At 43.3% G+C, this 72,089-nt stretch overlaps 2 protein-coding genes across 2 annotated transcripts; one reads left to right on the top strand and one right to left on the bottom strand.

The window, feature by feature from the left end:
- Positions 1–62,332: 62,332 nt before the first annotated feature.
- On the bottom strand, positions 62,333–64,906 carry LOC136487197 (protein ALP1-like). Its single transcript, XM_066484323.1, has 4 exons — positions 64,432–64,906; positions 63,803–63,885; positions 62,850–63,585; positions 62,333–62,766 (listed from the first exon to the last, which is right to left on the bottom strand). The coding sequence occupies exons 1-4, from the start codon at positions 64,904–64,906 to the stop codon at positions 62,333–62,335; spliced, it is 1,728 nt and encodes a 575-aa protein (XP_066340420.1).
- Positions 64,907–70,400: 5,494 nt separating this feature from the next.
- LOC136488686 (vegetative cell wall protein gp1-like) lies at positions 70,401–71,228 on the top strand. The gene has a single exon (XM_066485530.1). It carries the CDS (start codon positions 70,401–70,403, stop codon positions 71,226–71,228), a length of 828 nt encoding a protein of 275 aa, XP_066341627.1.
- Positions 71,229–72,089: the final 861 nt, after the last annotated feature.

The raw sequence follows: 72,089 nt of genomic DNA, 5'->3' as shown, positions 1-72,089 counted from the left end.
AAACATTTATGCTTTTCATACCTTAATCTATTATTTAAACTTGTTGATTCTAATTTCATCTCACTTTAAATCTATAGATGTCTCATAATCCGAAGACTGCTCGACTCAGCACCGCCGGCTATCGTGCCATGTTCACCCCGCGTGCCCCACCAGCGGAGAGGGAGATTGTGATCATCTCCGACGACGAGGAGATGGCTACACCGACGCCTACACCTACTCCTACACCAGTCGCTGTGCCCATCTACCCCGTGGTAGCTACACCTGAGGAGTCGACGGCTACTTCCCCCACACCTGCACCCGCCCCAGCTGCCCCCGTGGAGGACGATGAGATTGGCTGGAAGTGCAAGTACTACTTCAAGCCAGCTCCAGAGACAGCCTACTACCACACTCTTCTCACCCACGTGCTGGACGACTACTTCCCCGACTTGCACGCCTCCATCAGCTATCACTGCGCCGAGTACAAGCACCCACTGGAGGCTACCTTCTGGAAGGTAGAGCTGGTGGTCACCGCATGGAATGATATCATCAATGGACATGAGGTGGAGACTGTCCACAGTGCCCCTGCCAGGAGAGCCCATGCTTTGGATGGCATGGAGGATGCGGCACAGAATGCCTACATCCACTACCATGGTCGTCGCTTCGAGGCCATGAGGGAGGATCGCTTCAGGTTCCTTCCTCGAAATGATCATGAGGGTGTTTGGCAGGTTTTGGCTCCACTAGAGAATGACCCCACTTTGGAGGCAACGGTGCAGCATGTCCACGCTATGCAGGGAGTAGATGATGAGGTCAAAGGAGAACTACGTGCATCTCAGAGGGCGCAGAGACGTCTTCAGAAACAAGTGGATGAACTTCGAGCACAGCTGGGACAGCCTTCCATCTACAAGAAGAAGCGCCGTTCCTTCACCATGATTGACACCGCTCCATAGGTGTTAGGTGCCTTGATCTAGACTATCACGTCGTTAGTTCGTGTCCTTATTTAGTCTTGATGGTCTTGTGAACTTGGTTGATTAGATGTTTGATTTGTGAACTTGGTTGAGTTGGTATTTTGCTTGATTGCTGGAAGTTTGTGGGCATGTCCACAACTTCCTTAGATTGGAACTTTAAATTTAGAATGAAATCTTAATGTAGAAGTATCGTTTTATCTTATCTCTGCTGTGCTGAATTCTGGAGCAGCCTGTGTTCTTTATCTGGTAACTCGAAATCTGGGATGATAAAAATTCTGAAATTTTTGTGGAGATAACTAGACCTCTGTATCTCTCAAGTGTCTTTGGAATCACGTCAATAGCTATTCAGGTTTGGGAGATCTAATTGGCACAAGTTGATGTTCCTGCGCTGTCTGGAACTCAGAACAGTTTCGGTTTAGCTCTATTTTTTTGACTAGGTGTGAGTTCGAATCTGTAAAAGTGGTCTAAATGAAAGCTGTAGCTGATGTCCTAAGCTTTCTAACGAATCTTGGTGCACCTCTGTTGGATCTCTGAAACTCGAGTTATAACAGTTTTACTGAACTGCCGAATTTGAGTCTTGCCCAGAAAAATTTCAGCATTGCTTCATATCTCTTGTAAGTTCTCTATAGTTGGAAAAATCTCTAAATTTTGCACATTTGTTGGACAACAGATGGCCGCAAGAGGAGGAAGAGGCAGAGGCCGTGGTCGTGGGCGTGATGCTCTTATGAATCCACCACCGCCACCGGTGACCATGGAGCAAATTTTGGGAATGCAAGCGCAGCTGATGCAAGCTATGATGCAGCGCTTGGACAATGAACCTGCAAGAGGTCCACCGCCTGTCCAGGTTAGAGATAAGCGTGGAGAGTTTATGAAAGGTCGTCCACCGGTGTTCACACATGCCACAGACCCTATGGAGGCCGATGACTGGTTGCGTGCTGTGGAGAAACAACTGAACATAGCACAATGCAACGACCTAGAGAAAGTGTTGTATGCTTCCGGGCAACTCCAAGGAGCTGCTCAGGATTGGTGGGAATCATTCTAGTTTGGACGTCCCAACAATGCTCCTGACATCACTTGGCAGGAATTTAAGGACAGTTTCCGATCATACCATATTCCTGAAGGACTAGTGGAACTGAAGCAGGAAGAATTCAGATCTCTCAAGCAAGGATCAATGACTGTGGCGGAATATCGGGACAAGTTCGCACAACTATCTCGCTACGCTCCTAATGATGTGGCAGATGACAAGGATAAGCAACGCCGTTTCCTCAAGGGACTCTATGATGGACTGCAGCTCCAGCTGATGTCTAATACTTATCCTAACTTCCAGTCTTTGGTGAATCGCGCAATCGTGATTGATGATAAGCGCAAGGAGATGGAAGCTAAGAAGAGAAGGCTCCAAGGGCAAGCTTCTAGAAGCAACACTCGCCCGCGTGCTTATCCCCAGCAAGGTTTCCAGCAGAGGAATCAAGGACCAACTCATCAGGGAAACCGTGGTCAGTATCCTCAGCGGAACCAGTTCCAACAACGCCCCCAGTATCAGCAACAGTTTGGAAATCAGCGTCCCCCGCAACAGACTAGCAATCCTGCAACACGCCAGGGAGTGCCTAACAATGCTCCTGTGAAGAGTGGCGCACCCAACAATCCCAATGCCTGTTACCGATGTGGAGAAGTAGGTCACTATGCTCATCAGTGTCCTAAGAAGCAGAACCAGCAAGCACCTCAGAATCAGACCAACAATCAGAAGTTCAACGCCCGACCACCTCTCACAGCGAAGGTGAACTATGTGTCGTCTAATGCAGCTCAGGAGACGCCTGAGGTCATGTTGGGTACGTTCAGTGTCAACTCTATTTCTGCTACCGTACTTTTTGATTCTGGTGCTTCGCATTCTTTTATCTCCCAAGCTTTTGTTAGAATGCATAGCATACCTTTGTGTGCCATGAAAAACCCAATACTAGTGAATTCCCCGGGAGGTAGTATGCCCGCTTCTTATTGGAGCCCCTCAACTAGCATTTCCTTAAGGGGGGTAGACTTCAAGGTGAAGCCTATTGTTTTGAGAACAGCGGGAATTGACCTTATCCTGGGAATGGATTGGATGAAACAACACCGGGTAGTGATACAGTGTCAGGAGAAATCTATGGTTGTGACATCACTCAATGGGGATAGAGTCTGTGTAGAAGTAGTAGTGCAAGCTCAGCCTACAGCCACAGTGAATCAGCTAGATGGTGAAATCAATGAACAAGATCGTGTCATGGAGGAATTTCCGGATGTCTTCCCCGATGACTTGCCAGGTATGCCACTTGACCGAGACATTGAATTCATTATTGAATTATTACCTGGAACTGCACCAATAGCTAAACGTCCATATAGAATGGGAGTTAATGAATTAGAAGAGCTTAAGAAACAACTAAAAGAGTTGCAAGAAAAAGGTTTCATACGCCCCAGTTCTTCCCCATGGGGGGCACCTGTGATCTTTGTGGATAAGAAGGATGGTAGTCAACGGATGTGTGTGGATTACCGCTCACTTAATGAGGTTACCATCAAGAATAAATACCCTTTGCCTAGGATAGATGATTTGTTTGATCAGTTGAGAGGAGCTCATGTGTTCTCCAAGATTGATCTCCGATCTGGTTATCATCAGCTTAAGATTTGGAACTCGGATATACCCAAGACAGCATTCACTACACGGTATGGATTATATGAGTACACCGTTATGTCTTTTGGATTGACCAATGCACCTGCATACTTCATGTATTTGATGAATAAGGTGTTCATGGAGTATCTGGATAAATTTGTGGTAGTATTCATAGATGACATACTAATATTCTCCAAGACTGAAGAAGAACATGCGGAACACATAAGGATGGTTTTGCAAAAGCTTAGAGAACATAAGTTGTACGCTAAGCGGAGCAAGTGTGAGTTTTGGTTAAAGGAAGTCTCTTTTCTGGGTCATGTTGTCTCCAATGGTGGTATAGCAGTGGATCCAGGCAAAGTGCAAGATGTACTGAATTGGAAACCACCAACTACTGTAAGTGAGATTCGTAGCTTTTTGGGATTGGCTGGTTATTACCGAAGGTTCATTGAAGGCTTCTCCAAGCTAGCCAAGCCTATGACAGCTTTGTTGGAAAAGAATGCTAAGTATGTATGGTCAGATAAATGCCAGGCAAACGTAGTAGCTGATGCACTTAGCAGAAAGAGCTATGCCAATGAAATTCAGACAACACCTATGTTAGCAGAGTTGTGTGCTGAAATGGAGTATCTCAACTTGAGCCTGGTCACTAATGCAATGGAATTGGAAATAGAGCCTACACTGGAACAGGAGATACGCAAAGGTCAATTGGAGGATGAAAAACTTAAAGAGATAGCAGAGAATGTAGTGCTTGGAAAGGCACCCGGATTCAGAATGGATGATAATGGAACTCTTTGGTTCGGGAAAAGGATATGTGTACCGGAAGTGAAAGCTATCCGTGATGCAATTCTGCAAGAGGCCCATGAGTCTGCTTATTCTATACATCCCGGAAGTACCAAGATGTACTTGGATCTCAAAGAAAAGTATTGGTGGTATGGTTTGAAGAGAGATGTGGCAGAATATGTGGCTTTATGTGACACTTGCCAAAGAGTGAAAGCTGAGCATCAGAGACCTGCAGGGTTACTACAACCAATGAAGATCCCTGAATGGAAATGGGAAGAAGTTGGCATGGATTTTATTGTAGGATTACCCCGCACTCAAAGAGGTTATGATTCAATATGGGTAATAGTGGATCGACTCACTAAGGTCGCTCACTTTTTACCAGTCAAGACTACTTATAATGGTGCAAGATTAGCAGAGTTATACATGGAACGAATAGTGTGCTTACATGGTGTTCCCAAGAAAATTGTGTCGGATAGAGGCACCCAATTTACATCGCAATTCTGGCATAAAGTACATAGATCTTTGGGAACAAAGTTGAATTTCAGTTCTGCTTATCACCCGCAAACTGATGGACAGACGGAAAGGATCAACCAGATTTTGGAAGATATGTTGAGAGCCTGTGCACTTCAGTATGGTGATAGTTGGGATAAGAGTCTGCCTTACGCAGAGTTCTCATACAACAACAGTTATCAAAAGAGCCTCAAGATGGCACCTTTCGAGGCGTTGTATGGACGTAAGTGTAGAACACCTTTGTTCTGGAATCAGACTGGAGAAACCCAAGTGTTTGGTCCCGATGTCCTTAGAGACGCGGAAGAACAAGTGAGAATGATTAGAGACAATTTGAGGGTAGCTCAGTCTCGACAGAAGAGTTACGCTGATACTCGCAGAAGAGAGCTGACTTTCGAGATTGATGATTATGTGTACCTAAAAGTGTCACCAATGAGAAGTGTGAGAAGATTTAATATTAAGGGAAAGTTAGCACCAAGGTATATAGGACCTTTTAAGATCCTAGAGAGACATGGAGAAGTAGCTTATCAGTTGGAACTGCCTGAGAGCTTGTCCGGTGTGCACGACGTGTTCCATGTTTCCCAGTTGAAAAAGTGTCTGAGGGTACCAGAAGAACAAATTCCTTTGGAAGAACTTGTTGTCAAGGAAGATCTTACTTATGAAGAGTATCCGATAAAGATCTTGGAAACTACCGAAAGAGTTACGAGAAGCCGAACAGTAAAGATGTGCAAGGTGCAGTGGAATCGGTATTCTGAGGATGAGGCTACTTGGGAAAGAGAAGAGGATCTGAGAAAGACTTATCCTCAACTGTTTGAGTAAGCAATCACCCGAATCTCGAGGACGAGATTCATCTTAAGGGGGGTAGAATTGTAACACCCTAAATTTGCATTTTCTAAAAATAGCCAAATTGATTTATTTAAGCAATTTTGGTGAGCATTGAAATATAGGAAATAAATAATTTTTGTGAAAACTAAAATCAAATATAAGGTTAGCTACAAGTGATGCATACATGCTGTTGCATATTTATTTTGAGATGAATGGTTTTGATTCGAATTCCAAATGAGTTCAAAATCTAATTGAAATTTGTATTTAAAATGCTTTTGGAAAATTTGTTTGGAAAAAGAAAAAGGAAAAATTCCTCTTTCCCTCTCTTCCTGGACTTTCGGCCCCATGGCCATTTCTTTCCCCGCGGCCCAGCACCGCAGCCCAGCCCCGCAGCCGCGCCAGCCCAGTCGCGCACCTCGGCCGTTCGGCCCAGCAAGCCCCGCCGGCCCACTCGGCCGCCAATCGTTGCCGCGCGCCTGCGCCCGCGCCCAGCCGCTGACGACCGGCCCCCGCCTGTCAGCTCCCCCACCTTCCTCCCGCAACCGCCGTCCCGGTCAAGCCGCGGCCGCAACCGTGCCCACGTCGCGCGTCGTGGGAGTCCTCCCGTTGCCTCGGCCTCGTTAAAAGGCAGCCGAGCCCCCCCCTTGCGCGCCCCTGTTGCTCCGCTCCGTTTTCGCCTCGTCCCGGCCGAAACTGCCGCACGGAGGAGCCCCGTCGATCTCCGACCTCGCCGTTCGCGTCGCCGTCGTCTCCGAGCCGTCCCCACCTCCGTTTCTCGCCCGTGGTGAGCTCGCCGTGGTCCCCTCTCTCTCCCCATGCATTTCTTTTCGAGTTTTGTGGCTTTTTAGCGCCCTTTCCGCAAGCGCCGTGAGCTCTTGGCCGTCGGCCATGGCGGCCGCCGCTCCAACCTTCTCCTCCGGCCGTCGTGAAGGCCTGGGCGAGTTCCCCTCCTCCCCAGCTTTCTCCCGGTGCCTCCGGATTTCCGAACCGTGGCCCCTAGCCCCGGAACCGCGCGCGCCAGTGAGCTTCACGCCGCCGGCAATGGAGTTGCCGCCGGCGTCACTGTTCCGGCCGGCCACTCCTTTCTTCTCTCTCCCCCAGTTCGTTTCCAGCCGTCCGTTCTCAGATCAACGATCGAGATTAGAAGATACCCCTTCGGGGGTAAATTTGCTAAAGAGTCCCTGGATTTTTCTAAGTCCTAACCCGCCGTCCTTAGCGTATTTCTCCGAATGCGCAAACCCGTTTAGAAAGCGTAAACTTCACTGTTTAAGTCAAAAGTACGCTTTCAGTATTTACAGAAATGCCATTCGAACTGTTTCGCTTATAGAATTGTCGTTTTAACTCCGAATTGATCCATTCAAATCGCGTTAGCTTCGTAATTTCATAAGCTACATGTTGGAGCTACTGTTAGTCAAGTTTGGAACTTTTTAATTTCATGATTAGAATTAATTAAATATAGGGCTTTTGGAAAACCCGTTTTAATCATAACTTTCGCATTTTAGCTCCGTTTTTCGTGAACTTCGCGTTGACGTGATCGTAGCGAAACATAGATTAGTTTTACAAACATTTTATTTTGATTTCAATACTGTTGGTGTACTGTTCTAATGATAGGAGTGTTTGCCTTGCATGAATGCTTTTGGAATGTTGTATGTTGCCGTGTTGGTCGCGTTCAGACGGTGAGGAAAACGTTGGAGACCAAGAACTCTTCGACGACCAGCAGGACCAGCACGAGTTTGTGAACCAAGGCAAGTATAACATGGGCCTTCCTTGTTGTCCTATTTCACTTTAAGCAATTACTCATTTGCATGTGTCTAAATTTGAATACCCGTAAGGGCATCCTAGTGATTGTTATCCTGTTTCTTGTCTCCTATGGGTTAAATGCATATGGGTAGATTGCTAGTGCTCTAACTGAACTAGATATACATATTGATGAATGATACTATGGAACAAAGTGAGTAACATGAATTATAACAACTGTTCCATAGGGCGAAAGTGCAAATGACCTTTGTTCATTTTGCTCCCGGCCCTCCATAAGGACTTATCTGTCGGCAAAAGCTGGGACTGACAGTGCAACCGGGAGAGTCATATGGCTCTGACTTTAGCTCAGTAATAGGACCTTTCCTAGCTGGTTAGAGGTTACCTTTTTGGCGCAAATGGGGCTTGCCACTTTGGGTATAGGGCTGCCTCTGTTCCTATGAGTATAGCCGCGATGGATTTGTGCCATAGGAAAGGGGGGTCCCTACATCTGCCTGCCAAGGAAACCTAGCGGCCCTAACTTGTTAGGGAAACCTATGAAATGGCTTCATAGTGTACCCTGCCCGTTCACCTTGGAAGTGACATGGGAGTAATTAACCCGGGCATATGGGGATCACGACTCGCGGTGAATGTGCACCACCTCTGCAGAGGGTAACAAACTGTTATAACAGCCGTGCTCACGGTTACGAGCGGCCCGGAAAACTCACAGAATAACTGGATGCTTGATGATGATTAATTAAGTTGTTCTATGATGAATTATGGTAAACTTGACCCCGTTATATGTTCTTATGGGAATTAAATGGGAGCTTAAGCATAACTTGATAAGACTTGAGAATAAAAGTTTGACCTATTAAAAATGCTAACTGCAGTAAACCAGAGTCTATCCTTTTGAGCTTCATAACCCCATGTTAGCTTGCTAAGTACGGAATGTACTTACACTTGTTTATTTTCTTTACTTGGATAAAAATCCCGGATGGGTAACAGATGACAACGGGTATGAGGATTTCCCGGAGGATTATTAGGCTTGTGGTCAACCAGTTGACCTTCCCTGTGATGATGGCCACGAGAGTTCATTCTATTTTTATTATTCCGCTGTGATGTATGAGACTAAGTTCTATTATAACCCTGATGTATGAGACACTGTGATGATACTATTGTAATTTGTCAGCTTGTGTGTGTGATTGATTCCTGGGCACACACGAGTTTTGTGCATTCAATTTTATGCTTAAAATTGGGTGTGACATCATCCATGCATTCATGAGCATGAGCATGTAGGTGTGTTTCACATCAAGAGAAAGGTGAAGGAATAGGAAACCAAACATTTTAGGTTAGATGAAAGAGGTGTGCTATGGTTCAAGGACTGACTTGTGGTACCCAAAGACCATGAACTTAGAAATCAAATTTTAGATGAAGCTCATTCATCCAAGTTGTCTATCCATCTAGGTAGTAGCAAAATGTATCAATATTTGAAAAACCATTTTTGGTGGACAAAGATGAAGAAGGAAATTGCAGCCTACATTGCTAGGTGTGATGTCTATAGCCGAGTGAAGGCAGATCATCTGAAACCTATTGGACCGTTCCAACCGTTGTCCATTCTAGGCTGGAAATGGAAGGAAATAAGTATGGACTTTATTACATGCCTCACGCAGACACAACAAGGTCCTGATTCTATATGGGTCATTGTAGATTGCCTCGCCAAGTTGGCACATTTTGTACCGGTTAACACAAAGTATCACGCTAGGAAGTACGCTAAGCTGTATGTTTCTCAGGTCGTGAGGCAACATGGGGTGCCAAGGACCATAATCTCAGATTGGGGACCATAGTTTATAGCTCGCTTTTGGGAACACTTGCACAAGGCCTTGGGAACTAAACTAATCATAAGTTCAGCATACCATCCACAAACCTCCGGGCAGACCGAGCGAGTGAACCTGATCTTGGAAGATATGTTGAGAGCTTGTGTTATATCCTCCAAGGGATCGTGGGAGAAGTGGTTACCTCATGGAATTCTCTTACAATAATAGTTATTAAGAGAGTATCAAGATGGCTTCTTTTGAAGCACTTTATGGCCAAAAATGTAGAACTCTTTTGAACTAGGTTGAGCCCGGGGAAAGGAGGTACTATGGTGTTGATTTTGTGAAAGAAGCTGAAGAACAAGTGCGTATTATCCAACAACACATTGAAGTAGCCTAAGCCCGACAAAAGAGTTATGCTGATAATAGAAGAAGACTACTAACCTTTCAAGTGGGAGATTATGTGTACTTAAAAGTTTCACCCATAAAGGGTGTGCAGAGATTTGGAGTAAAAAGGAAGCTTGCACCCAGATATGTAGGGCCGTATCAGATTATTGAACGAAAGGGAAAGGTCACCTACAAGTTGCAACTTCCCCTAGAGATGAGTATTATTTTCAATGTCTTTCATGTCTCTTAGCTGAGAAAATGTCTTCACATACCTGATGAAACCATTGAATCCACCAATATTAAGCTCCAATCAGATTTGACTTATGAAGAGCAACTAATCCGAGTGCTAGAAGAAATGGAAAGAGTAACCCAGAGCAAAGTCATTAAGTTCTACAAGGTGGTGTGGAATAGCCACAATGAACAATATGTCACATGGGAATGAGAAGATTATCTATGTGAGGTTTATCCCGCCTTTTATGAAAAATGGTAGGTCTTTCAAATCTCAGGACGAGATTTCTATAAGGGGGAGGGGCTATAACACCCTAGTGTTAAGCATGCATTTGGCACTTGCATTTCATGAGCACAAACACCATCCAAGCATTCATGAGCATGAGCATGTGAAGTTTCATTTCATTCACCTTCTCTTTATCACATGTGATGTTTCTTATATACTTACATATGCTTGTGATCATGTGCGACCAATGCAAGAGATGGTTGTGAGGTCACATAAACACCTTAGACACATCTAGGATGGAAAATGGAACAATATTTGTATTCATGACCTAGCCCAAATTTGCTTCTAAGTGTTGGTTTACTTTGAAATGTCTTTTTCATGATGCTAGTTCGACCAAAGTTGAACAATAGCATAGAGTGTTTGTATGGTAGTGCACCGTTAATAAAAGTTGTAGTTCTTGACATGGGTAACAAACTTTGTTTAAGGGTCATGAGCTAATTCAGTGCCTAACATAGCCAAATAGGGCCCACAAGAATCAACCAAATGCTATTTTGAGACTTAAAAAATTTGCTAGTCTAGAAGCTGTTTTCAGTTTCAATGTGACCTACTTTGGAGCTTTGCATTTTGAAAACCAGTAAGAATTTGGCAATGCTTCTTAAAGAAAAGTTGTAGTACTCACATAGCTCTACAACTTTCAATAATATAGTTTTTGCTAATTCTACATGAATTAGGAGTAATAGTGGTACAAAGTTGCGATGTTAGTCAGCCTGACGGCCGATTTGAATTGGCCCACCGAGCGTGTCATGGTCGACCGCTCCCAGACCGCGCGCGCCGCGTGGAGGCCGCTCATTGGCATCGGCCCTGCCGGTCTAGCCAGCAGAGGGAGTAAAGGGAGGCGCAACTGCTGCTCTCTCCCATTCCCACTCTCTCGCCCTGCCTCTCTCGCTCTTGCACTCAGCATCATCGAGCCACGCCGCCATCGCTACCTCCGCACCACTACTGTGCTCGCATGTCGTTTTTGCCACACCACCAGCCAATCCATCTCACCTACTGCTGCACTATCAACTCCTCTATGTTCCTGACCTGCCACTGCCACTGTTCAAGCCTAGGTAAAGCGGCATTTCACATCGCCATCACCGCCATGGCCACGGAGCACCGCCGAGCTCAGAGCTCATCGTGGCTAGCCTTATCCACCGCACCTCCTACCTCTTTCTCCCCTAGTCCGTTGTCATCTTAGGTCACAATAGCTCACATCGTAGCTAGTTTAACCACTACCACCTCCATTGCGTAAGAACGCATGACCGCACCACGCGCGCCCACCATGGCCATGAGCTCAAGTTCGCTATGACCGGCACCGACTAGGTCCCATCGTCCCCCTTTAGCGTGTGTTTCTGCATCCCCATTAACCCTAGCACCATCATCGAAGATGGAGATCCATCACAGACCACCATCTCATCAGAACGGTGAGCCCACCGCCATGCCGCCATGCACGTGGTTGGAGCTCACCACTGCTCGACCATGGCCGTGACCCAACCCTAGATCTTTGCTAGGACCTCCTGATGCTGTAGCCGTGCTCGCCTGGCTGTGCCATCACTGGAGACGGCGAGTCCACCACCGCGCGCCATCGTTGAGCTGCCATGCTCACCGGTGAAGCAGTTTCGATGATCCGCCGAGCCAACAAAGGGTGCCAGTGAGTGCACGCGGGGGTTGGAAACACGACGGTGAAGACCTCGTTGCCGGTGACCTCGCCGGCGGTGAGTTCTTACCAGTCAAAGGCCGCGCTCTACGCTGTGTCACTAACGTGTGGGGTCCATTGACCATGGGGCCCAGCTATCGGCGTCTCTGTGGTGCACTGGACCGGGTGCACGTAGCGTTTAATAGGGTTTTGGTGTTTTAGTTTTATTTGTTCTTCAGATTTGAATGCAATCTTGCAAAAATCATATCTTGAGCTAGGAGTATCCAAATAGAGTGAACTAAATTTTGTTAGCTTCATCTTGAAATGTAATATCTGATAAAAATATGAAACTTACTGTTTGGAGTAGTTTTCTGTGTGAATTAAATTAAGTTGGTCAAGTGCTTTTAAAATGGCCTTTATCTTGTAAAATGCATAACTTGAGTTAGGGAGGTGCTAAAAATATGATTCTAATTTTGTTGGTCTTGTGTTGACATGTTGTAGCTAGGAAAAATGTTGAACCTACAGTAATCATTCTTGGAATATGGTCTTGCTATTTAAATTTAATTAAATGCTAGTTTCTGGTGAAATTAATTGGGGTAAATATATGTAACCTATGAGCATGAAATTATTTACATAGTGTTCTTGTGCTATGGTGAAAGTAAGAAAAATAGGAAATATGTGGTTTGACACTTTTCACTAGGCTAAACTATTTTTGCTAAAATAAGCCTATGCAACTTGTTATTTTTGTAGAGGTTGCTATACTTATCCAAATATCATGAAAATTTTACAGTAGACTATTGGAGGCATGTGTAGGCTGCTCTAATTTTCTCAGAGTTTACTGTGCACTGGAAGTATTTACCCTCTAATTCACCTTGCTATCTAAGGAAATTAATGAATGCATGTAAACAATTTATTTGAGCTTAACCATGATGTTTTCTATGGTGTTTGTGATGCATATGATCTGTTGATATTAGTGGTGGTGTCCAGATTTGATGGGTTATAGGCAACTAGTTAATTATGGCTCCATAATTCAATTGGATGACTTCATGTATAATTTCTGTTGTCATGGTGTTTTTATAATGAAGATAAAGTTTGCTGTGAATCTTGTTAATAACAAAGTTATAGATAACTTACTCATTTGTCTTGTCCTAAAATTTCAGGGTTTTAGGCCTGATGGTTTGAGAGTTATAGTTTCTAGAAGTCTGTTGTCAGATTTGCTTGTCCTCTAGATAGATCTGAAAGGTGTAATTGTTTGACCTAGTTAACTATATCTAAGAAAATTAATAAATACATGTAAACAATTTATTTGAGCTTAACCATGATGTTTTCTATGGTGTTTGTGATGCATATGATCTATTGATATTAGTGGTGGTGTCTAGATTTGATGGGTTATAGGCAACTAGTTAATTATGGCTCCATAATTCAATTGGATGACTTCATGTATAGTTTCTATTGTCATGGTGTATTCATAATGAAGATGAAGTTTTCAATGAATCTTGTTAATAACAAAGTTGCAGAAAACTTACTCATTTGTCTCGTCCTAAAATTTCATAGTTGTAGGCCTAATGGTTTGAGAGTTATAGTTTCTAGAAGTCTGCTGTCAGATTTGCTTGTCCTCTAGATAGATCTGAAAGGTGTAATTGTTTGACCTAGCTAACTATTGAATCACCTTAATATGATTACAAGAAAGTTGTAGGCAATTTTATAAGATTTCTAGAAAGTCCAAGATCATGTTATTTAGGTGCATAAAACTCCAGTTATGGTCAAAACAAGTAGCTGCTGTCTTGCAGTCCAGAAAATGCTTTAAATGGATGTTTGTTTAGTTACTAGAGAGGAGATATGCACCTACTCAGTAAAAGAAAGTTAATCTTCGTATCACCCTCATACCTTGTTGTTAAGGACATTTATGTATATGCATCATATCATATCATCCATATCATTACCTGTGCATTCTTGTATCTTATTTTGCACTCATGAATATAGGATCGCCAGAAAGAATCACACTCTTGGAGTTTGAGGCAGAGGAGGAGGAGAATCAGGAGGCACCATAGTAGGTAGCCCTCGAAAGCGAAGAGTAGGCTCCTGAGGAATTACCAGAGTGCCCCAATCATAGGCCTACCTCCTTTCTGAAAGGCAAGCCCTAGAGCATTCTAAGCCTCCTATGTTTTTACAAATATCACTTGAGTTCTTTATGTTTGATGCATTAGGATATAAGAGTTGGTTGGAAACACTTGATGCATAGAACTACCTTATCCAAAAATATACCTTGAACCCTATGTAGGTCTAGGATCGAACATATGCTTAGCCATGCTTAGATCGGTTGAAGTCGGGTGATTTCCTATCACATGCGTGATATAGGTGGATACCGGAGCACGGTTGGCTATATATTGCTATCATGGAAAATAACCATGGGGTGTTATTAAGTGGAGACCGGGTGGGAACTTATATGCAATGGTGTTGGTTTGGCTATGTTGGTCCCGTTCGTGTTGATTAAGGACCATACCATTATTGGCACTTCTATCGAGATTGAACGCATGCCTCTCACTTAGCTGGCCGGATAACTCATTCCGACCGCGAAGCCAAGTAGCTCAACTCAGGCCGGGCCTCATTCTATAAGAGTGCACACACTAGAGGTAGTAAGGATGTGTGGGGAGCTAGACGTGAGCCTAAGGGTAGGCTAGGCCTGAACATCCTAGCAGCTGGTTGTCCCTGATTGTGTGGCACTGATCAAACCCGCAAAATATGGACCTAAGTTGTACCAAAGGTGACCTAAGGCTACCATGGCTGGTAGACCTGGGTTTGTGTTAGGAGTACTGCCCAGTTGGTTGCAACCGATTCGAATCGTCGTCTCTCCTGAATAGTGAGAAACTTGACTAGCTTCAACATTGTAGTACTTGAACTATGGAATTTGATGGTTATGATGAATATGGAATTATTACACCGGCTATGGTTACTATGGATATGCTACTAAATGATATACCACATGTTTGACATAGGTTAGTTGCTAATCTAGAGATGAATAGCTATAATTAACTTGGTAATCAAATTATAAAATGTATAGTTGAACTAGTAGCTTTTTTATGCAAAATGTTGTCAAGCTAGCACCACTTATAAAGCCTTGCATGATCCTTGGAGTCACTTTATTTTTGGTTTATGACGGGTAAGTCTAGCTGAGTACCTTCTCATACTCAGGGTTTATTTCCCACTTAGTTGTATGTTGGTGATAAATCGAGACCCTTCGTGGTACTCGACGGACTACCGGGTTTATATGGGCTCAAGTATGATAGTGCGACTGCTTACGGGTTGCAATTGTACTTGTGCTCTTATAAATTGGATGGTTCTATTACACAAGCGACGCTCGATCAGGACACTTGGGGGCTACGTGCGCGCAACAACACTTGTCACAAAAACCAAAAGGCGGTCTCGAACCGATGACCCACTCTACTCGAACAGAGAAGCGCCCTATGGGCCCATACCAAGTGTGGTATGGCTCCAACCCTTAGATGAGTCACGCTGACTCGCCCAAGCGTTTGGGGGCAACTACCGTACACTACCATCACACAAAGGACTCAACTTGCAAAAACATCAAGAAACTGCAAGGTCCAAACTTTATTACACCTTCTTTTTTACAAAGAAATACACAGTTTATTCCTAAAGGGGAGCGTCCTCGATGATCCACTCCACGTCAATGATGGCGGCAATTGCCTCAGCATTACCGCTGAACTCGGCAACCAACTACTCGACATCTACATCGTCTGGAATCTCCTCTACTACTGGAAACCCGGGCGTCACCTGCGTAGATCCATCTTATGATGAAGATGGACATGAGTTGCGGTCAAGGCCCCCGTGGCACCATGGGCCACAACCTCCCTGATCTACATCGGGAGGCAGCAGAGCCGATCAGGAGTGCTTGTACCCACTGGCAACACCATGGCAATGGCGGCAGCCATCGCATCACAGAGCGCCCCTATCAACAGGGGGCCATGGAGCAGGGCACACCATTGAAAGGTCCAAATGGCTATAGGGGGGGGGTTAATAGCCTATTAAAAATTTCTACAACAACACTTAGCAAACCGGTTAGACAAATATGAGGTGAAACGAGTGTTGCGCTAGCCTACTAAAAATGCAAGCCACCTGCCACAATTTTAGTTTCTATAGTCTCTATCCACACAATGGCTATGTCACTACACTAAGTTAGTGTGCTCTCAAAGGCTAACTAAAGAGCCACACTAACCAAACTAACAAGCTCTCACAACTAGCTACACTAAAGGGCTTGACAACTAGTTTGCGGCAATGTAAAGAGAGAGAGAGCAAGATGGTTATACTGCCAAGTCGAGGAATGAACTAATCAATCACAAGAATGAATACCAATGAAGACCAATCACCTCAGAATCAAATGATGACACAATGATTTTTTACTGAGGTTCACTTGCTTAGGGTTCACTTGCTTACCGGCAAGCTAGTCCTCGTTGTGGCAATTCACTCACTTGGTGGTTCACGTGCTAATTGGCATCATAGGCAAAACCCTCAATAGGGTGCCGCACAACCAACACAAGATGAGGATCACACAAGCCATGAGAAATACACTAGAGTACCTTTTGGCTCTCCACCGGAGAAAGGTCAAGAACCCCTCACAATCACCACGATTAGAGCCGAAGACAATCACCAACCTCTGCTCGATGATCCTTGCTGCTCCAAGCCATCTAGGTGGCGGCAACCACCAAGAGTAACAAGCAAATCCTACAGCGAAACATGAACACCAAGTGCCTCTAGATGCAATCACTCAATCAATGCACTTGGATTCTCTCCCAATCTAACAAAGATGATGAATCAATGATGGAGATGAGTGGGAGGGCTTTGGCTAAGCTCACAAGGTTGCTATGTCAATGCAAATAGCCAAGAGAATGAGCTTGAGCCGGCCATGGGGCATAAATAGAAGTCCCCACAAAATAGAGCCATTGGGCTCCTTGCTGCATAGGTTTTGGGGTGACCAGACACACTGGTCAGATCGACCAGACGCACGCTACCAGTGTCTGGTCGCTCGATTGCTGCCACATGTCACCTACTTTGAATGTTAGCCACATGATCTCAATGGCTAGTAGCCGCTCGCGTGCCACTTAAGTGTCGATCGGACGCATGCCAAGCAGGACCAGACACGCCGATCGCTCACGCACACACCACGGCCATGACAGGACCGGACACGCTGATTAGACACAACGTCCGCGCATCAAGTCATTTCTAGAGAGTTCCATGAGCTCCAAAACCATGACCGGACGCGTTAGGTGCTTGTGACTGGACGCGCCACTGTGTCAGGTCCACTCCTCGCTCGCACGACTGCTTTCGTCGGCGTACGTCATCACCGACCGGACGCACCCCCTGCGCGTTAGGTCACATTTTGACCCAGTGTTCGGTCAGACGACAGGCAGAGCCCGAGCATGCCTCCTTGTTTTATAAATGATTGAACTCACCGATCCTGCGTCCGGTCACACCGGGAGCAGCATCCGGTCACTGTTTGACAGTGAAAATCACCTCCTTCACTTCACCAACTTCTCCACCCTTGCTCAAATGTGCCAACCACCAAGTGCATCACCTTATGCATAGGTGTTAGCATATTTTTCACAAACATTTTCAAGGGTGTTAGCACTCCACTAGATCCTAAATACATATGCAATGAGTTAGAACATCTAGTGGCACTTTGTTAGCATATTTTTCACAAACATTTTCAAGGGTGTTAGCACTCCACTAGATCCTAAATACATATGCAATGAGTTAGAACATCTAGTGGCACTTTGATAACCGCATTTTGATACGAGTTTCACCCCTCTTAATAGTATAGCTATCGATCCTAAATATGATCACACTCACTAAGTGTCTTGATCATCAAAACAAAAAGCTCCTATGGAATATCACCTTTGCCTTGAGCTTTTTGTTTTTCTCTTTCCTCTTTGCCAAGTACAAGCACTTGAGCATCACCATGGTCACACCATCATCATGATCTTCACCATTGCTCCACCACTTGGAATAGTGCCACCTATCTCATAATCACTTAGATAAACTAGGTTAGTACTTAGGGTTTCATCAATTCACCAAAACCAAACTAGAGCTTTTAATCTCCCGCTTTTTGGTAATTGATGACAACCCTGTCACAAAGATATGAATTGAAATTCATTTGAATCCATGTTGCTTGCCCAAGCATATTTACCATGTGTAAAAGGATATGGACAAGTTTCATGAACCCAAAATGGTAGCATTAGCTCCCCCTACATATGTGCTAAGAGTTTGGATTGAAGCTTGCACATATGCATGAATTGGAATTGTGGGATGGCAATGTCTACCAAATGATGCTAAGGTATAAGAGATGGACCTTTGAAGCGTGATACCAATCAGAGTGCACCATTATACCATCCTTAGCACCATTAGTAACTAGACATTCATAAAAACTAGAATACCCCATGAGATCAACATTAGAAGCAAGGGTCTAGTTTTCATAATATAAACACAAGTCTAGTTACTCAACCTATGCAATCTAGTTTTTCATTTCATCATTCAAACCTACAACTAGCATCCACCACCCAAGCATGGATATTTTAAATTTAAAACTTGTGCCATGCAAGCAAACATATGAAATGCACACTCAAATGCATTAATCAAGTTTATGAGCTTGCTCTCCCTACTTGTGTGCTCAAATTTTAATTGATCCCTTTCCTTTGTCATATTACTCCCCCTTTGTCATTTGTCATCTTTTCACTATCTTTGTGTACTATTTCTCCCCCTTTGTCATCAATGACCACAAAGGTTCAATTTTAGATAGGTTAAACTTATCAATGTCAATCAATAGGGTGAGGATCATTTTCCCAAATTTGGTTCAATCTAAATCACTTGCCAAAGATATTTAACTTGGTTTGATCCAAGGACAAGCTTCTTAACACCTAAAAATAAGGGTTATCTTGTACCATGTTGAGTTAAACACTTATAGCTCATTTTTTAAAATCAAACAATAGGTTCACAAGCCCACAAACATGTCATATGCTACCACTAGACCATATCAAGCATAGAAGCAATAGTGGTACCATACAAGCACCAAATTTATTTGATTTTCATGAATGAGCCTAAGACATGATATGAATGACTAGATGCACTAAACAAGTCCTTAGCAAAGGATGTATGCGTGCCAATCAACTTTTACTTTAGATTGCTCGAAGGAGAGGCATGCCATATAAGTGGTGGGGGGGGGTGCATCAACACATATTTGAGAAATCCAATATGTTCAACTCATTTTTTAGCTTGCAAAACCTTTTCTCATCCAATGGCTTGGTGAATGTCGGCAAGTTGATCTTCGGTGCCCACACTCTCAATGCAAATGTCCCATTTTGTTGATCATCTCTAATGAAATGATGGCAGACATCAATGTGCTTTGTTCTTGCATGTTGAACTGGATTATTGGTGAGCTTGATAGCACTCTCATTGTCACAAAGCAATGTCACTTTCTTGAACTTGATACCAAAGTCTTTATGGGGGATATGACCCTCGGTATCCATAAGACAAGACATGGGCTGCACCATCAGAGGTGGCCTAACCCACAAGATCAAGGCCTGCACGACACTAGTCGATGTGCACCGCAAGATATCGTATAGTACCAAATAGGAAACTTTCCTTGTAACCCTACCGCTCCAGAGTATATAAGGAGAGGCAGGGGTCCCCTAGTCGACATCGACATACATCTCATTCAATACAATACACCAAAGACCCATGACGTAGGGTATTACGTCGATTAGATGGCTCGAACCTATCTAAATCGTTGTCTCTACGCCTTGTGTCACCATCCGGTTCCTGATTACGCGCACCTCCACCAATCAATCTACCTTCGTCGGATACCCCTCGGAGGACTATCGAGCATCTTTTGTCGATAGTTGGCGCCCACCGTGGGGCTCGTGCATGCTGATCCCTAGCGAACTAGATGGGATAACTCAAGATCAACATCCTTTGTAGTAGCTCAGTTGATCGCGTCGACATCCTTTGACAACCACGGTGCATGTCTTCGTACATAGATTGACACCGCCAAGCTCTGACTATGTCTGTCCTACTCAAACATGAGATCAACTTTGTTCCAGCCGTCAAGCGAGCTGCCCGTATCACTGACCAGATAACGCCATACGACGCCAACTAGACTTTCTGTCTATAGCTAAGTCATGCTTTAATATTTTTCTAAATATTCTCCAATCTTCGTATATTGCCATAATGTTTTTCCGAGCTATTTTCTCCATGTTTGCTCTCCAAACGATTTTCTTTCATGTATACCATCTTAAAGATGACATACAGCTAAGTCTAAGGCAAATCCCTGAATAGTCATGTTGATGCTCGGATGTTCCTAGAGACGGCCCTATCTCTGGCTCCTCCCTACACATGCACGAGCGTCTGCCCTCTGCGTTATGGGTGGTCGGCAGTGGCTCCTTAGCGACACTTCGTTATTCCTACATGCACACGGGCTCCGTGCTCCGCGTTATGGTTAACGGGCTAGCTAGGGCTAGAGACTCAGCTACACACTAACTGGTCGGGCGGTTTATATTAAATATAAATACATCTTTAGAATAACACTAAGTGTTCACACCAACTGATCGCCGAGCTGCATACGCTATTTCATCACCATTGTTGATTCTTCTCTGGAGTTCATATATTTTTACATCATGTACTACCTATTCTACATATTTGCATTACAGGATCATCGTCCAGGTGATCGGACCACCTAGTGCTTGGACTTCTCCACCGATCAACTGGTCGAACCGCTAGGTTCATGGACTTTGTCGCCGACCAGTTGATCGGACTGTTCGCCGGTCGCTTCTACTCAATGCTCACTTCGCCGCCGACTAGTTGACCGGACTGTTCGTCACTCGTGCTTCATCATCATCTACACTGGGGGCTTATCAACTACTCTGGGGACTCCTCGGTGCTCGGATATGTCAGGGACTCCTTGGTGTTCAGACATCGCAAGCTACGTCGGGGACTCCTCGGTGCTCGGACATCGCCACCTACACTGGGGACTCCTTGGTGCTCAAACATTGCCAGCTACGCCGGGGACTCCTCGGCGCTCGAACATCGCCAGCTATGCTGGGGACTCCTCAGTGTTTGGATTCTTCATGCAAGCATCGCCAGCTAAGTTGAGGACTCCCTTGGTGGTCGGATCTTGCTACGTCTCATCGATGTGCTATCAAGCTGCTCCATGCTATTCGGATCAAGGTGTTGATCTTGGGAAGCATGTCTTGGGTCTTGATACGCGCATGTCAAATGATGTCAACAAGCTTTTAGAATTCTTTTCTTTGACCCTGCTACAAGATTCATTCTTCATCTTCCAGCAGGCTCGAGGACTAAGTGGCTACACTTCACCTGTCGGTGAATGTGGTGCTTATTTCTTGATTTACCCTCCTTATTGACGGAGTCTAAGTGGCTACACTTCTCCTAAGTGGAAGAATTTTCTAATTTTATCTTGAGCCCCTTACATCCTTCTAGCAAGCCTTACTTGGTCACCAGTTAAACTGGTCAGCTTCGACCTTCATCGCCCAGGTCACCAGTTAAACTAGTTGGCTTTGACCTTCACCGCCCAGGTCACCAATTAAACTGGTCAGTTTTGACTTCCACTGCTCGGATCACTAGTGAAACTGATCGGCTTCACGTCAAAGTGCTTGGACTTGTTTAAGACAACATTGCTCAAAGGATACAAGGCGCTTGGGGACTAGCTATGGGGCATATGACCCCTGGTATCCATAAAACAAGACATGGGCTACACCATCAGAGGTGGCCTAGCCCACAAGATCAAGGCATGCACGACACTGGTCGACGTGCACCGTAAGATATTGTATAGTACCAAATAGGATACTTTCCTTGTAACCCTACCCCTCCAAATTATATAAGGAGAGGCAGGGGTCCCCTAGTCAACATCAACATACATCTCATATTCAATACAATACACCAAAGACATAGGACATAGGGTATTATGTGGATCAGACGGCCTGAACCTATCTAAATCGCTGTCTCTACGCCTTGTGTCACCATCTGGTTCCTGATTACGCGCACCTCCACCGATCAATCTACCTTTGTGGGATACCCCTCGGAGGACTGCCGAGCATCTTTTGTCGATAGTCATTCAAGGTGGCCTTCATCCAAAGAATTTGTGCACAACAACTACCGGTGGATATGTATTTGGCTTCGACGATTGATAATGCAACACTATTTTGCTTCTTTGATGACCATGAAACAAGTGATCTTCCCAACAATTGACCTATGCCCGAGGTGCTCTTCCTTTCAATCTTGCATCCTGCATAATCTGAGTCAGAGTAACCAACTAGCTCAAAATTTTCTCCTTTGGAATACCACAAACCAACATTTTGTGTATGCTTTAAGTACCTCAATATCCTCTTTGTAGCCTTCAAATGACTTTCTCTTGGTGAGGATTGAAATCTTGCACACATGCATACACTAAACATGACATCCGTCCTTGATGTGGTCACATAGAGTAGGCTTTCAATCATAGACTGATACAACTTTTGATCCACCATGTTGCCACTTGCATCACTATCCAAATTGCCATTTGTTCCCATTGGTGTACTTATGGCTTTACTATCACTCATGCCAAACTTTTTGAGCATGTCTTTGATGTACTTGCCTTGACTCACAAATGTACCATTCTTCAATTGCTTGATTTGAAGACCAAGGAAGTAACTCAACTCTCCAATCATGGACATCGCAAACTCATTAGCCATCATCTTCCCAAACTCTTCATAAAAGTCTTATTGGTTGATCCAAATATGATGTCATCAACATATATTTGCAACACAAACAAGTCCTTGCCAATCTTCTTTGTGAAAAGAGTGGTGTCAACCTTGCCCATCATGAACCTTTTAGAGAGTAGAAAGTCCCTCAATCTCTCATACCATGCTCTAGGTGCTTGCTTCAAGCCTTACAATGCCTTCTCTAACTTGTACACATGGTTGGGCTTCTTGTCATCTTCAAAATCGGGAGGTTGCTCAACATATACTTCTTCATTGATGTAGCCATTGAGAAATGCACTCTTGACATCCATTTGATAGAGCTTGATGTTGTGGGCACAAGCATAGGCTAGCAAGATTCTAATTGCTTCCAATCTAGCAACCGGGGCATATGTTTCTCCAAAGTCAAGACCTTCAACTTGTGTATAGCCTTGTGCTACCAATCTTGCTTTGTTCCTTAGTACTATCCCATCTTGATCTTGCTTGTTTCTATAGACCCATTTGGTTCGAATCACATTGTGGTTCTTTGGTCTCTCAACTAATTCCCATACTTGATTTCTTGTGATGTTGTTCAATTCTTCATGCATTGCATTCATCCAATCAACATCCTTCAATGCTTCATCTATGTTCTTTGGTTTAATGGATGACACAAATAAGAAATGCTCACAAAATGAAGCAAATCTTGATCTAGTTTGCACACCTCTAGAAATATCTCCAATTATAGTGTCCAATGGATGATCTCTTGCAATATGAGTTGGTTGGAGTATTGGAACTTGATTGCTTGCACTTACTTGATCATTAGGTTGAGATGATGTACTAGCCACTTGTTGATCTTGCACATTGTCATGAGAGCCACTTGTACTTGCATGATTAGTGTCATCTTGCACATTTGAGTTAGAGAGCACTTGCACTTGATCATCTTCATCATCATTCACCTGCCTTGGCCTCAATTCACCAACATCCATGTTCTTCATGGCATTTGAAAGTTGAATTCCTCTATCATCTTCCAAGTTCTCATTCTCAGCTTGGGAACCCTTGGTTTCATCAAACTCAACATCATGAACTTCCTCAAGAGTACCACTAGCCAAATTCCAAACTCTATATGCTTTGTTAGTAGTGGAGTATCCAAGTAAAAATCTTTCATCACACTTCTTCTCAAACTTGCCCAATCTAGTGCCTTTCTTTAAGATATAGCATTTGCAACCAAAGACCCAAAAATATGCAACGTTGGGCTTTCTACCATTCAAGAGCTCATATGGTGTCTTCTCTTTCAATGGGTGACAATATAGGCAGTTGCTACAATAGCAAGCTGTGTTGATAGCTTTGGCCCAAACAGATTAACTCACATTGTACTCACTCAACATTGATCTTTCCATGCCAATCAAGGTTCCATTCTTCCTCTCAACAAGGCCATTTGATTGTGGAGTGTACTTGGCCGAGAATTGATGTCTAATTCCAAATTCATCACACAACTCATCAATTCTAGTGTTCTTAAACTCACTACCATTGTTACTTCTAACTCTCTTGATGGTTGCCTCAAACTCATTGTGAATGCCCTTGACAAATGATTTGAATGTTGTAAACACATCACTCTTGTCCACTAGAAAGAATACCCATGTGTACCTAGTGTAGTCATCCACTATCACAAAGACATATTTGTTTCCACCAATGCTAGTGTATTGTGTTGGCCCAAACAAATCCATATGCAACAACTCAAATGCTTTACTAGTGCTCATCATGCTTTTCTTAGGATGGGTATTTCCAACTTGTTTTCCGGCTTGACAAGAGCTACAAAGCTTATCCTTCTCAAACACAACATCTTTCAAGCCTCTAACCAAGTCATGCTTAACCAATCTATTCAATTGTTTCATTCCAACATGACCAAGCCTTCTATGCCATAACCAACCCATACTAGACTTAGTGAACATGCATGTTGATAATTGAACTTCACTAGCATTGAAATCAACTAAGTATAGATTCTCATATCTAAAGTTTTTGAAGATCAAGTTAGAGCCATCTACACTTATGATCTCTACATCATCTATCCCAAATATGCATTTGAATCTAAGATCACACAATTGAGCCACGGATAGCAAATTGAAATTCAAGCTCTCTACTAGCAACACATTGGAAATGCTCATGCCATTGGATATTGCAATCTTACCAAGCCCTTTAACCTTGTCTTTGCCATTGTCACCAAATGTGATACTATAATAACCATCATTGCCATTGGTATTGATTGAGTTGAACATTCTTGCATCACTGGTCATGTGTTGAGTGCCCCACTATCAAGAACCCAATGCCTTCCTCCGGCTTTGTAATTGACCTACAAAATAAGATCAATTCTTTTTAGGTACCCAAACTTGCTTGGGTCCTTGAAGGTTAGTGACCAAGCTCTTTGGCACCCAAATGGATTTCTTCCTTGAGCCCATCCATGGTGCACCAATAAACTTAGCCTTCACACCATTTGTACCCTTAGTAAGCACATAGAAAGAATCAAGCTTAATTGAGGATACATTAGCATTCTTGTTCTTGGTCTTGCACTCATGCTCTTTATGACCAATTTGCTTGCAACTAATACAAAACCGACCATTGTTCTTTATAAAACTAGTTTTGTGAGGAGCAAAGACCGCCTTGCCTTTCTTGGGGGTATAGCCCAATTCCTCTTTGTAGAGAGATGCCCTTTGGCTACCCAAGCACATAAGCAACAGTCCTCACCACCATAGGCCTTAGCCAAGGTGTGATTGAGCTCTATTACCTCCTTGAGTGTCTCATTCTCAACCATTAGTGAGGCATCGCAAGTGAAACCATCACTACTAGATGAGGTAGAAGTGGAAGTGCTACAAGAAGGGTTAGTGGGAGCAACAATGATAGGCTTATAGAATAATTCATCAATTATATCACAAGTTAGGCCTTTGTCACATGTTACAACATGCTCCTTCTCATTTTGCTCATTAAGTAAAGAGGAATGAGCTTTTCAAGCTTCTTGTGAGCCAGGCCAAGCTTCTCATGGGCTTCCTCTAGCTTCTCATGAGATGCATTGAGCTCATCAAAGGCTTGCTTAAGGGCTTTTAGTTCCTTTCGCAAGTCTTTGTATTCCCTTCTCTTAATGTCAAAATGTTCTTTAGCATCTTCTATCATGTCAACTAGTTCATCTTTAGTGGGTTCATCATCATTGTCACTTTCACTTTCACTTTCACTTTCATTATCATGTTCCTCATCACATCCATCATCACAAGTTTGTACCTTAGTGGCCTTAGCCATGAAGCATGATGGAGAGTCAAAGAGAGAAGGCTTCTCATTGATAGCAATGCTTGCAAGAGCATTCTTCTTAGTGGTCTTGTCATCATCACTATCATTATCATCACTTGAGAAAGCATCACTATCCTAAGTGACCACATATGAACCATCCTTATTCTTCTTCTTAATGGTCATCTTGTCCTTTTGGTATTTCTTTTCCTTCTTGTCCTTCTTCTTGCTCTTCTTGTTGTCATCATCATTGTCTCTATTGTATGGGCATTGAGCAACAAGATGATCCTTGCTTCCACAATTGAAGCACCTTCTTGACTCTTTCTTGTTCTTGGATGAAGACTTCTTTCTTCTAGCATGGTAGCCCTTCTTCATCATGAACTTACCAAATCTCTTGACAAAGAGAGCCATCTTCTCATCATCCATCTCATCAAAGCTCAAGTCTTCATCTTCACTTGATGATTCTTGCTTTGCCTTGCCCTTGGATGGTGTGACCTTGAATGCCACACTCTTCTTCTTGTCATCCTTCTTCTCATCTTTATTCTCCCTCTTTTCTTCCTTCTCATCATCATCTCTATAAGCATCATTGGTCATGATATCTCCCAAGATTTGGTTTGGTATCATTGTGTCCAAACCAGTCCTCACTAGCAAGGTGACCAATATGCCAAATCTTGAGGGTAAGCATCTCAAGAACTTATGAGAGAAGTCCTTGTCCTCCACCTTCTCAGCAAGTGCTTTGAGATCATTGACAAGCACTTCCATCTGATGGAACATGTCTGGCACACTCTCATCTTCCTTCATCTTGAAGCTAGCAAATTTCTCCTTGAGAATGTATGCCTTTGCACCCTTTATTGCCTTGGTGCCCTCAAATGATTCTTCCAACTTCTTCCAAGCCTCATGAACCATCTCAATGTTCTTGATTTGCTCAAATGTTCTCTCATCAATTGCATCATGAATGACACTTAGAGCAATGCCATTGTTTTGGAGAAGCACTTCTTCGGCCATGGTGGGATTCTCTGAATCGGCAATCTCAATTTTGGTTTCTACCACCTTACACACCCTTCTATTGATTGACTTGATATGTGTGGTCATCTTTGACTTCCAATATGGATAATTTGTGCCATCAAATTGGGTTGGCTTCTTAGTGTTGTTGATTTAGGCCATTTTGACACCAAAGGTTGTTAAGCCTCAAATCATGGTGACCACGGCTCCGATAGCACTTGAAAGGTCCTAATGGCTAGAGGGGGTGAATAGCCTATTAAAAATTTCTACAATAACACTGAGCAAACCGGTTAGACAAATATGAGGCGAGGCAAGTGTTGCGCTAGCTACTAAAAATGCAAGCCACCTGCCACAATTCTAGTTTCTATAGTCTCTATCCACACAATGGCTATGTCACTATACTAAGTTAGTGTGCTCTCAAAGGCTAACTAAAGAGCCACACTAACCAAACTAACAAGCTCTCACAACTAGCTACACTAAAGAGCTTGACAACTAGTTTGCGGCAATTCATAGAGAGAGAGCAAGATGGTTATACTGCCAAGTCGAGGAATGAACCAATTAATCACAAGAATGAATACCAATGAAGACCAATCACCTCGGAATCAAATGATGACATAATGATTTTTTATCGAGGTTCACTTCCTTGCCGGCAAGCTAGTCCTCGTTGTGGCGATTCACTTACTTGGAGGTTCACATGCTAATTGGCATCACATGCCAAACCCTCAATAGGGTGCCACACAACCAACACAAGATGAGGATCACACAAGCCACGAGCAATCCACTAGAGTACCTTTTGGCTCTCCACCGGAGAAAGGTCAAGAACCCCTCATAATCACCAAAATCAGAGCCAGAGACAATCACCAACCTCCGCTCAATGATCCTCGCTGCTCCAAGCCATCTAGGTGGTGACAACCACCAAGAGTAACAAGCGAATCCTATAGCGAAACACGAACACCAAGTGCCTCTAGATGCAATCACTCAAGCAATGCACTTGGATTCTTTCCCAATCTCACAAAGATGATGAATCAATGATGGAGATGAGTGGGAGGGCTATGGATAAGCTCACAAGGTTGCTATGTCAATGAAAATGGCCAAGAGAATTTGCTTGAGCTAGCCATGGGTCTTAAACAGAAGCCCCCATGAAATAGAGTTGTTGGGCTCCTCACTGCACAGGTGTCGGGGTGACCGGACGTGCCGGTCAGATCGACCGGACACATGCTACCAGCGTCTGGTCACTCGATTGCTGCCACATGTCACCTGCTTTCAATGCCAGCCGCGTGATCTCAATGGCTAGTAGCCGCTCGCGCGCCACTTAAGTGACGACCAGACACACGCCATATGGGATCGGACGCGTCAATCGCTCACGTGCACACCACGGCCATGACATGACCGGACATGCCGATCAGCCACAGTGTCCATGTGTCATGTCATTTCCAAAGAGCTCTCCGAGCTCCAAAACCATGACCGGACGTGTTAGGTGCTTGTGACCGAACGCGCCACCGCATTAGGTCCACTCCTCGCTCGCACGACCGCTTTCGTCGGCGTACGTCATCACCGATCGGACGCACCCCCTGCGCATCAGGTCACATTTTGACCCAGTGTTTGGTCAGACGACAAACAGAGCCCGAGCACGCCTCCTTGTTTTACTAGTATAGTGCCCGTGCTAACGCTACGGCTTCATTTCAGGGATGTACATGGAAACAACCAAACGACGATTTATTTTTCCAGAGTTCAACTTTCACACAATTGTATATGACCATGTATATACAATCCGGGAAACACTTACATGTAACAAGGCATAATAAAGTTATTTCTCACATTAACCATACAATTTACAATTTGCCTAAGTTCTTAAACATGTCTTGGAGATCTTCATGGCCACTTCATCCCAAATAATCAAAGATGACGTACCAAGCTTCTTAAAGTAGATATAGCTTCTTAAAGTAACTCTATAATTCACTTTTGATAAATGAAAGAAAAAATTGTGTTTGATCTTTTTTAAAATTAAATAGTAGATATAGTCATAAATATATGTGCACAACCGCGATGGATATTTATCTGGTTGTTCCTCGGTTTCTCCCTCTCTCCCATCCTATTTTCTCTCTTCAGATGATTTTCGGGTATTAGAAAGCTAACTAATGAAAATTATTGGACAAAAGAAAAAAAAGATTTCTTCTTGGCATAATCAACTGATTTATCAAGTAAGTTTTAAGTACTCCATCTGTTTTAAATTGTAAGTCGTTCTAGCTTTTTCTAGATACATACTCCCTCCATTCCAAATTATAAGTCGCTTTGACTTTTTTGGTTCATCCATTTTGCTATGTATCTAAACATATTATTATATCTAGATGCATAACAAAATGGATGTACCAAAAAAATCAAAGCAACTTATAATTTGGAATGGAGGAAGTAGTTTTTACTATGTATACAGACATAATGTATATTTAGGTGCATAGCAAAAGCTATATATCTAAAAATTAGAACAAAACTAATTGTCTCTAGCTTGTGTGTTCTATTTCATAATGGCCTTTTATTTTCATAATCACGTGTCAAGTTGGTTCGTTTATTTTGTAAACTCAGTCGGGGCGTGTAGTGTGTAACTTTTGTAACACAGTGGTCTAACTCCTCTCTTTGGAGGATGAAACCGGATATTTCTTCTATTTTTTTAAAAAATAGGCAAAACCAAATGTGCTAAACCTCTTCATCGACCTCCTCTTTGTGGGCCCAGACTATAAGTGACGCATTTTGCTTCCTTATCTAGGGTGCCGTCGTTGGTATTTTATGAGAAGAAAGGGGTAGACCTTTCTAGGTTTAGCCACGCTACAGACACTCCACTACTCCTACTAACGCATGGGGTTACCAAACCAGGTCCCACATGTTCTTGATGGAAACATGCGAGTGGGTATGTTGGCAGGTCTGTTGCCATTCCTTATTGATGCAATACTAGAACGCCACGGAGAGTTTGGAAGGGGCACATCAGATGGGGCCGGGCTCGGTGTGGGTTTTTCCATTATAATGACAATTCTAGAAATTGCCTTGATCGGAGTCACAGATCCCTCCTTCCTATTTGCCTTGATTGACTTCCATATTTGCCTTGATTGACTTCAATCGGTTTCCATTTTACCGTAGCCTGCGGGATGTGTGTGGCATGCGTTGATGCCTGGGTGGGGAAGATCCAAATAACATTGTCCATTGGATCAAGTTGAAGGCCATGAGAAAGGATTGGGAGACATAGATTTTAATGATATGGTAATCCTAAGTACAATTTCGTTGGTGCACAATGGTTGTAGTCTCTCAGTGGGGGACCTTTTTTTTGGAGACCTAGTATAGTTTTGATTGGTCCCTTATAGTAGAGATAAATGATCAGACTCATTGATCCTGCGTTCGGTCACACAAAATCACCTCCTTCACTTCACCAACTTCTCCACCCTTGCTCAAATGTGCCAACCACCAAGTGTATCACCTTGTGCACATGTGTTAGCATATTTTCACAAACATTTCAAGGGTGTTAGCACTCCACTAGATCCTAAATACATATGCAATGAGTTTGAACATATAGTGGTACTTTGATAACCACATTTCAATATGAGTTTCACCCCTTTTAATAGTCTGGCTATCGATCCTAAATGTGATCACACTCGCTAAGTGTCTTGATCACCAAACAAAAAAGCTCCTATGGAATATCACCTTTGCCTTGAGCTTTTTGTTTTCTCTTTCCTCTTTTCCATGTCCAAGCACTTGATCATCACCATGGTCACACCATCATCATGATCTTCACCATTGCTCTACCACTTGAAATAGTGCCACCTATCTCATAATCACTTAGATAAACTAGGTTAGCACTTAGGGTTTCATCAATTCACCAAAACCAAACTAGAGTTTTCAGCCATCGAGATTGCCCTGCAACAGATGGTTCACTCAAACCACCCCTCTTCCCGACAAGGCCATGGGAATGATTCACACTTACGCAAGTCGCACCAGCTCATCTCAGAGAAGAACAGGGCCCTAAAATACGCGCTTCCCGGTGGCCTCGGCCCCTCCTCCGTCTCCACCATCACACACTTGTCGCCGGCCATGGATGATGAACAAAAGCTTAGGGGAAATCACGGTAGACTGTAGGGGACCGTGACGCCTAAGAGGTGGGGGGATGAATTAGGCAACTTAAAACTCTAACTCTAACTAAGGCCTCTTTTTCTATTCTTTGCAAAACCTATGCAAAAGATAAACTATCTAAATGTGCAACTACGGTTTTGCTAGTGTGTTGCTATCTCTACCACAAAAGGAGTTATGCAAACGATGTAAATGCGAAAGCTAAAGAGTAAGGTAGAGATATGCAAACTCCCGTCGATGACTCCGGTATTTTTACCGAGGTATCGAGAAGCGCGCAAGCTTCCCCTAGTCCTCGTTGGAGCCCCTCGCAAGGGCCAAGCTCCCGGTAGGGTAACTCCGTGGATAGCCTCGGGCCTTCCCCATGCACAAGTGGGTCTCCGATGTGCCTTCCGGCAGGCCTCTCCTAGATGCTCCCTGCCATGTTCACTATCAAGCTTTCGGCCGAAACACCGCGGGCCTTGTTCTCTCCGATACACGGTGGTGGCCACAATATAAACACGGTTGGTGTGATCTCGCAAGACTACAAGCCCCTCCGATGTACAACAATGGTGCGTGCAAGCACCGAGTGGTAAGAAGTATGCAAACCTCACTAAACACTAGGCCTAAACCTAGTGCAAGCGCATAAGCGGTGGTCTAATCAACCTAAGCACTTCGCAAAGCACTTACACTAATCACCTAATGAATCACTAAGCACTATGCAAGTGGAGATCACTAAAATGGTGTATCAACACCCTTAGTATGTTTCTTTAGCTCCACTCTTGCCAAATGGCTAGTTGGGGGTCTATTTATAAGCCCCACTGAGAAAGTAGCCGTTGGGGACAAAACCCAGCTTTCTATTACTGGCCGGACGCTGCTGTTGTCCAGACCGGACGTGTACGGTCGTCACGACCATTGAGCGCGCGTGTTGATTAGACTCTAGGCTGAGTCCAGTCATCATCGACCGGGCGTGTCCGATCATGCTGGCGTCGCTCTGGAACCTCTCTAGAAATGATCGGACACTGCACTTCATGCGTTCGGTCGTCCAGTGCCGCTACATCTGGTCACACTAAAAACATTGCTGTGACGACGAACAGTGTCACCGGTGCATCCGGTCACTGCTTTGCTCAGTGTCCGATCATAGCTACTCAGTGTCTGGTCAAAGCTGTCGACGCCTGGTGTTGCCGTGCTACTGATCGGACGCGTCTGGTCCTTATTAGGGCTGCATCTGGTCACCTCTACCGAGCACGTTTCTTCGCGATCTTGCATCCGGCTTGGTTCCCATCTTCATGCTTGGACTTTGATTGATATCTTAGGTCTTCTCTTGTGCTTCTAGGGTCTTGCTTAAGGTGTTGATCATTGGATCATCATGTTGCCTTCGTCCAAGTCACGTCTTGCACCCTATTGAACTACAAAAGAATCACATGCAAATTCATTAGTCCAATTTGGTTGTGTTAGTCATCAAACACCAAAATCCAAAGTAAATGGGCCTAGGGTCCATTTTCCTTACACAGACAACGGAAGGTAAGAATACCAAAGCTATGGCACAGACTTACTAACTTTCCCCTATTACCCCAGTGTTTATAGGCAGGGGACACGCATGGCCAATGGAATTCCAAAAATATCTCTGAGCGGTGTCATTAGTTAAGGCTAGGCCACGTCCCCACGATCTCCGAGGGGGGCGCCTTCCGAGAAATGCGTGGGGAAATGAGCCACCAAACTTGATTCCTCAACTTCATTGAGAAGGAATCCATCAGTGCAACCGCGAGAACCGTGGGGACCAATTGGCCAAAACTTGACGTACCATCACCCGCGCCGGTGTAGGGGAGTTACCGGACACTTAGGTCGAGTACTCAGCCTGGCTCACCCTTGTAGCAGGTGTAAGCAGTAGTGACTCATTCACTATTGACTCTGCCCCTACTAGAGTTAGGGGGGTATTTGGGAGGGTCACCAGTCTGATCCTCAAACCTCTGACACTCGGTGTCATGTAAATTTCCCAATGCCCGGATGAGCTGGAAGTACCTTATTTTAGCAGATGTGTGCCCCTTTATGGGAAACCCAAAGACTGGTTAGCCCATGGCTGTAACCAAAGTACGAGCTCCTAGAATCTAGAAAAAGAGTTTTAGGACATGCCCCCTATCCAGGGTTTGTCCAGTCGCCCTTATTCATTAGGATGCGGACGTTCACTTGTTCTACCCGTTACCAGCTCAAAGAGTAATATGCGCAACTGTCCATAGCTGCTCATGCATTTGTTACTCGCCCATAGTAGTTCCCAACCCGGGATGATGCTATATTGGCCTCAAGGCTCCAAGACAATGACCTCGCTCTTTCCACTAATGAGGCCCATGAAAATTTGAGATCGCATTACTTAACGAGGTTCTTAGAAAAACATGACGCCCTTAGTGCTTGTTAACCAATGACCCGAATCGGGTCACCCAAAAACCAACTAGCATAGTGACGCGTGAGCGATGGTTGTGCAACTACCCCATCCTCATTATTGTTCTACGAGTAGGACTTAATGATACGCAACCACTAATTGCACGCCGGAATACATCGGGAACCGACTTCCCGAGTACAGCGATGTTACCACCCTACCATGGCGCCTATGAGCATCCTAGAGGCTACACTTACGGTTATCGGGTGCCACCACTCGAACGCAGTGTTGACAATGCCTTGAGGGCTATGCTCAGGAAACCACATTTCCCGATATAGGGTGTACCACCTGAGCCAGGCGCTTACAGTGTCCAGGGAGCTACGTTCCCTAATGTATAGTGTAGCTCTGCCCCACTTGATACTTGAAGAAGATTCTCGCTACCCTAGAAATACTCTTGGTACTCGAACAGCAGCGTACTAGCTCCCTAATACTTGGGAATATCAAGTTGCACTGCTTAAAACTTTGCTACCCGATGAAAATGCTCACTAGTGCTTATAGTACATAGAACTTGCAGGGGAGACTATGACATCCCGGGGGCTAAACTGCATACTAGCTTATCATTAAGTCCTACAAGGGCTACTGTCAGATATATGGGCCAGGTGTGCCTGCACTGCCTGTATATGTGACCATCACCAGGCTATCGGCCCAGCAGCCATCAAGGAGGAGGCCCGCAAGGGTTGACGCGATTGACCAACATGGAGATCAAGGCAAACCAGGGCAGACGTGTCTGGATGATAGCTAGAATCATTCTGTTGTGCATATCATATAACAAACTAGGAAACCAATCTACTAGCCCGATCGCCCTCTCTATAACCCTACCTCTCCTGCCTATATAAAGGAGGGTAGGGACCTTGGGCTCATGATCCATCTTCAACCCTTTCAATCTATACGTAGCTAGGAGCAATAGGCCCTATAATTGAGCATACAAATACAAGAGCAGCCACACCACTAGAGTAGGGTTTAGCACGCTACCACCCCCAAACCAGTATAAATCTCTGTATCTCATGTGCTACCATCTGATTCCGTCTACATGATCATGTTGCTGGATATTGCCGGAGCAAAATAATCCGACACTGCTGATCCTCTTGCTAGTGGTGAGCACACAAGCTCACTCTCTCCACCAAAGGGAGTGCTCACACAACAACTCTAGCACTTCAATCTGGCCGGACCACTTGGCACTCTTCACACCTCTCTCTAGTATAGTAGTTGCCCTTCATGAACTCCCATGGGGTAAGCATAATACCCCTCACAATATCCAATCAATCAGAGGTGGCAACAATCACAAAGGGCCACTCAACAATTCTCCTCAAGCACCAAGGCGGAGAAATAAGAAATCCCCAATCACAAAGATTACCTAGTGCCACCAAATGCAAATCTCAAATGCACACGCTAGGTCTCTCATCTTCTCACACAAAGTAGCACTAAGCTTGGAGAGGGAGCGGAGAGGGAGGAGACGTTCTTCAAGCACTCAAGAACACCCACATAGGGCACTCAATCTCTCACTAGAATTTAGCACATAGCTTGAGACAGAAGGAGGAGAGGAGGAAGATCCCTAGCTCACTTTTGTGCCACCAATTGCAAGGATGGGTGAGAGAGGCTACAACGCCAACGTGTGGTTGTTGGTATTTCTTATGCTGATGTAGAATATTCAATAAGTGCACAGAATACTGTTGTAGCATTTCACCCAAGAGTATTCCAGGGTATCTGTAACACTCCACGTCCAAAACTACTTATATGGCCTAGCTCCACACATGGAATGGGCCTACATACGCATAGCACCTCTTATACTTTTGTCCTCACTTTGTGTAAAAGGGCTAACCCGGAGGTGCGATAATTGGAACGACAAGGCTTATAAGCTATTCCTCAGCCTTCTAACCTTCCAAGCTAAACCCACTAACCATGACCACACATGTGCCACTTGGGCTACATGCGCCAACTTCACAACTAGTACATGCTACTATTAGGTTGGGGTGTTATATAATACGTTTTGTGTGTTAGAAAGCGTAAAGTGGCAAAGGGTTCAACAGGAGTTTTAATGAGTGGCAAAAAAATAAATTTTTATATGTAGCTTGGATGGACGATCAAATATATAATAGATGCATAGAGCTCATCGAATGCTTTCTATTTCACTACTCATACGTGTTGTTCGGAGTTCAGGTCAACAAACTATGGCAATGAAAAGATTTAGTGGAAAAAAACATGGTGAACAACACTTTCTTTCTTTTGTGCTGAGTCATTTCTTTTCCTGATGTGCCTTTTCCTTTTCTCATAAAACCCAATGCCTTATGACCATTGGAGCTGCTACCACTATTGTCCATATGAGAAAAACAAGAGGATAAGGATAAGGATAAGAGAGAAGAAAGAAGGAGATGGCCTAGGGTTTGCCGCTATCGCCGTAATCATCCATGGTGCTCGTTCTTCTTTTTGCAAAACCGGTTAGGCACTATCTCGTACCTTTGGTTTGCTATCAATCTTTTCCTTTCCCTCACTGTTCTTGATGGGGATGCCATCGATGGGGTAGATTAAGTCGACGAGACGTGTATCTACAGAGATCAATTCGAGGGAGAAGGGGAACCGGGAGTTCAATCGTTGTGGATCTTTATCGTTCACGCTGTTTGGGGTAATATCTCACTTTAGCCCACTATTTTGATGTGAAATCTATGCTAGGGTTTTGTGAATTCGTTTGGTTAATTGAAGGAGTTAGGGTTCTAATCTCAAAATTGGGCCCTGTAGTTTTCCAAATTGCGTAGTCGTGTGCTTGGTGCTGTTTAGGACTATTTTTATATATCCAATAATCATATAAAAATATATTTAAGTATTATACTTGAGTATCTTTCTTTTGGCGTAGAGATCATCTTTATAGGCCATGTGGTTTGGGAGATACTGCAATTGTTTTCTGATGTAGTTGTGTTGTCAAAATTCTGGACAGTAGTAGATGCATTCCATTTTAAGATATCTTAAGTCCTGGATATCATGAAGTGATCTACATTAAATTTGTAGAAAAATTCAGAAGCTTTCTAGATTTATAAATATCATAATTTTTGGATCATTATATCTCCAATTGTGCATGTTTGATTCAGCTGCTGATTTTCTGTTGTCAGAAAAGTTCAATTAGATGGCTGGCTTGTTTTGGGTATCTTATAGTCCTTAAAATCCTAAAGTTATAATATGAAAGTTATAGATAATGTTGTTTTGCTTACTCTTTCATAGTTTTGTAATTTTTGTATGAGTATTCACAACACCACAACACCGCATCACCATCAGATGTCTGACGCTAAAAATTATATTTATTGATGGATGATCTGTCGCTAAAGATTACTCACAAATCATCTGTCGTTGTTTCCTCATTTACCGATTCACTAGCTATCAATATAGATAGGTATATTTATCATCATGCGGTCTGTCGCTACAACCGCTTATATCGTCATGCGATCTATCGCTAAAAAATGGTCCCACATTAGCCCAACTCACGATTTTAGCCCAGCCCATGAACACAGAAGAACCCAGGCTCTATTTCTCCCCTGAACCCTAAACACTACAAGGCCTAGTTTGAGCCTATTAGAAAGCAAACCCTAAACTCAGCATCTCCATCCTCCCAGCAATTGCCAGCACCACTCCCTCTCTGTTTCTCTCGCATCTAGCTCTCCACCATCGAGTTCGATGCCCCTCCGCCACACCTCCTCCATCCTGCACCACCTCCTTGTCAGGGGTGCTACGGACGACGCGGACGATGCTCCCATGAGCCGCTCGGGTCTTCATTGATGGAGGGAGCACATCGGGGAGGGCTAGTGCATGTGGGGGAGGGCGGCGGCGGTGGCCGGGATGCACTCATGAGACCATGTGCATGTGGTTGGACCTGAGAAGCTTCTGTAGCCCAAGAACGCTACAACGGCGGTAGATCTAGAGGTTAAAGCTGAATGGAACCACGACGACACCACCACAGCATCCACGCCTCTTCATCTCAGGTTTCTTTCCTTACTGTCTGGCTAGCTCATATTTTAGTTTCTGTCTTCACATTTGGTTTTTATTAGGTAGAGTGTGTAGATCTGAACGTATTATATACTCTGCTTGCGCATACCAGCATATGTGCCGGGGTGAAATCTTCTGTTGTTTTCTAGCACTAATTATAGAACAGAATAGAATAGATGCGCATGGTTTGGATACGTGCTCTGCTGTTCTTGATTTCTCCCATCACTACTCTGCTTTGCAACCCAAAACTTAAACTTTCTGCTCAGTGGATAGCTAGACCAGTGCAGAACTCTTATATGATTAATGTCATAATAATTTTGTCAAATAGATAAATCATCACTGCTCTGTTTTGCAACCCAAAACTTAAACTTTCTGCTCCGTGGATAGCTAGACTGGTGCAGAGCTCTTCATTAAGGATATGAGAAGGGATTATAATCCAATCCAATATAAAAAAGCTTCTACATTGAACTGGAGAATGATAGAAAATAATCTAAACTATTGTAGTTTTTTGTTAGAAGTCTATGTGCAGTCAATTTATACTATGTAGTTTTTTGGTGCAGGTTCTTGCACTTGTGCAGTTCTGCTTGACTTTAGTTGTGATAAGCTTTTCACTACAAACAAACCGCTACTAGATAGGTAGTTCCAATAAGCTATTCAACTGCTACTAGATAAGTTGGAGAATGATGTGTCATTGTTGCTGGATTAGGGTGCCGGATCTATTCTCGTGGCCCATCCTCATCGTCTCAAGCAATTGCAGTTGACTATTTTTGTATGTAGAAGAGTTGGGAAGTTGTGCTCTGATATGTCTTTTGCTTGCATTATCTCAAAGCACTAACAACAGTTAACATGGTAAGCTTTTTCATAATTACTAAACTAAAAGCTCATTCTGTGCTTGCAAAGGGCTAATGTACTTCCTATATTTGTGGGATGATAATGTGCACAATGAATTGGCCCTTGCAATCATGCATTAAATATGACTCTGCATACTAAGATTAGTGCCATTGTCCTACATCCATTTTTTTGCTGCAGCTTGTAGTTAACCTTTTTTATAGCTGCTTCTAAAATTTTCAGTTGAAATTTAACAGCTGCATATGTACAGGAAAAATTGATGAAAAAATTTAGGTAGGGGCCTCCCCTGCTGTTCCCTCAAAAAAAAGTTAACAGCTGCACATTAATGATCATTCCATATATGTACATGAAAGCTGCAGTACCAAGTTCGATGCATGAAAGCTGTAAAGTATTAGCTGAAAGCAACATTGAATATTTATTTGGGTAGATAAGATTTGGTAGGCTAGCATGCTGTTTGACTAGTTGCAGGACACAATAAACAAGTGACTCCATTGTAGCTTGGAAAATAATTATCTATTCATCTCTTTTGGTACTAGCAGGTTCCCAATGCATGATTGGCAGCCCAATGCACGTGGCTTAGAGCTTGTATGCTGCTACCAGCAGGAATAGGAGTAGCAGAACTGCAGCTGCGTCCGTACATCATTCAATCACTCGATTTAAGGTATGTGATATTTTTGATGAGTTTGAAGTTGAGTTGCCTACTATTCTGTAAAGACGTTCAGTTACTCGATTTAGAGTTTGGGAAGTTTGGGTGGTGCAGGTTCCATATATGCTCGGCACAACTAATCTGTACATTTGAGAATATTTGTAGCTGTCTTTTAATTGTGCCATTGTTACTTAGCTTTATCGTAGTTTAATTGTAGTTGTCATTTTGCTTCATATTGGACTATCCTTTACTGTTTTAGATGCTACCGAGAGAATTTTGTTTTAAGTAGCTGTTTTAACTGAAGAAGGCTCTATTTTCCATTTGTCAACTTCATCGACAACTTTTGTAAATTGTTCTTGTATTCTCTCTGTATCCATCTATTTTGCAGTGAATGAATACAAGTAGTAGGCTAGTAGCAGCCAATAGTTATTCGATTGTACTGTAATGCAATCTTCGGGATTGTAATTTGAAGTTCGTTTCAGAGTAGCAGCGAATGATTTCCTCCTCTGTCTTGCAAACTCCTTTTTCTGGCTACAATATTTTATAATTCAAGTACCCATTACATGACCTTTAATTGGCTGGTAGCTTTCTGTGCAAATCAGCAGCCTGAGGTCCTTTCTCTACTTATTTAGCTAACTTTTAAGTGCAAATCAGCAGCCTCACAGGAAATGTGTAACATGTTAAGTTATACAAATTAAGAATAGCACTAGCAATGCTTAACAAGTCCTTGCACAAGAGATCATCTATTTATGCAAAGTTAAGAACAAATACTTATTATTTTAGCATGACCTTATATGAATTTACCTATTTATGCTCAGGTTGTTGTTGTCCAACATGTAGGAAGCTAGCAGAGGCAACCACGGAGCTCACAGTACACGCCACTATAGGATAAGGACCTGTCCTCATGTTCAGGCCAAAGAGAACTAGGACGTGGCTAGGCTCTGTGGTGAGTTGCATTGCTCTAACGTTGTAATCAGATTTTTGTCAATTGCTAGCACATAAAGGATTGATTTATGCAGTTCAATATTCAATTCAATAATCTTATGCAGTTTTGTGATATATAAACTATTCTGTGATATATAGACTATGTGATACACACTGTTGCAATAGATCCTAGTTTGTTTTCCTTTACATGGGCTGCAATTGCATATTTTTCAGTGAGAAAAAAGCTGCCTGGAAACTTGAGATAGGAGCTGTGACAAGAAACTTGAGATAGGAGCTGGTGACATATGTACAGTTTGTAGGCAAAAAATGACCTGACCTTGAGATAGGAGCTGTGATAAAATTTTATTTATTTTTGATTCATCTAAACTATCTCGTTGAACCCTGGTGCAAACAAGTAAAACAAGAGATATGACAAGATCTAATTTGCATGTGTTTGTACCACAACATTAGCTTGAGTAGCGCAAGTGTTAATTGACTAGTTAGGTTTCTTTGGAGCATCTATTTACTACATGATTTGACTTGCTTGGCACATAAGTAAGCTTCAAACATATAGAAAACCAAGTCCCAATATGAGGCCTTCAATTTTTCTCTAAGTACCAATCTACATACACATTATTTAAGATCTAATTAATTTAACAAAAAATGAAGCATAGTAACTTTACCTAATCATGGATCTATGTTAACATGTTACTGATTGCATGTTAGGTTTTGGTTTCAGGGTCTACTACGGTGCTAGTTAGCAAGTTTGTGGATGATTTGCCACTCAAAGCTGATTTAGGTGCTAGTCTATCTCTTTTGGATATAGGTAGCTGATACTATAGACCACTGTTCGCCAAAACGGTTGTTTAGCCCGTTTAAACACCGTGTAAACGCTACACGGTGGTGCACCGTTTCCGTTTAATCATCCGTTTACCCCGTTTAATTGGCCGTTTAGCCCGTTTAATGGGACGTTTTGCCCGAATAATGGCTAAATGGTAGGTGACCGACTGTTTACCGTTTAGCGTTTAGGAAAACACTGCTATAGACTTATCATTGATGAATCATTGATTCATGTTTATAATGGCTGACCATATATGTATGTCTTAGTGAGTGTTTGGACTTGGTCATGAATGAATCTATTTGTATGAGAAACGTGCACAATGATGTTACTTTTGTATTAATTTGCAACCAAATGGCCTTTTATTTTTTAAATGCATTTAAATGATCTCGTCAAACCATCGGTCGCTAAAAACATTTGTAACTTCAAATTGTCTGTCGCTCTAGAGTACTGGCAGGCTATATGTCGCTAAAGAGTAGTAACAGACTATCTATCGCTAAAAAAATTCAGGGCAACAGACTATCTGTCGCTAAAAGTATTGTCTGTCGCTAAAGATTTTTAGCGACAGGACTTACACCGTCTGTAGGAGTCTGTCGCTATAACTTTTTAGCGTCAGATTGTCTGTTGCTGTAGCTGCTTTTAGCGTCAGACCGTCCATCGCTAATCTTGGTGTTGTGGTGTAGTGATTTTATCCATAGTGAAAATGTGAAGAGAGGTTGCTGTTGGCATGTAAGAGTTTGGTTGTTATTTTGGGGAAAACGGTTGCGCAGGCCGTATGAATGCTTTATGTATTATTTGTATATGTTTGTATGAGTCCATTTTCTGAGGTAATGATGTTTGAACAAGTGGTGTGGGCCTTTGGATCATTCTTAGCTCACATTCTTGCATCATCGTTTCGAGGAAAGTAAACGTAGCGGTAATTGCTATAGCTTGACTTGTTGTTTATTCTACCTACACTTTGTCATAACATGAATGAAACAAGATGATATAACTAACTATGAACTTGCTTATCCTTTAAAGTATTTTATATATGATCTTTATTGTTGAATGTTTTGTCATTTGTCTATCATCATGAGGGAAGTGCTATATTTAATAATGGTGGATGTATGTGAGCATGGCTATGTCATATATGGATGAGGCTTGTTGGTTCTTGTGGTATGTTGTCAGATTTGAATCTTAAGTTATACTTTGTTTTGAGCAAGATTTATGTTTTTACAATATGTTGTTGAAGTAGTTAAGCATTGAATGGAGTATCTCAAATGCACATTGCATGTCATAACATTTGCATTTGAAGTTATGTTGCTGTTTGTTGGCCACGACTTGTACTGCTACATCATCATACAGTGTACCGTGGAGGGGTATGATGCAAACTCTTACAGTGTCCTGTGGAGGGGTAAGAGTGCAGAAGAGCATGTCATTTGCAATACTTATCCATTCCTTTCATGTGGTGTGAAGTGAATGGAGGCAATGTTTTTTTTCTTTTTTTACTCAAGTGTGAATCATGTATCAAGGTAACATTTTGATATATATTTTTATGGAAGTGAATTTGTGGTGGTGATTCTAACTATCATTCATTAAGTTTAAAATATTAAAATATGTTGAGAGGTGATCTATAAGGTAGAGTATTTAAATTGATATTCATCTACTTTTATTTTCTATACATTATATGGCTCACTGAAATCTTTGTCTAATGACCTTGTGAATTAAATTGCATGTTAAAACCGTTTACTTGTTGGGATTGTTTACAATCTCACACTCATTTTCTATCTTTGGAAATGTCAATGGACAAATACCATACTATTAACCGTTGGTTTATTATGTTTTTATATCTTTCATATTAAATTGATGCCTAATTAACTTGTAGTTTGAACGACATGTTCAGGCTGTTTGCTTGCTAAGATTTATTCTCACCTGTCTTATCTTTCTAGGTGCTTGATTGGATGCTTTGCTTGAAGGGAAGGGATTAGCAGCACATCCTCACGGTTTCACCCACACTTAGTAATAATAGTGATGCTTATAGTGGCTGTAATAAACTTAGTTTATCTTTCACAATGACCCTTCGTGGTTTAATAAAAAACATTGTGATGAAATCTATTTTAATCATAGTTTTGTTCTTGTTGTTGCTTCCGCATTTACTTTGATGATGGGTTTTTATTGCCGAGTTTTATACTCGTTAGTGGCATCCTAGGCTTTTGTGATGCCTGGTTATAGTATCATATTTATCCTCAGGGAAGAAATGATTAAAGAAGGTGATAGTATAACCATTATGTATCTACTAACTAGTATACCGACTAGACTAAAGTGGGGGTAAGTAATATACGATAGGATAGGGTGACACACAAGAAATACTACTCATGACACTACGCTAGATTTGCACATCACTGCCGGCCTCATCACTGCCGAATTTGAGAGAATCGGCAGTGATGTACCTTCACTGCCGGTTATGAGCTTGAAAATGAGAAAATGATTGGGGCTGGACTAAAACCGGCAGTGAAGGACCACATCACTGCTGGTTTGTGGCTTGAACCGGTAGTGTTTTGGCGGCCACTTATCACTGCCGATTCAAGCCAAGAACCGACAGTGATTGGGCTCTATCATTGTCGGTTCTAGTTAAGAACCGATGGTGATAAGCCTACAGCACAAAAAGGCTGCAGCCGTCCTCTTCTTCCTCCTCTCTTCCATCCCGAGAACAGAGGCGCGCATTTGGGCCCTTCCCTCTATTGTTGCGGCTGCTCTTCACCATGAAGCTAGCGCTTGGATTTTGAAGAATGGCTTGATCTTTTTCCTTTAAGGTTAGTAACAAACATCCACTACTTTGATTTTGTTGCTTAATTAGCTTTGTTTTGATGGCTACATTGCTTGATTCTCATTCTAGTTCTTTCTCCATTCTAGAGAGCACTTTTCCAATTGGACATTTGTGCAAGGCTCAAATTGTGGTGAATCCATCATCCAAAAGGTTGGTGTCTATGAACACATTTAAATTCCTAGCTAATTATTTTGTGGTGGTCAAGATCATCATTGTTAGTATGTGATGCTATAATTAGTTCTTAGAAGTAGAGTAGAATAGTTCTTCATTATTGTGCAATAATTGTTTTTACTACGATTTTCAATTTACAGGGCCGGGGCAACCAATTTCAATTTTCCAATAATTAGTGTACAATAATGTTTTGCAAAAATGGTACTTTCGAGCTACAATTGTTGTTCATGAAGCTCAATTTCTTATTAATTCTTTGTAATTACTGTCTCAGTATTTTTTTTGTACCGAGATGGATCGAGAGTGGATGCATCTACACCGAATGGACAAGCGTTACATGCATGGCGTCAGCCAGTTTATCACCGATGCTAAAGCCCATGCTGGGAATGGGAACCCTGTCTTCTGCCCATGCAAAGATTGCAAGAATCAAAGGAACTTTCATCAAATTGAGTCTATACGATCACACTTGATTACCAGGGGGTTCATGCCAAACTATACGATATGGACTATGCATGGCGAGTTTGGTGTGAATGTTCTGTAGGAAAACGATGATGATGTGGACATGCCTGACGTAGCCATCCACGATACTGATGAGGAACCCGGTGTCAACAGGAACCTATGGCCATAGTTAATAATGTGTTTAGGAACACGCTAGCTGACGACACCAAGGATAACGATGGCATTTCTTAGCTGCTACATAATGTAGAGACCGGATGTCTTAGTGAAAGACAGCTGAGGAAGCTAGAGAAAATGAGACAAGACGGCAAAACACCATTGTATAGGGATTGTCCAATGAGCAAACTAGAAGCCGACATCATGTTGTTAGAGTTCAAATCGACAAACGGATTGAGCGATAAAGGCTTCGATCAGTTGTTAGGTATAATAAGGAAAATGCTCCCAAAAAAACGAGGTTCCAGAAAAGACATACTTGGCCAAGCAAATGATCCGCCCCATCGGCCTCGAGGTTTAAAAAATCCATGCATGTTCTAATGATTGCATATTGTACCATGGAGAAAAATACAAAGACTTGGACAAGTGCCCCAAGTGTGAAGCTCCACGGTACAAGGGCCATCAGATGAGGGTACCAAGACCAGAGGAGGTCCCATAAAGGTCGTTTGGTATTTCCCTATAGCTCCCCGGGTGCATAGGCTATTTGCATGTGCAAAGTTAGCCAAGCTGTTGCGCTGGCATGGCGAAGAGCGTAAGAAAGATACAATGATGAGGCACCCCACCAATGGGCATGACTGGAGGACTGTCAATACTATGTTCTATAAGGACATTGGTGGAGAGGTAAGGCACCTTTGGTTTGCTTTGAGCATGGATGGGATGAATCCTTTCGACCAGGTTAGAAGCAATCATAGCACCTGGCTAGTGACGCTCTATATATACAACCTTCCACCTTGGGTCTGTATGAAGCGGTCTTACATCCAGATGTCACTACTGATCCAAGGGCCAAGACAACCTAGGAATGACATCAATGTGTTTCTGGAACCAGTGATCGATGAACTAGTGGAGATGTTTGAAAATGGTGTGCCAGATGTTTGGGACGAGTACAAAAAGGAACATGTCACGATCAAGGGAGTACTTATCGCTACAATCATCGACCTGCTAGGTCGAGGTTCGTTGTCTAGAGAGAAGACAAAAGGCTATACTGGATGTGTCGAGTGCTTGGATGACACCGATGCGGTAAATCTACCAAATAACTCAAAGATAGTTTATATGGGACACCGTAGGTTCCTACCAAAGGATCACCCTTACCGTAGGAACAGAAAAGATTTCAATGGTACTATTGAGAAATGCTTAGCTCCAAAATATCAAGACGGGCCTGGGATACTTCGAAAACTCAACAAACTAGAGGTTGTCCTTGGGAAGGGGGACAATGTAGTAGCAGTGCCTGATGGGAGCATTTGGAAGAAAAAATTGGTTTTCTGGAAACTACCTTACTGGCCATTTCTGAGTGTATGCCACTGTCTTGATCCCATGCACATCACTAAAAACATGTGCGCTAACACTCCTAACACCTTGATGGACACTGGGGGGACATCGAAGGATTCACTAGCCACACGCCTGGACATGCAACACTTGGGAATCAGGAAGGAGCTGCATCCCGTGGAGCTAGAGAATGGCCAGTTCAAACTTCCAGTTGCGTCATGTACATTGAATAAGGAAGAAAAGCGTGCGCTTATTTCTTTCTTCAATGAACTCAAAGTCCCAATGGGCTACTGTGTGAACCTGAAGAGGCTAGTGAACATGAGAGAACTCAAGTTCAACTATGGCCCTATGAAGGCCCACGACTGTCATGTTATTATGACTTAGCTGCTCCCTGTTGCCCTACGTGGTATCTTCCCCCTAAAGGTCCATGCCCCAATCATAAAGCTTTGCTCGTTCTTCAACGTGATCTCAAAAAAGGTCATTGATGTGTCCATGCTAGAGCAGCTGTAGCGGGACATAGCCAAAAGTCTCGTTAGGCTTGAGATGCATTTCCCGCCGACTTACTTTGATATCTCATTGCATCTGCTCATTCATCTTGTTGACCAAATTAGAGCCCTTGGCCCAATGTACCTGCATAAGATGTTCCCTTTCGAAAGATTGATGAAAGTTTTTAGGAGGTATGTTAGGAACAGATTCAGGCCAGAAGGGGGTATGGTTGAAGGATGGTCAACGGAGGAGGCCATTGAGTTCTGCACATATTATCTGACATCAAAAGGGTTGGAGTTCTAGAATCTCATCATGAGGGAAGACTACGTGACAAAGGAACGATCGGGGAGAAATCTATTATAATAGACGACCCTATTTCTTTCAGACAAACATAGTTCGCTGTTCTCCAGTAAGCCGAGGGTGTGATGCCATACATTGATGAGCACAGGCAATCGCTGCAAACTCTATATCCGAGCAGGTCACAGGCCTGGCTGGATAAAAAACATAAGGAGGAATTTGTCAACTGGTTGCGAGGTCGCTTGCTTGTAATAAAGTTGGCTAATCAACTGGATGCCTTAGCCAAGGGACCTTCGAGTACATATCTTAAGTACTAAGGGTATGAGATTAATGGATTCACATTTTACACAAAAAAGCAAGATGGAAAGAGCACATACCAAAATTGTGGTGTTCATTTTGATGCCCATGACAAAAACGGCAACGTGCAGGCGACATACTATGGTTTCATAGAAGAGATATGGGAGCTAGCCTACGGTCCGTTGAAGGCAGCTCTTTTTCACTGCGAGTGGGTCTGGCTCGAGGAAATCAACACTGACAGCGAAGGGTTCACTACCGTTGATCTCACTAAGACCGCATATAGAGACGACCCCATCGTCCTTGCAAGAGATGTTATTCAAGTCTTCTATGCAAGGGACAACAAGACAAAAGGAAGGCTAAAAGTAGTCCTAGAAGGGAAAAGGAAGATTGTCGGTGTCGATGGAGTGATGGACGAAGAAGACTACAGGGGCTATCAGGAAATACCTCCATTCGGGGTGAACATACCCCTACCTATCCTTCAAGAGGGTGATGAACCTGCTTATGTACGGCTTGATCATAATGAGGCCCTCATTGTTGATGCACCTAAAGATAGTTAGATTATTGTTAACTATGTAATCATTATGCACATAACCGTGAAGGATGTTTGATCCTGATGAAACTCTCATCTCCTCTCTCCTCCTCGTTAATACTCCGCCAACTCAGAAAATATGCCGACATATCATAGCAATTAATGAGAACGAAAGTTATTTAAAACTACCATTAAGACTGACCTTATTACTATTCAAACACTTGATTAGACACCAGACGTAACATTTCTAAACTTTACTCTCTGAATTTAAACACCAGCTAAATATAAATATAAATATATATGTCTAGACTTCTGATAGAAGGACATTGGGGTGGCCATTCTCTTCTGAGCTACTACTAGTAGTGAGGGATCCACAGCTCCTCGACGCCACTGGTCCCCAACCAGTTTGTAGTCCCTGCTTGCAATACTCGAAGGAGCCCAACCCACAGTCGGCATTGAGCAAAGGTGTAGTAGCTCCATTCCTCCTCCAACCTTCATTGATCATTGATGTATGTGCTCCTGGAGATGTGAATGGGAATGCCTGTGGCTTGTGTGTTGACTGTTGAGTGATCCATTTACTTGATGCGTGTACTATTCTAGTCTCCAGATCAGGCCAAGATGAAGAGGAACGCTAAGAAGGCCATGGAGAAAGAAGGTGCATAGAGAAAATTCATTTAATAATTTATAAAATTGAAACAAAAATTTGGGCCGCCTAGGACTCGAACACGGGTCTCAGGGGCTAAGGTGTGGAGTCTTAACCATTGAGGCAGTTGGAGGAATTCAAAAGAAATGGAAACGTTATCCTACTTAACCCCTAACTGGTACACCCTCATCACTACCGGTTTGAGGAATGGCCTGGCAGTGATGGTTCCTCATCACTGTCGGTTTAGACTAACAACCGACAGTGACGAACGATTTCCCTAAGTCATTTAATAATTTATAAAATTGAAACAAAAAATTTGGGCCACCTGGGACTTGAACATGGGTCTCGGGGGCTAAGTTGCGGAGTCTTAACCGTTGAGGCAGTCGAAGGAATTCAAAAGGGAAAAGTTATACTACTTAACCCCTAACTGGCTGTGATGGCGGTAGGGCCCTTCACTGTCGGTTTGGTTTTATAACCGGTAGTGATAGCTTCTATCACAGTCAGTTGCTCGAACCGACACAGAAGGCTCCATTCACTATCAGTTTTTAAACTAAAACCAACAGTGATGTGTAGATGCTCCTTACATGCCAACAGTGCTCCCACTGACCACAACAGTTGGAACACTGCTCCCACCTACCCCAACAACTTTAGTTCAAAAATAAAAATGTACCACGACTGCTATCCTCTATAAAATGGCCCTCGGTCAGGAGCTAGCCTCTCCATGCATGTTGGTTTCAGCCAGGCCTTATCAACCATGATACAATGTTTTCCTCTCACAACAAACCACAGATATCGTTATGCATCGTAGTCCACCAAAATGGTGCACACAAGAGGTACTAGAAGAATGCTACTGAATATAAAGCAACACCAAAGATTGGAGATGCCACGAGGTTCACAGAGCCATCCACTACGGTGCGCATGTGGAAAAAGGCCATGTACAGACAAGGTGGATTCATCGATGCCACCTTGTCATCTCCAACCGGTATAGCTCATAGACCACCTTGGTGCTGCTGTTTGACCGTAGTTGGTGCTAGAAGAATGCTACTGAGGTGGTTACATTATAATGTGTTGATACACACTGATTGTAACATTGACCTGTACGCAAATAGGTCTTTGTTATCGTATATAGAATTTTACTATAAGGTCTTTGTTATCGTATATGTAATTTATTTCTAACATTTTTGTTATTTTTTGATGTATTTCATTACTATCTAAATAAATATATCTTTGTTGTTAAAACTTTCCCACTGTACTATCTAAATAAATATATCCTTTACATATATGCACCTTCACTGTTGGTTCTACTTATAAACCGGTAGTGATATTAACTTTCACTGTCGGTTCTACTTAAAAACCGGCAGTGATGTCCATGCCCCCCTATATAAAACAAACCGCCGGCCATATACATTGATCCCACCCACCCACGAACTCTCAGTCTCTTTTCTAATATTTCACTCTCACTTCTCAAGAAATACACTCTCTCTATGTGATTTGGTCATGGCTCCTGCATTTTTCAATGGTATTGATATGTTGTCTTCTCCAATATTCTATCTATATTCATTTGATCTATATTTATATTCATGTTTCTTTGCATTCTACATTTATATATATTCTTATTCCTTGCATTCGATCTATATTTAATTATGTTGCCACATTTTACTTGGAAGAATTTTTTGTGCATATATTTTTTGTTCATATTTTTTTGGCATTTTATCGATCAGGTGGTATGAACAACGGACCTCCCCCACCACAAGAACTAGGTTTCCACCCTAGCGATGAGCCATTCGCTAGTAATATGGCCATTCCACGGTTCCCTATTCCAGCTATTGTATGAAATATTTTCCAATATCTTTTGTTTTTTATGCTAACAAATAAGTGTAATTAGTTTAATATCATTGTTGCATACATATATGCCGTAGACTATATCCCCAATAGATTGATTGCGAATAGCACTTAGCTGGTTCTTTATCTTGGACATCGTCGAGAACATGGCATCTATTGCAAGTGGTCGGCTATGGACGTGTGAACTCAGTTTTTCCATCCCTTTGGGGGGTGCAAATCATCGGAACCATATCCACGAGACGGGAAGACAGAGCCCGGACATGATAAGCGCCCAATTTAGTGCCATGCACATCTGTTTAGAGGCACTTCGACGTGTTTGCTATGATGTGCCTGATTTCTCGTACTTCAAGGAACTTGCTTTGAATGCTGGTGATATCCCCGTCCCATAAGCAAGCGAATGGTTTGCGAGCTACAACCGTGCGGATGTGGTAAAATGGTCACTTTTACCTGAGTCATGGTTATTTGTTGTTTATTATTATAATAACATTCTCTATTTTTTTCTTTTTCTCCGCATGCAGATTGCGCTCCAGGACCTTACCTATGCTGCATGTGGCTTGTGGGCCATTCTAGACCAAGCTACAGAGCAACTCGGGTATGATTGGGACTTCTACAATGGAAACCTCAGCCAGCTCACTATAGAAGGACACTAGTACTGCATAAGGATTACTAACAGGGGCAGTGGTTGTTCAGTAGGTTACATCTATGGCCGACCATTGTTTTGGTATTGTGAGGCACGAGAGAGTGCACTCGTACGGGCATTGGACTTGATCGATACAAGCGGATACATAATCCGTGACATCAATTACCATATATGGCTATAGAGGCATGTTAGTGTGCGTGGCCCGATCGAACCCGGCAGTGATTCCGATAGTAATTAATGTTTATTTACTAGGTTTTCAAGGTCGTAGTTTAATTGGGTTCTAATTTTAATTTGTACGGCTTTGTGTGTTTAATTATTGTCATGCATGTAATTCGTCTAACATTCGTTGGGCAACTAGAAATATACATTTCGGTGTCATATTGGTCTCAAACTTTTTCTTAGGCTTGCACGTGCCACGTGTGAAGGAAACACCTAGTTTGGGATTTTTCGGAGATGGTTTGCTACTTTCTGAGGTTTAATTGAATTTCCGCACGACAACACCAATTTATTATAGGTTGAACTGAGTCTACACACGAAAAGATCTAGAATGGTGCCAAACTTTTACACAGGCTCTAATGTGCCCTAGGGATAAGAACTTTGTGGCGGTCGATGAAAAAATATATCGGGTCCAAGATGTAATCCACCCTCTTTTGTCTCATTTAGCACAGAGAAAAATATATTACTAAAAAATGATCAGAAAAACCTCAGATCTTGTTTGGGGCCTTAATTTGGGTTTACATGCGTGCCAAAAAAATTTCAAGCCATTTCGACATAGGCAGAGTATACATTCTTCACAGAGGTACATGAGCTCTTTCATCGAACGATGACTATACACATAGGTTATCAAGGTTTCTATGGTTCATATGGATTTCGGTGTTGTATTGGTCTCAAACTTTTTCTTATGCTTGCACATGCCACGTGTGAAGGAAACAACTAGTTTGGGATTTTCCAGAGATGGTTTGCTACTTTCTGAGGTTTAATTGAATTTCCACGCGACATCACCGATTTATTATAGGTTGAACTAAGTCTACCCATAAAAAGATCTAGAATGGTGCCAAACTTTTACATAGGCTCTAAAGTGCCCTAGGGATAATAATTTTGTGGAGGTCGATGAAAAAATCTATTGGGACCAAGATGTAATTCACCCTCTTTTGTCTCATTCAGCATAGAGAAAAATATATAAATAAAAAATGATCAGAAAAACCTTAGATCTTGTTTGGGGCCTTAATTTGGGTATACATGCTTGCCAAAAAAAGTCAACCATTTCAACATAGGCAGAGTATACATTCTTTACAGAGGTACATGAGCCCTTTCATCAAACCATGACTATACACATAGGTTATCAAGGTTTCTGTGGTTCATACACATTCCGGTGTCGTATTGGTCTTAAACTTTTTCTTAGGCTTGCACGTGCCACGTGTGAAGGAAACACCTAGTTTGGGATTTCTCGGAGATGGTTTGCTACTTTCTGAGATTTAATTGAATTTCCACGCGACGACACCATTTAATTATAGGTTGAACTGAGTCTACCCACGAATAGGTCCGGAATGGTGCCAAACTTTTACACATGCTCTAATGTGCCCAGGGATAAGAATTTTGTGGAGGTCGATGAAAAAATCTAATGGGTCCAAGATGAAATTCACCCTCTTTTGTCTCATTCAGCACACAGAAAAATATAATAAATAAAAAATTGATCAGAAAAACCTAAGATCCTGTGTGGGGTCTTAATTTGAGTGTACATGCTTGCCAAAAAATTTTCAAGCCATTTTGACATACGAATACACATGCTTCTATTTATTCAGTATATAAAAGAAATTTTTTAATATATATAAACATTAGTGTCGGTTTGAAAAAAACCGACAGTGATGAGACGAAACCGATAGTGATGCTGGTTATCGCTGTCGGTTTATTTTGAAAACCGGCAGTGATATATAAAAAATTAAAAAAATTATGCCAGCCCTCAGGTTCGAGCTCGGGTGTCGGGCTACAGAGTTTTGAGATTTAACCACTGTGCTAGTATAGGATGTGTGCTAAGGCTAATTTTTTTTTCTTTTTGACCTTTAGACCCCTTAATAAATTATAATATTAAACCAAAAAAATTGGGCCGCCCGGGATTCGAACATGGGTCTCGGGGGCTAAGCTGCGGGGTCTTAACCGTTGAGCCAGTCGGAGGTAGTCGAAAGAAATGGAAATGTTATCCTACTTAACCCCTAACTGCCATACCCACATCACAGCCGGTTTTTGGATTGACCCGACAGTGATATTTCCTCATCACTGTCGGTTAAGACTTACAACCGGCAGTGATGAACAATTTTCCAACGTCATTTAATAATTTATAAAATTGAAACAAAAAATTTGGGCCGCCTGGGACTTGAACACTGGTCTTTGGGGCTATGTTGCAGAGTCTTAACCATTGAGGCAGTCAGAGGAATTCAAAAGGAAGGAAAAAGTTATACTAGTTAACCCCTAACTGCTACACCCCCATCACTGCCGGTTTGAGGAATGGTCCGGCAGTGACGGTTCCTCATCACTGTCGGTTTATTATTAGAACCGGCAGTGATGAACCTCATTGGTATATATCAAGGCGTGGGTTGAAATCTTCCAAATTCATTTCAACCCCGCGCCATCGGAGCACCACCCCGCGTCGACGGGCACCACCATTCCCCGCGCACCCATCCACCGCACCCCGTGCTGCCGTTCCCAGCCCCGCACTCCTCTTCTTTGACGCCGACATCCGTGTACCGCCCCACGCCGTTGACTGCCCCACGCCGGAGCACCACGCCGTCCGTGCCCTCTTTCCTCGTCCACGACGCCGGCCGTGCCCCTCCTCCTCCAAGCCTGCACTCCCACCACCGAGGCCTTCAGGAGCGCGCGGACAACTGCTTTCCCACCCCCCATGGTGAGTGTGTGGCTCACTGCCATCTTTGTGTTTGATGAAATGCCCCACCGTCTTTGTGAGGCCTCTCAGTGATTGCTCAAGCTCGAGTTGAATTTGTTAATGAAAATGGTTATATTGAGCAATGACGATTGATTATATTCTGAGGATTTCTCTATACCAAGCACATGTCTATGCTCATAAACTGTTTGATGAAATGCAAGATTAGATAAGTTTCTTTTGCTGCTTTCTTTATTCTATATATTTTTAAATTAATCATGAAGCAATTAGAATGATGCTACTTCATCGGTTGTCTTTGATTAGTGACTTCTGTGCATGCAGCTTCCTAGTGCTATTTCTGTGAACTGGTAACTTCATAGTGTGAACTGCATCTGTGTAAACGGGTAGCTGATAGTGCTATTTCAATTCTGAAAACAGAAGTTATCTACCTGTATGTTGTTATGTTGCCTTTGACCAGCAGCTTTTGCTAATATTTGTGCGCTTTGACCTGCTGCTTTTGCTGATATTTTGGTGTTCTGTGCTTAGATTAAGTAGTGTTATTTTTTGCAGACGTAGTGGTAATGCTACTGACCTTGTGTTGGCGTAGATATGATAATTTGCGTGTCTTACTCTGTTATGATGGCCCTATGTTTATGGGATTTCTGTTTATGGTAGAGTGTCAATTGATTTTGATGGAATGTATAGCATGCTTAAAAAATGCATCTATAGATGTTTGTTCCAGAAAAAAAAGTTAAAAACAACTATTAAAATTGGCTCAGCAGCAGCAGCAAAGGTGGACTGAGTCTCACTCTCGAGGTCCCATTATTGAGGTAATTGTTTATCATGTCAAAGATAAAGAACATTAAATAGATTTAGTTTGGCCATATAACTTGAATAATAACTCTTGTTCAGTGAGTTACCATTACCACTTACCACATGCCAAAAGACTATAAATTGGAGCTCACTAGCCCAGCCTCAACAAGTCTATGCAGTTCATATCTAAATGGATGCCTATAACTAGATAGTGCTTCCCAAGCCTGAAAGGTGCTCAAGTTCATGTCTTAGGCTTGAACCACTGTAAAAACTTTTGGTCCCTCTTTCGGAACAGGTTGTAAGTAATAGCTATTTTCCAAACACTCCTATCTATGTAATGGTTGTGTATTATTCATAAATGTATTAAATTATATAAGAATACATCATGTTTGAATGACAACCTAATTTACTTAAATGTATAGGCAACCATGGCATGGCATGTAGTGCATGTTGGTCACATGCCTGGGATTTATCAAACCTAGGAAGATTGCTATGCTCAAGTCAATCGCTACCCTGGTAATTTGCACAAAAAAATACAACACATAAGCTGAAGCTTTGAGGGCCTACTATAGTCATCCGGCCTACCTTGCAAACCATGGGCAACCGGCCTACTATGGTCCAATGAATGCAAACCATGGGCATTCACTGGCACTGGAGATTGAAGAGAAGCCACCCGCCGGAGATGTGAAGATTAGGAGAATTGCTCCCTGGTCTTGGAAAGATGTCATGCTTTTATTTATGGCTATGGTCATTGCTTTTCTTATTTGGAAGTTGATGTAGGCTTAGATTCATAGAACAGTAGGTGGACTTTGTTGTATGTGGTCAATCAAACAATGAATTTGTTCTTGGTGAACATATGCTATTATTTGACTTTGTTGTATGTGGACTTATTATTAGACTTTGCATTAAACATATTATATATATAATATGAACATATGCTATTAGTAGTTGTCCGCAGCCAAAACTAACCACGATCGTGTCACAGCCATGACTCATCGTCGCCTGTTACCCCGTCGCCGAAGAATAGATCGGCAACAAGAAGCGGCTGATATCATTGGGACAGGAGAGCTACATGACCCGACAAATGGTGACGGTGTCAATCAGGATGGTGAGAACGAGCAGCCATGGACCTCATCCGGCCTGCTCGATCTGGGTCAAAATGACCAAGATGGCCAGGTAACTTTGGTATCATGTGACTATGTAGCCACACACGCTAATCAATTGAGAGGGTCATAGCTTACTTGGTGTCTCCAGCAGGAGCCTCCACCAGCCGAGGAGGCAGAGGGTTCGGGTAGCAGGAAGGCCAGATCCAAGCGAGGCATGTCAAAGATTCCTGTTGGTAGGAGTGCATACTGGCACATCACTAAGTTCGTTGAATTCGGGGATCCACTCTCACTGCCTATAGCTTTGACTAAATACAAGACTATCCGCGGGTTACTTGTAAGGGATTTCATCCCGATTGGGTACAGGAAGTGGATTGGGAAAGATGATGACCCATGGAGGGTTTCTGAAAGTGAGAAGGATTACATATGGGATATCAAGACCCCAGAGTATTTCACTTTCCCAACGGAGTATGACAAGGAGTTAGTCAAGAAAAAAACAAAAGAAATCATGGGGACATGCTTCAAGAATTTCAAGGGGACATTGTACAAGAATTTTGTCCTCCAAAATAAAGAGCTAGATTTTGATGGTGGACAGTTTAGCAAGCAAAACTTTTGGTAGGATTTCAAGGAATATAGGTTATCCGAGGAGTACTTAGAACTGAGCAGGAAGAATAAGGAGAACTCACAGAAAGCGATGAATCCTCATCATCTCGGCTCTTGTGGCTATGCCAAAAAGATGCCAGAATTTGAAGCAGAACTTGAAAAGATGGATGGCCTTGCTGAGGAAGGTGTTCAGGTTGATACCGCTGATTGGGAGCCAAGATCGGTAATATACTATATGGGAAGGAATGTACGCCACGCAGAGGATGGAAGCTTTAGCTCCACAAATCAACCCATGAGCGAACTCATCTAGAGGATCTCCCAGGTAACTGAGGAGGTGAGGTAAGGGACTTGCACTTCGAATAGGGAGAAAGACATGCTCACCTAAGCACTCAGAACCAAGGAGCACCATGGTCGCACTAGATGAACCGATGTTCCTTGGAAACTATCATTCCCCCAAGAATGTAACACTTACCGAAGCCGCTCGAGGGGTAGAGCGGATCAGGAGGTAGAGTATTTGAGGCAACTAAAAGAGATGGAAGAAAGAATGGACGCACGGATTGAGGTGACTGTTGAAGCACGAGTCCAGCAAATTTTGTTGTCTAAGGGGTCAGGAGTACCACAAAACCCTAGTCCTACTGCCTTTAGCCCACAGTTTAGGGGTCGCAGCAGCTGCGGATCGACCCCGCTCGACGAAGAAGATACGAATGTGCCTCATCCGGTGGACGGCATCACTGAACCCATCAATGTCAAGTTGTACATCCATCAGGAATGGACAAAGGACAAGGTGGCACTTGGCTAGGCCTGGCCTGCGGGAGACGGGACCATTAATGGTCACCCAATTCCACAGGGGTACACTCGCGTCACCATTGACAGAATACTTGATAAGAAGTATAACAAGATACACATTGAGTACCCCGTAGCGGAACACAGGCCGAAACTTGGTCATAACAAGGGCTCTCAAGTGTTCTGGCGCAAGTGCTTCATTAAGCTTGACCACTAATTGTCCTCTGATCATGAGGACGACTACGAGTCTTCGCCCACCCACGATGATCACTCACCATCTCCCAACAAAGATCACTCTCCTCCTCATCCCTTGCCATCACCCCTGAGAACATAGAGGTCTCCTTCTATTCCTCCTCGTCTGACTCCATCTTCATCAGCCCTGAGAAAAGAGAAGACTCCTCCTCCTCCTCCTCAATCTTCATCAGCCCCGGGGAAATAGAATTCTCGTGATCATCCTCCTCCTCCTCCACCTTAGCCCAAAACAAGATCAAAGGCATCCTCGCAGTCACAGAAAAGGTCCTTGTATTCGGTCGCTAATTCTCCCAAAGTGGACCAACAAAAAAGAAAAAGGTCGTTCAGTGGCAGCGTTACAAACTTGATGAAAGAAAAATTTATAGCACACATCTCGAAGGAAGATTGTGTTAGTTTCTTCAATCTCTGTGCCTCACTGCCTCTGTTTTTGTTGAAGTCCGAATTCGAAAGGCAAACACAGAATCAGTATGCTACAACAAGAGCCGAAGAAGTACACAATGAAGATTTAAGGAAGATACAGAAGTACGTAGAAGACAACCCCGAATTAACCATAGAAGAGGCCACGAACATCTATTATGATGTACAAGGGACGGGAACACCGGCAATGAAGTATGAAAGGGGCAATCTTTTGGTTCCTGATCACGAGTATAAAAATTTAACAACATATATGCGCCAGTTGCATGAATATTACATGGCTCAAGCAACAGAGATGGTGGACTTTGGTTTTGAGGTTATTATCCGTTCGCCACATATTTTTCATTATCCTAAAGAAGAGAAGTTCGATGTCGAGTGGGAGTGCTTGTTCTAGCTACACCAGAAACGCTCTCTCGATACACAAATGTTGACGTTGTGGACTATGTAAGTACCCTACACGCACGATATTACAATTAACTACTCTCTCGGGACACAAATTGTTAACTTTTGAGCACTTCCCATGATTTTATGTAGGTGCATAGCAAAATTTTGCATACTAAAAAGCAAATGGGATAACATAGGCTTCTTGGACCCCTTGCGAGTCAATGAGAAGACATGTTTAGGCCTCCATGGATGTGACATGGAAGACCTGAAAGTGAGATTGATTGATGTTTTTGATGAATTCAATATGAAGAACAAAACACATATACTTCTAGCCTACAACTGCGAGTATGTGTTCTCGGCTTTTAATTTTATGCTTCTTTTTTTCGATAAGATTATTCAATAATTATGATTATGTGATTGCAGCAACCATTTTGTCTTCATTTGTGTCAATCTTGCTAAAAATCTGATCAAGGTGTGGGACTCGAAGAAAAAACCATTTCATCATCTGGATGCACGGGTGGCAGTGCTGAATTAGTAAGCGATCCTAATAATATATTATTTTATAATCACATATACCACTTTCTAATGTTTCTCCTTTTAATGTTGCACATTGTCCGAACAAGACATATCGGTGGGACGAAGGTACCATTCAAGGTTGTCGAAATGGAGGGGACGTACCTAAAATAGCCAGCGAGAAACAATGAATGCGGGTTTTATGTAATGTGGGCAATGCTTCGCTACATCGGCGGGAAATCGCAAGAAGCATATAAGTTTGTGTATATAATCCCCATTTCATTTATGTCTGTTAATAATTCAATAAAATGATTTACTGATTCCTCTTAGGATATCATCTTTTTTGAACGACAACGCAAAAAATATAACCACGAAAGGCTGTTAGACATGGAGATCATCGCACTGCAATCGAAGGTGGCAAAATTCATCTTAGCCGAGGATTTGGAAAAAGATGGAGTATTTTCCATCGCACAATCCATGAACTTCAAGGACCAGTATGGCCCAGAGCGGCTCGCTAGATTATTGTAAGAAGTCTGAGAAGTATTGCACAATCCATGAAGTCGGAGAACATTTCTTTTTTTTATTTTGAGGGATCAAGATTTTGATAAGAACATATAACCGTAACATTTATAATGTTTAATATTGATGGACCTATCGTCTACGTAGCGTATATAAAGCAAAACCGATTCCACAAAAAATATAAATTAAAATAAATTATAAAACAATAAAATACGAACGGGATATCACTGTCGGTTAGCAGCAAACCGACAGTGTTGTCGTAACCATCACCGCCGGTTAGCAACAAACCGGCAGTGCACTGCCGGTTAGCAACAAACCGTCAGTGATGGTCATGATGGCACTGCCGGCTTGAGCACCAAATCGGTAGCGTTACATTAGCTATCACTGCCGGTTCTTGTCACAACCAGTAGTGATTTTTACGATAACACTGCCGGTTGAAACATAAACCGGCAGTGATGTTCGCGGTTACACTGCCAGGTGGTCTCATGAACCGGCAGTGTTGATGGACCTGAATTCTGTCGGTTTTAGTAAAGAACCGGCAGTGAAGTTGAAGAACACTGCCGGTTTGTAGGAACCGACAGTGACAGCTAACCCTCATCACTGCCGATATGGTTGTGCCGGTTTAAAATCCAGCAGTGATGGGGTGTTTTGAACCGGCAGTATTGTTGTGATCTGGGTTAGTCTGAGAAGGTAAAGTGAAAATGTAGCTAAGGGAGAGAGCAACGAATGAGTGATCACAAGGGTCCTAAGTTACCTATAATTAAGCACAACCCTAGTCAAGAACCATAGTGATACATATAAATCCCTAGCAGCCCAGATTGCAGCCCTGGCAGCCCGAAGCGATGCCCTGGCTGTCCACATTGTTTTTTGATTCAAAGAGACAGACATGCATAAAAGCTCTATAAATGTCTTATTTACACAAAAGAGATATTTACTCTCTCAAACGTGAATAAATTGGAGATCAGCCAGCGCCTCCACGCGTCCCTCAAACGCTAATAAAATTGACGACGGAGAGGGCCTCAGCCACAACACGGGAAAGAATTGGACCACGGCCACAGCAGCTGCGCCTCCACAGTCCACGGCCAATACCCCAGTCGCACGTGTCCTTCCAGTACCGGCCAGCCACGGTTCAGCCTCTCCATGCCACCTGCATCATCCAGTCCTGCGCGTTTTCCCTACGCGGAGGGCCCACATGCAGTTTAGGGTGCCACCGATTTAGGAAGTGTTTGATCCACCTACTAAAATTTATGAGGTGTGTCGGGAGGATATTGCATGGGTTATTCGGATACTAATAAAAAACAAATTACATAATCCGTCAGTATTCCACGAGACGAATTTTTTAAGCCTAAGTAATCCGTCATCAGCACATGTTTACTGTAGCAAACATTATCAAATCATGGACTAATTAGGCTCAAAATATTCGTCTCGTAAATTAGTTACAAACTATGTAATTAGTTTTATAATTAGTCTATATTTAATACTCCATACATGTGTTCAAACATCCGATAATACAGCGACTAAAATTTAGGAAGGGCAACCAAACGCCGCCTTCCTCCGTCCTCCCCTCCTCTCCCACGTCACCTTCACCTCCGTGCGCTCCGTCCCTGTCCCTCCACTGGCCTGCTCTCCGCACTCCGCAGTCGTCGCCGGCGCACAGCCACCGCTGCCCCTATGGTTGTCGTGGCCTTGTGGCGCCGACGCTCCTTGCCCAAACAAGTTGTTCTCTCTCCCATCTCCCTGATCATAGAGATTTAGTTTTTGATTTAGGGTTCCTCGGCCCCTCCATCGCGCCGCACGGCCGTACGAGGCAGCCGTGTAGACGACGGCGACCCCCCCTAGTCTGTCGTGTCCTTCTGGCGCCCGCGTGCTCCATGGCAGAACAAGGTATTTTCCCTCTCATCTCCATGATCGAAACGATTTGGTTCTCGATTTAGGGGTACCTCGGTACCTCCGTCGCACCACACGGTCGTGCTAGGCAAGCGTACATAGCTAGGAATGTCTGACGTACGGCCTGGGCCGGCGATGCCGCTCCTTGCCCAACCAAAGTATGCTCTCTCCCTCTTCCTCTTCCTCTTCCTCTTCCTCTTCCCACTACCGGATTCAGTGGACACTCGGCAAAGCCCAATTTACACTCGGCAAAGGCTTTGCCGAGTAATGTACTCGGCAAAGGCTTCGCCGAGGCCACTTGGTAAAAAATGGGCCGGCAAAGGCGTCTTTGCCGAGTGTCTTTTGTCGGGCACTCGGCAAAGCCTTTGCCGAGTGCCCGACACTCGGCAAAGTTGGAACCGAAAAAACCCGAAAAAATGGGAATTTTTTTTAATCGATGGAGGCCCCCACCGGCCAGCGCCCGCTCATCTCGGGTATTTTTTCGCGTAAAATTTGCGGCTACGAGGCTGGCGGGATTCGAACCGGTGACCTCTCCCTCACGCGTCCCCTCCTCTAACCACTGCACTACACTGACACCTATGTCTAGAGCCTAGGTTCCGTTTTGGTTCCCCACATATTATACTAAACCGACTGTAAATTGCTTGTTTGAGGCCTTAAACGAATTCAAATAAAAAAGTTGTAAACTACAAAGTTTCATAACTTTTCGAGATCTACACTTTTAGTTTAGGAAGTTTTTCCATCCGAGGTCGTTTACAAAATTTGAATTTCAAAATTTTAAAATTCAAACGCAGCTTTGCATGACAAGATGATTTCAAATCAAAAAGTTGCCAACTACAATGTTTCATAACTTTTCGAGATCTACAGAGTTTATTTTGGTTGTTTTTCCATCCGAGGTCGTTTGAAAAGTTTGAATTTTAAAATTTTGAAATTCAAACACAGTTTTGTATGACAAGATGATTTCAAATAAAAAAGTTGCCAATTACAAAGTTTCATAACTTTTCGAGATCTACAAAGTTTATTTTGGTTGTTTGGTCATCTGTTCATCCGACATGGTCGTTCTAACATTGTTCACATATCTTATATATCTCTCTTGTAGTTTCATAAACTACAAGAGAGATATGTTAGATTTGTGAACAAATTTACTTTCACTTTGTCATATGAAGAAAAGACCAAAACAAACATTGTACATCTTGATGAGTTATACAACTTTGTAGTTGAAAACTTTTTCATTTGAATTAATTTACTGCTTCAAAATATGCTTTGAAATTTTTCTTTGCCTAGTGTAAAAAAAACACTCGGCAAAGAGCTTCTTTGCTGAGTGTTTTTTTTCCACACTCAGCAAAAAAATTGTTTGCCGAGTGCTCAAAAAAAAACACTTGGCAATCCACTTGGCACTCGACAAAAAGCCAATCTCCGGTAGTGTCCTCTCCCTCTCCCTCTCCCGCTGTCTTTGAACTGATATATATATATATATATATATATATATATATATATATATATATATATATATATATATATATATATATATATATATATATATATATATATATATTTATTTATTTATTTACCGAGGGTTCAAGGTCCGATGGATCCACGATGACATGTCTTAGGCTTTCCAAACCTGGAGATTGGGACTGGGACCAACCCCATCCCTGATCGTGGCACTATAATATAGTATAATAGCCACCAAATACTGATACAGTCATACTCTCTATGGCCCTGTTTGGGAATGCTTATTTGAGAATCGATTTTAATCTGATCAGGATTTTTTGATAAGCTGCGACAAAAAGAATCTGCTGTCTAAACAATCGAGGGTGTTTGGCAATCCTAATTATTGCCCTTAGATTGTCTGTCCTGAGTGCAAAATGACCTGTATGCCCCTGAGGCTGATAACACCTCATTTGTTCACTGAATACGAGCTGAAAATAGTTATGGTACTAATTTTTTGTGTTTCTGTAATAATTAGTTTGTGACAATAACTAATGTGTAGGCAACATGAAATTAACAAAAGTCTTGACAAATTGAGATCGATACAACAGTTAATCAACCAACCATAGCCGTGGCTATAGCATCACACAAAGCACTCATATCCATATCATCTCCAGAAGCACTTCCTTCACCCGAGCTTGATTCGGATCCATCTGTACCTTCTTCTTGGATATTTGATTGAAAGTGAGCATCATTTATGGAATTGTCTCTAATGAAATTATGAAGGGCCATACAAGCAACTATAATTTTTGATTGCTTGTTCACTGAATATTTGGGCATCTTCAAGAGAATGCGCCATTTCATCTTTTGGACTCCAAATGACCTCTCAATCACGTTTCTCAAACTTGAATGCGCATTATTGAACACCTCCTTGAATCCCACTGGAGTACGACCGTGTTGCCATTCAGAAACATGGTACCTTTGTCCCTTGTATGGTGCAAGATATCCTTTTTTATTAGGATATCCTGAATCGACGAGATAATACTTCCCTACATTTTGTAATTGTAGGTTACTTAACACCTCATATCCTTGTCAATTGCAAAAAAATGATTTGAGTCCAAAAGATACATACCTTCGGGAGGGTGTGGGAATTGTTGCTTGTATGTGACTAGAGTATCCAATAAGACACGACTGTCATGCACAGATCCGGGCCAACCGGTGACAACAAATATGAACCGCATATCAAAGTCACAGACCGCCATTACATTTTGCGATGCATAACCATGACGACCAATGTATTTAGGTTGCTCATGCAATGGAACAGTTACTGGTATATGTGTGCCATCGATTGCACCAATGCAATCTTTGAAATGAGGCCAAAACCTAGCTTCTTGTAGCTTAGGATGTATAGAACTAAAATGTGGATATGTAGGCCTCACAATGTAAAAAGCCAACTGCATGACACACTTAAGTACCTCTGTAAATTTCCTGCTAATAGTTTCTAATGAGTGGGTGAACTTGTTCTTCACTTGCCTAAATGATTGAGGTGCACCACATGCCCACCAAAACATTGCTAAGGCTTCCTTCGTACACATTCCTCTACTTGCTTTGAAGCCATAATTTTCTACCAAGGTGTCATGAAGGTGTAGGAAAACTGACCTTCTCATTTTGAACATGTTATAGCATTCAGTTGGATTTTGGAGTGTGATCTCAACCCACTGGATTCCGGTCATAGTTGGAATTGTCATAGGAATTTCAGCTTTCTTTCTACCTGTACTACCCATGCACTCCAAAGCAATGTATGCCACCATAAAGTCATCATCATCTGAGTCAATTTCACTAGAAGCACTAGATGTACTCATAATTATCTGTGACACAAAAAGATCTACCAATTAGATATTTGCTCACATCCAACGCTTTGCAGATTACAAATTGATTATGGTACAGTTGACATAAAGCATGCTCCCACCTATCGTCTAATATGCTTCTAAGATTACCAGTCATATGAATATAAAAAACAAGCTCATGTGGCATCAGCACTTACTGAAGAACTTGAACATTAATTAAACAGGGAATATGTCTTACCTCTGCAAGAATAGGCCTTGGAACTTTCTGGCATGTCAAGGAAAGTACATGAATCGCATATGATTGGATTGCCTGTTCAAAACCTGCACATGTAGAGTCACGACAATAAAGACATAGGTTAAAATGCATATCACCTGGCCCAAAATGTAACACTTCAGTCAACCCCAATGACAAAAAGCACTTGCACCCAAGTCTGAAGACTGGAACATCATTTCAAATTTCTACTAGGAATCCAGTGTGAACATTAAAACTTTAACATTCATATAAGAATTGCTCTGGGCATTAAGACTCAGATTGATGCGCCAACCTCACATTACAATATGTAACAGACTGGGCATTAAGACACAAGGAAGTTGGCAAATTAAACAACATTATTGTGTCACACAAGGAATTGAAAAAATAGCATAGTCTCACACAACGAATTGGAAAAATAGCATAGTCTCACACAACGAATTGGAAAAATAGCAATAGTCTCACACAAGGAATTGGAAGAAATAGCAATAGTCTCACACAAGGAATTGGAAAATAAAACATAAATGTGACCACCTCAATCTAACACTAATTCTTGTTCTTGTCTTCCCATGCTCTTCGCAGCCATCCTAACCTCCCACTAGGTGTCTTCAAAGTACTAAACATGTCACGATACTCCTTCTTCATAAGTAGTTGTGTGGCATAGTAGTGCTCATCGCTCCCTTCCTCAGCACCATCCTCAATGACTTGATCAATCATTTTAGTAACCTCATCTCTAACATGATCAATGACATGTGAAGTGGCCGACTGTTTACTACTTTGTGCCTTCTTCTCATATGCATCCACTAAACGCTTCATGCATTGATCTCTAAAAGTCTTCTTCTTCTTTTCCGGAGGTGAAATTGGGGCTGGTCTTTTTTGACCCCGTTTTTCTGAAGTGGGTGTGACCTTTGGTGTCACACCATCCTCACTGATAGCATCAGCAGCATCCTCACTTTGACCTGTTTGGAGAGCATCACTACCACCAACAGGAACATATGAAGTCTCATTAGTAACACTAATTGCATCAAACATGATCCGCTGCTGGTCCTCATGCTCAAGTGGGTTATCTCTGAATGTTATACAACCTGACATAGCTTGAAAAGTAAATGAAAAAAATAATAATTAGCTGTTTTTAGAGAAAACATAACAACTTGCATATGAGAAAAATACTTGTGGATTGTATGCTCACCGCATTTTGCTCTGCCCACCATTCATCAGAAGCCACAATACAACCAGTGTTAGGATTCCTCCCTAATCCAGTAGCTCTCATGTTCAAAGTTTTACATTGGTTATATTTCTTCTTCATTGTATCCCATCTATTCTTCATTTGTGACTCATTATAAGGCCTCTTGGTACGTTCGAAGAACTTTCGGACAAGATTTGCATAGCCCAAACTATTCAAACAATGTACAGGCCTATTGTGGGCAAGAACTTCTTCCACACAAATGTCATTGAAGGCCTTAGCAGAAAAAGCATCCCATTTTGCCTGAACTCTTGCTGACTTGTCCATTTCAAATCTTCACAGACTAATAAATATATAAAACACAAGCATTCAGCATTATATTTGAAGAAAAATTCCTAACCAAAGCAATGCAGCTCCAATTCCTAAAACAAAAAGCATTCAACATCTGCACAGACATATCCCTAGCCATGGTACTCATCTATAATTCGTCCTTTTGCAATACAAATCAAAAGCAATCCATAGATCGGGTATGAAGAAAAGTACCTCAACAAATCAAGGGAACGCAATACAAATCAAAGCAATCCATAGATTGGGTATGAAGAAAAGTACCTCAACAAATCAAGGGAACCAGGACGGAGGGGATCGTAGACGAAGCGGAACACCTTCAGTCGGAGCAGAGGAAAGGGCGACGGGGGAACCGGCCTCCACCGACCGAACAGCTGCGGGTGCCTCCAGAGAAGATGATGGGGACAGGGAGCGGGAGCGGCGGCGCGAGTGGAGGGGAGGGGCGGCGCGAGCGCAAGCGGTGCCGTGAACCCTAGCGAGCGCGAGTCGTGAGTGGAGGGGAGCGGACGGGAGACGGACAGGTGAGCGGAGGGGCAGAGGGTGGAAAAAGAGTTGCGGTGTGGGAAACGCAGTCGCTCGCTCGCGGTCCGCAAAACGCCGGTACAAGTTCATTTAGGATTGTTTTCACCTCCCCGATGATTACATAATCTAAAATAAGCGAGGGTGTTTGGGTGGGATTCTCGCTTCTTTTCACCTCGATTCCGATTATAAGCGAAAACAAACACGGCCTATATCCTCTGGCTCAACGCGGCGCTGATGTCTCCGTTGTTGTGTCAAATCCCGCAGATCCAGTGGTCGTTGCGGCCTATCCCTACTACAGCACTTCGATGGATGACAGGGAAACCAGACCAATGCTTCTACCCTCTCCGGTGATCTGATGTGCACTCCTCTGCCAAAAGCACAAGGCACGACACTATCTGTGCTTCCCCTTTTACATCTCTGCTGTTTCAGTATTCTGTAATTAGTACAACCTGATGCCAAACCAGTATTTAGAAACATGATGCCTTTTATTCATTTCTTCAGGGCTACCTGCGTTAGTTGATGACTTCCAAGCTTTCTTATTCCAGCCTGTCTACCCAATATTCATTACCGGAAACCGGCTCTTTGCCGAGTGTTTTTATGTTTGCCGAGTGCATTCCCTTCGACACTTGGCAAACAAGCTCTTTGCCGAGTGCTGCGAAAAAACACTCGGCAAAATAATTGCACTCGGTAAACAAACTCTTTACCGAGTGTTGAAAAAAAACACTTGACAAAGAAGTAAGTTTGCCGAGTGTTTTTTTTGCACTCGGCAAAGAAGCAAGTTTGCCGAGTGTTTTTTTTGCACTCGGCAAAGAAGCAAGTTTGCCGAGTGTTTTTTTTGCACTCGACAAAGATATAAGTTTTTCAAAGTACATCGGAACAAATTTAGAAAAACACGTTATGGAAAAGAAGGAAGAGGAGGGAAAAAAGGTTTGCCGAGTGCCCCCAATCTGGCACTCGGCAAACACTGCTTTGCCGAGTGTCAGATCTAGGACATTCGACAAAGCTCCTATACTATAACTCACGCACCCCGCCGCCGCCCCACCCCTCCCTCCCTCTCCCGGCCCCTCCCTCCCTCTCCCTGCCCCCGCCGCTGGCTCCCTCTCCCGGCCCCCCTGCCCCGGCGGAGGGGACGGCACCCCCAAGCCCCATCGGCGGCGTGCGGGCCAGGGGCGAGTTGCAGCCCCCTGGCCGAGAGCGGCGGCGCGTGGTCCAGGGGTGAGCTCCCCCCGCGGGAGTGGCGGCGTAGGGCCGCGACGAGCTTCCGCACCAAGGGCGGCAGCGCGCGGGCCCCTACGGTGACCTCCCCCGCCCTCTCTCCCTCTTCTTACCCCTTTTGCGCAGGCGCCGCCGGTGCCCGGCCCCCGCCGCTGGTTCCGGACACCGGCGCCCCTCCCCCCTCCCTCCCTCTCCCGGCCCCCTGCCCCGGTGGAGGGACGGCACCCCCAAGCTCCGTCGGTGGCGCGTGGGCCAGGGGCGAGCTGCAGCCCCCTGGCCGAGAGCGGCGGCGCATGATTCCAGTTCATATGTCACCATGCTAAAATAAAACACATTACCAGCCTTTTCTTTACAAACTTATATACTACTTTCGATGCAGTTTTTCTTCACATACTTATATGCTGTTTAACATCAATGTTCAGAGTTTATATATGGAAATCATATACAGACTTAGATGATCTAGGAAAACAAAGTTCTACAAGTTAGTTGCAGTTGGACAGTGCAAAATGTGTATTATGCAAGATTTCCTGGTAACACCATTGTTTAGTAGTTTATCTTTAATAGTTGCTCATATCTTGGACTCCTTTCTGACCTCTTTACCACTTGCACTAGAAGTTAGAACTAGAACCTTCATATCAATTACATGATGATGTCAGCGGGTTCCAGTTCAAATAGTTTTTATTTCAAAATTATAGCTACATCCGTGACTCCATGGTGCTTCCTGTGCAAGCATGAGCATGTGAAAAAAATCATGTGCCTGTTTCATCATTGTTTTTGTTAACTACATACAGTGCATGAGCAATAGTAAGCATCAACAGTAAAAAAATCCTATCATATTTAGCTTTAATAGTATAGATCGTTCTACTTTTCAAGCATGCTCAAGTTCAAGTATCAAACATGCTGCCCTTCGCAATATTCTCTCGCCTACATGGTGTATGCGGTTGTAGAGTTCAGGAGGAGCAGACCTTTCCAGTGCTCTCTGCCATCGCTGTGTCGACGCTGGATTGTTTGAGCTATCTCTCTCTTGCCTCCCGGCTTCACCTTTCGCCATATGCTTCTTTTTGCAGGCTATTCAGTTAAGATGACAAAGTTTTTGTTTTTCTTCTGTTGTACCGTACCTCTAATGATTATTGGAAAAGACTCAATATCTTTGACAAGACTTACAATTGCTAATTTGGACTAAAGGTACATACTATATCCACGCATTTAGCTCAGAAATTTCTTTCTTATATGTTGCTTTGTGCTTCAAATTCACTACAGATATGAGTGCTCTGTGCATGTGAAAGCTATGTTTTTTCTGATGGGCCATATAACGATGTCACACTGCCAAATGACAATTGTCCTGGTGATGAAAATCTTTGTTGGTGTAAAGCGTGTGATGAAGATTACGTCTCATGTTACTTGGGAATATAGGTTCTTGATCTTGAAAGTCCCAGGGCATATTCACGGAACTATATGTATTGCTAATCTATTTATTTAGCATGTGTTTGTATGTACTGCTGATTTATTTATTTATCATATAACGTCCCCCCCCCCCCCCCCCCCCCCCTAGGTTCTGTCAAATGCTCTTTAACTGAGATAGACATAGATAGGGCATTCTTTATTAAAATTAAAGGGTACTATTCTCAGTGATGTCAAAAAGGGTCAGATTGGTAATCATGCATTTTTCTTCTGAGGTTTCTGGGTTAAGGGAACATCCTTCCATGTGTTGATGCTTCATGGATTCAACTGCCAATCTAAGCGTTTTGATGAAAAAAAACAAAGGTAAAAACAATAAACTTCAATTAGAAAATCACCTCTATTGGTGATTGATTCTTTCGTATTGGACCAATAGAAATTACTCTTGTGGTATATCATGGCACCTTATCCTATACTGCAGTTTTCCCATGCCTTTATTTTATTAAATAAAAACAATGGCTACAAGTTGGTAAATCAATGTTCTAACAAGCCTTCAAAATTGTATGTAGTCACTCCTTTACCTATATCTGTTTGCTGCCACTCCTTTCTACTTGTACTAACTATAAGGTCTTCTTCCCTTTTGCATGAGGATCTTCAGGACATTGAAGAGATTCTACACTCTGCCATTGTGCCAATGATACTTCACAAACCTCTCTTAACAAAAGGTAAAAAGAAGAATTTGAGAAGCATCTGAAGGTTCCATGAAACCAGTTGACTATAATTGACATTTTTACTACATTCACTACAGGAAACTGGCTCTTTGCCGACTGCAATTTTCTTTGCCAACTGTTTTTTTTCGACACTCGGCAAAGAGGTCCCTTTGCCAACTGGAATTTCCTGCAGTCGGCAAAGCAGGATTTGCCGACTGCCTGGCTTTGCCGACTGCCAGGCAGTTGGCAAAGAATTGCAGTCGGCAAAGGCAGGCCATGGTTGACGCCATCCACACCGTCACCTTTGCCGACTGCCATCCACTCCGTCAGCAGTCGGCAAAGGCGCAGGCTTTGCCAACTGCCATCCTCCCTGGCAGTCGGCAAAGAATTTTTATTTTTTTTGATTTTCGATCCCAGTTTTTTGTGTTGCCTTGATACAGTAAGTACATGATATATTCCAAGTTTGGGATCATTTTGATTTATTTTGCTATATTCCATAGATTTTCTCTGTTTCTTTGATTTTTTCCGGCAGCTCTAGATTTGAACTGCAGGTACATGAAATAATGGAATCCGGCCATTCAGAAAATGATATTCATGATGTTTGGAGCATGTTGAGGCCGTGTGCGGGGCCTCGCGTGAAATTTCGACCGTGTTGGTGTCGGAACACGCCGAGCCACGCGTGTGAAAAGTGTTTTTAAATTTTATAAAATCGAAACGGAGTCCGAAAATGACGAAACTTGACAACGTGTCTTGTCATCGCATGCGGAGGCTGTGGTAAAAATTTGAGAAAGTTTCGAGCAAGTGGCGACGTCGGGTGACTAAAACCTGGACATCTCCACATGTGATAAATCTGGAAGTGCCGGAAAAAATCAAAGAAACAGAAAAAATCAATGGAATATAGCAAAATAAATCAAAATGACCCCAAACCTGGAATATATCATGTACTTACTGTAGCAAGGCAACACAAAAAACTGGGATCGAAAATCGAAAAAAAAAATTAATTCTTTGCCGACTGCCATCAGTGGCAGTTGGCAAAGAGCCTTTGCCGACTGCCAGGGAGGATGGCAGTCGGCAAAGAATTTCTGAGAAAAAAAATCAAAAATAATCTTTGCCGACTGCCAGGGAGTAGAGCAGTCGGCAAAGTATTTTTAAAAAAAATTAAAAAAAATAATTTTTTGAAAAAAAAATAATAGACCTTTGCCGACTGCGTCACATGCTGGCAGTCGGCAAAGGGAAAAAAAACGTCGCCTTATCCGCTCGGCCCGCCCTCCCCCCTCCCCAAAATCCCGCCCGCCTGCCCCAAATAACCCGCTCGCCCACCGCCGCCACCCAGGCCGCCCCCGCGTCGACGCCGTCGCCCGGCCGGCCGCCGGCGCATCCCCCCCCGCCCTCCCCCTCCCCGCGCCCCTCCCCTCCCTCTCTCCCGCGCCGGCGGATCCCCTCCTCCTCCTCCCCGGCCGAGCGCGACTCCCCGGCGGCCGCGCGCACCTCCCAGGAGGGAGACGCCTCCCCCGCGCGGCGCGGCCCTCCCCGGCGGCGCCCCCCCCACCCCGCGCTGGTCCCTCCACGGCGGCGCGGCCATCCCGGCGGCGCCCCCCTCCCCCCGCGTCCCCCCCCCGCGCTGGGCCACCCCCGCGGCGCGTCACCCCCCCCCCCACACCCGGCTGGCCCCCCGCGCTGGGCCCCTCCCGGCGCGGCAGCCCCGCCCAGGCCCACTCACCGGCGCTGCCCCGCCCCGATCCGGCCCCGGCAAGGCGCGCCGCCGCGTGCAGCTCCGGCGTCGGCCCCGCAGCGGCCGCGGCCTCGCCCCGACCCGCCCCGGCGCCGTCGCTGCCCCGCCCCGATCCGGCGTGCCCCGCTCCGTCCGCCGTCCGCCATCCGCGCGCCGTCCGCCATCCGCTGGCACTGCGTCGCCGTCCTCGCGTGCGCCATCCTCGCCTCGCCGTCCTCGCCTCGCCGAGCCGTCCTCGCCTCGCCTCGCCGTCCTCGCGCGGCGCCTCTGCTCCACGCACCGGTGACGTCGTCCGTGACGACGAGGTAGTAGTACTACTAGTAGTAGTAGTTTACTTTGTTAATACCTGCTTATATTCTTCTGCATGGATTGGAAATACATTTGTGGTTGTCGGCCATCGTGCCTGACATGTATATGTGTTTGTCGGCCATCGTGCCGTCTTTTCTTGCAGGTTTGGTAACCTTCCCGTACAGGGGAGGTGCTGCCGAAATTTTTCGTTCTCACTAATTGTTTTTCTTTTTCAGGAGGGCTCCCATTGGAGGCTAGCCGGAGGAGCACGACTCGGCACTGCCCCGCTAGCCTTTCTTCACCGGCACCTGCGGTATGACCCCTCTTTCCGCCACATGTAGTCGTAGGTCGCGTTACCCAGTTAGGCGTCTCCCGTCCGAAACGGATACGTGTAACACCCCGGTGTTATGCCTGCATTTAGGCACTGCAAATCACGCATATCATGCATCATCAAGCATCCAAATCATACATGCATAATCTTGCATATAACAACTGACACATTACTTCGAAACATACGAAACATGTTTGTGAAACGTAAATGGTACATACACTTATTATAGTTGTTTTGCTCTGATTCTTGCTTGCTAGTTGAGTAGAAACTGTTGGTTATGCTTGTAAATCATCTAGAATGGTTTAGCACAATTTTTGGAGCAAGGTTTGTATTTGAATTATTGCCAAATTTTGCTTTAAAAATAATTCCCCAAAATTAGGGTTTTGAGTTAAAATTTAACTTTGATTCTATAATTTAAAATCTAGATAGAATTGGACTTTGGTCATAAAAGCAAAATTGTAGGGAATTTAATTCTAAGCAACTTTCATTTTTGGTACATTTCAAAAGAGGTCATTTTCTTGCTCAAAATAATATTTGAAAACTGTTATTTG

This window comes from Miscanthus floridulus, chromosome 10, assembly GCF_019320115.1.
Source record: "Miscanthus floridulus cultivar M001 chromosome 10, ASM1932011v1, whole genome shotgun sequence".
NCBI lineage: Eukaryota > Viridiplantae > Streptophyta > Magnoliopsida > Poales > Poaceae > Miscanthus > Miscanthus floridulus.
The sequence above is the reverse complement of the archived record's forward strand: the minus strand, read 5'-3'. Positions and strand labels throughout refer to the sequence as shown.

Bases quoted from the DNA above. Each gene is read 5' to 3' on its own strand.
- LOC136487197 (XM_066484323.1), bottom strand. From the start codon at position 64,906: ATGTCAGGTTGTATAACATTCAGAGATAACCCACTTGAGCATGAGGAC. The intron at 63,586-63,802 runs GTAAGACATATT...TTTGTGTCACAG, and splicing joins CAAGGCCTATTCTTGCAGAG to ATAATTATGAGTACATCTAG. The intron at 62,767-62,849 runs GTATGTATCTTT...TACAAAATGTAG, and splicing joins ATTCCCACACCCTCCCGAAG to GGAAGTATTATCTCGTCGAT.
- LOC136488686 (XM_066485530.1), top strand. From the start codon at position 70,401: ATGCTGGCAGTCGGCAAAGGGAAAAAAAACGTCGCCTTATCCGCTCGG.